Below are 60,948 nucleotides of genomic sequence, written 5' to 3' on the forward strand. Positions count from 1 at the left end.
ATGGTTTATAAAAATAGATTGTATTAAAAGAACTAATCATTGAGGAAAAAAAAGAGTAGTGGCAACAGATCTCTAAATGTCTTGTAGAATTCAGCAGTGAAGCCATCAGGACCTGGGCTTTTCTTTGTTGGTAAAGTTTTAATTACATTTTCAATTTCACTGATAACACTGCTCTGTTAAACACAAACAGAACGTGACCCTGGGTGATGGACAGGCTACTCTACTACTCTATAAAGTCATTAAAATTTCTGACCTGGTACCAATCTTTCTACCTCCATGGCCAGTAACCACTTTGCTTGGACAGAAATCCTCTCTTCATCACCCCAAATGTTGCCAAGACCCCACACCTGGTGAGTAACAGGCACAAAAAGGAGGTGTGCTTGCACACAAAAAGACACACCCACAAACATACAAATGCACACACACAAGTGCACAGAACCAATTGTAGTTGGCCAGGACCTTTATCAGTGGAAATAAATCTGCACCTCTACTTATCTTCAACTAATTTAAATTAAATCATTGTTGTACACTAAGAGAAATCTTTAAGACTATCTTTCTTTTCATCTTTCTTCCCCTCTTACCGCCACTTTTGGTATTGAGGTTTGAACCCAGGGCCTTCACGCTGAGCCCTTTTTCATTTTTTATTTTGAGACAATGTCTTGCTAAGTCACAAAGTTGCCCAGGCTGGGCTTGAACTTGCAGCCCTCCTACTTCAGCCTCCCAGAGTACTGGGATTGCAGGAATTTGCCACCATACATGGTCTTCAACTTTATTTGTGACTCTGAAATTCATTTTTAGTTTATGCCAATTCAGACACTTTGAGTACCAGCTCATGTAAAGGTTATGCAAAAATAATCATTGCTGATGATCCTTCTAGATATTTCCACATAAGCACACACATGCACATACACACACATGCACAAACATGCGATTTCCTAGTATGTACTACTGTTATATAGGAATAATAGTTACACTTGAGAAGATTTTACAATTAATGACTATAGTTAGAATTGTGCCTGGGAAATGGTCAGTACCTGATAAACACTAGTTATTGTTATTTATGGATTTTGTTACTCTTCATAGTCTGCTTTTTCATTAATTCTGCCATAATTAAATAAGTTGCTAATCTTATTCTGACTCTCTCTTTAACCTGTGTTCGTATTTGTTCATTCCTATAATATTGCACAACTATTTGAGGTGATAACCATTCTACGGAAGTCCTTTCTACACTCTGGGGTGCCCATTCACTTCCTAATTCAAAACCCTAGTGACAGTTTTGCCACCAAAGTGCCCACAGTGCTCCTGAAGCCTCAGATTGAACTGCCACCCTCCTACCAGTCAGGGGCTTCCAGTGACAGTGACAATCAGTGGGCACTATGCCCACAGCTTCAGGAAAAGAAGTGGTCAGAAGAAAGTGGCCTCCTGCCATGGCAATGGGAGATCAAAGGAGGGGGAAAGGGCAGAGTGTGGGCCAGTGAGGTGAGGGGAGGGGGAGGGATACGGGCGACGGGGGGAAGTGTATCCTGCCACTGAACAGGCTCACTTTACAAATGGGGCTGCTGCGGACTTGGTACTCCAGGGCCAAGGTGACTACACCCAGTTCATGTGCCACTGTGGACTCAAGCTGATTTTTCTTTTGGTGCTAGGGATTGAACCCAGAACCTCCACACTGAGCTATATCCCCAGCTCTTTATTATTTTTTATTTTGAGAAAAGGTCTTGATAAGTTGATAAATTGGCCAGGCTGGAGCTTGAACTTCCAACCCTTCTGCCTCAGCCTCCCAGAGTGTTGGGGTCACAGATGTGCACCACCACACCCAATCAGGAAGCTGAATTTTTGCTAATTCAACTGCCGGAATGAATCAGGGAGAAGACACTAAAGCCGCAGCCTCCATTTTCTGCTCACAACAAATTTAGTGGGGGACACTGCTCATCCACCTTCGTGAGCCACCTGCACCCCACCCGAGGCCTGTTAGGTGGCCAGGGCCAGTCATGAAGGTGATTTCTGGAGTAAAGGATAAATGATGAATGATTTTGTAATATAACGATGTCAGAAAGAGGTCTGGATTACTTCTTGTCATTGAAAAATAAATTAATACAAATTTTCGTGGAAGGATTTTTTTTCCTTTGCTATAGGGGATCAAACTCAGGACCTTGCACTTGCCAGGCAGGCGCCAGCACCACTGAGCTAAATCCCCAGCCCTTGGAAGGATTTTTTTTGAGGGGAGGTTATTAGAGGGTTGGAGGCAAATGGGAAATGCCTATGTAGTACTTTCTAGTCACTAAGACACAATACACAACACTTACAACTCTAAGGAGGAAAGGTTTACTTTGGCTCACGGTTTGCAGAGGTTTCAGTCCACATCTGCTGGCTCCAAAGCAGGTCTGCACGGGAGAGGAGAAACAGCTCCTGACATGGTAGTGGGAAGCAGAGAGATCAAGGGAGGAGGAAGGGTGATTGACCCTCCAAGGCCATGCCCCAGTGACCCACCCCCTCCACTGAGACTTCACCTTCCAAATCACATTTAGCTATAAACAAGTCCACTGCTGAGAACCACACGCTAATGATCTAATCACCTTCCCAAACCCCCACCTATGAGGCTCTGGAGGAACACCTAGATATAAATCACAGCAACTTGTTAAGATACATGGTTCCTTCTTCAGGGGTGATGGAAATGCTCTACAATAGATTGTGGTGATGTTGCAGAACTCTGAATATACTCATTACCATTGAATTGTGCATTTTAAATGGATGAATTACAGCTCAACAATGTTGTTATGAAAACAGAACAGAAGAATGCCAGGTATTCTCCCTGACCACCCACCTATGACAGGCTTTGTATGGAAGAGAGAAAGTTAGGCCTCTGTTTATCTCACAGTCTTTTGGGCCACACAGTCTTTGTAAAATTCTCATTCCCCTCCCAGTAAGATAACTGTTCCTCCTCATCCAACCGAATAATTCTGGTGAAGGTGTCAAGATGGCACCATCATGTCTGTTCCAAGAAGAGGGTACATGGGTTGGTGGCCCATCAGGGGCCTCCCCAGGATCTTGCAAACTGACACCCAAAGGGAAGATGTTTTCCTTCTTGGACTGCAAACCTGGGGCCCACGGATTTGGAGGTGCAGACAGCGTGTTACCCAGTACAGGGAAACCCTCACCTGCATGCCCAGACCCTCCTCCCCACACTCCACCTTTCTCCCCACTGTGTAATTTTTAATTTAAGCTGATGTGGTATGAGTTCCTGTCACTTACAATCCAAAGGTCCTAAGAGATTCAGTGTTCAATGTTATAGAACTTGGACCGAAGCCCACATCACACTGGATTTCATGGTCTCATTTCTCTTCATTTCTGACCTAAAAGATTTTAATACATCAAATTATCATTTCACTTGTAAACAACTTTCAGCATTTATTATTTTGATACATTTTATAATATTGTAATTCAAAATAAAACTAAGTTTTCAAAAGACACAAACAATAAAAACAGAACTTAAATAGGATAAACAGCAAGATGGAAAGAGCTGGAGAATGAAATGAGCTAAAATATCAGACGGAGAAATTTTTTTTAACTTTTCTTTTTTTCCACGGATCAGACTCAGGACCCTGTGCTTACCAGGCAGGCGTGGTGCTACTGAGCTAAAACCCTGGCCCCAGACTGAGAGATTTTCCCACAAGGTAACAGGAAAGAACAAAGAGAAACGATGTAACAGAAAAGGTAAGGGACATGAGACTAGAAATCAGAGTATTGGGGATCCGAGGAGGAGTGATGACGTTAGGGGAGAAAATATGTAAAAATAAAGCAATGGAGGTAATAAAATATAATTTTAAAAAGGCTCATAGGATCAAAAGGGAGAAGAAGAAGATCCATATCTAGAGTTATTGTAGTGAAATCTAAGACCATGAATACAAAGAAAATATTCTAAAAGCTTCCAGGAGTGAAGAGCCACTCACCTACAAAAGGGCAAGACAAGATTGTCCTTCGATTTCTCTGCAACAGTGAATGCAAGAAACAATGGAACAGTGTTTTAAAATTATTAAAAGTAGGGCTGGGGATTTAGCTCAGTGGTTCTGGCGCCTGCCTTGCAAGCGCAAGGTTCCGAGTTTGATCCCCGGTATCAAAAAAATATATATATATATATTAAAAGCAAATATTTTTGAACCTAGAACACTATCTCTAGACAGCTGTCCTTCAAATTTGAAGACAAAAAATCAGGTGTGGTAGTGCATGCCTACTGTCCCAGCTACTTGGGAGGCTGAAGCAGAAAGATCCCTTGGAGGGCTGGGGATTTAGCTCAGTGGTTCCACTGCCTATCTCGCAAGCCCAAGGTCCCGAGTTCAATCCCTCGTCCAAAAAAAAAAAAAGAAAGATCCCTTGGATTCAGGAGTTTGAGGCCAATGAGACCCCATGTCAAACAACAATAACAAAATTGAAGGTGTAATGAAGTAATACGGGGACATAGCTCTCAAGTGGTTTGCCATACAAAGATCTACTTTTTGTAAAATATTTTGGGAGAAAGATCTAAAGTTAAGAGAAACAAATTGCTATAAGATGGTGAACTAAGAGGAATCAAGTATTTTGTTAACATCTATTATTTGAGAGAACCCAGAATTTGAATTCTACCCAACATAAGCATCAAAGAGGGCAGAAGAAGAAGGTCCCAAGATGACAGGGTGGTACTTTTCTTAAAATATATTATCTATAAATAGATATTGATAAGTTTAAAGGTCAGTAGGAAAGGAAACATTAAAATAGATTCTAAAATATAAGAATCTAAAATTAAAATGTACAACCAGCAAAAGAATATTTGGCCTATGTAAGAGAAAGCAGGAACAAAGAAAAGGAAGGAAGTTCAGCATATCAAAACTGTAAGACACCAGAAAAAAGTTCTTTTATATGGGTAACTATATGTGCAAATAGGTTAAATTCACCTACTACACGGCAGATGCTTTTCACCTGTATTTGAGAACAGACTATTTAAAACACATTGAGAACAAAAAGACAAAGTACCTTAAAAATAAAAGGATTGTAAATTTATGGTCAGCAACTATGAAGATAAAGAAAGCTGGCAGAGCAATCTTAAGATCTGATAAATGGGAACATAAGTTTAAAAATACCAGAAGGGGGCCGGGGATTTAGCTCAGTGGTTTTGCCACCTGCTGTTCAAGCGCAAGGACCGGAGTTCAATCCCCGGTACCGAAAAAAAAAAAAAAAAATACCAGAAGGGCCAGAAGATGACATCGCATCCTGGTGGAGAACTGACAGTCAAACACTTCTGGAACATGAGTTCACCCTCAACATGTGGGAGCCACAGTGACTATACTGCTGGGAAAAGTAGTAAAATCAGTCCTTGTAGCTGGAGGTTCTAGCACATCCTTCTTAAAGATGGACCAAGCAAGAAGACAAAACCAAGCATAAGTATCCTAGATGCAAAAAAAATATGATCAATAAGCTTGAGCTATAAAGAACATTGTACTCAACTGAGAGAAAGCACACATTTTTATATCCACATGTGAAAATTTGCCCACATAGGCCAAGCACTCAAGCAAAAATGGATCAATATCATACAGATTAGGTTCTCCAGCATCATTATGACAAAAGTAGAAATTACCAACATAGTGATAGATTTTGGGGTTTTGTTTTTTTGGTTTTGGGGGGTTTTTTTGGTACTGAGGATTGAACTCAGGACCTTGTGCTTGCTAGGCAGGCTCAGTGCCACTGAGCTAAATCCCCAGCCAGTGATAGTTTTTAAAAAGTCCCTTTGCTTGGAAGCTAAAAGACATACTACCAAATAAACATTAAATTTTTAAAAATCGAAAACTATGTGATTGTGAAATCACCACACAGCAAAAAATATGGGACATAATAAAAGCACTACTTAGGAGGGAAATGTATAGAATTTCTAGTCTTGAATACATTTAGGAGAGAATGAAATTTTAAAAGGAACAACTCAGCAAAACTTAAGCAAAGGTGAAAATAAAGCACAATTCAATGAATCAGAGAACGAAAATATAAAGAAAATTAGCCAAAAAGACAAAAGCTGGTTATGGGAACAAATCAATAAGCAACATCTCTGGCCAGACTGAACAGAAAGGAAGAGGAAGGCAGTAAGATTCAGGAGCGAATCGGGGATTTCAGCGGCACAACATATTTTTAAAAGATGATTTTGAACAACATCTGCTAATAAATATGAGAGGTGAATACGAAAGAACAATGCCAAATCTAACACAGGGAAAAACATGGAGAACAAATATATCAATAGATATTAAGAAAGTGATGTTATCCTTTCCAAAGCAAGATGGCTTTACAAACAAGTGCTACCCAACATTTTTTCATTGTGTCCAGCTTTTATGGGCTACAATTTACATACCAGAAAGTTCACCTATTTAGAGTGTACTACTCAATGCCTTTAGTACTTTTAGTGTTGTGCAACACTGACCATAGTCTAGTTTTAGAACATTTCCACCACCCCGAAAGAAACCGTAAAGAGCCACTTCTCATTTTCCTCTCCAGAAGCACACCCCACCTCCACCTCCAGCCACAGGGATCCTGAATCTACATTTGTCTCTGTAGATTTGCTTATTATGGATATTTCACAAAGATAATGTATCATATGTAGTTTTTTGTAACTAGCTTCTTCCACTTGGCATGTTTTCAAGGTGTGTCCATACTGTAGCATGTGTCCATAATTCATTTCTTTTTATTGCTAAATAGTATAATGTGGATATATCACATTTTACTTTCCCATTCATTAGTTGATAAACATTTGGGTTATTTTCACTTTCTGGCTATTTCAAATTATCATACTATGAACATTTATATACAAAGTTTTGTGTGAGCATATGTTTTCATTTCTCTTGAATAAGTAACTAAAAATACAGCTGCTGGGTTGTCTTAGTTTCTTTTCTTGTTGCTGAGACAAAATATCTGACACCCGAAGTTAAAGGAGAAAAGGTTTATTTAGCTCACAATTTGTAAAGGTTTCAGGCCACAGTTGGCTGGCTCCAACATGCAGTGGTATGGCAGAGGGGCATCACAGAGGAGAAACAGTTCATGGTGGGCAAAAGGCAGGATGGCAGCAAAGCAGTGAAGTAGCAAGGAAGCAAGCAGCAAGTAGTCACAGCAGCCCTCTTTCTGTTCCTCATATTTCTAGGCTGCATACCCTTAGGGTGGGTAGCACTCACACATAGGGACGGCCTTCCTGTTATCCACACTCAGAACTATGTCAAACCAATGGTGGACCAATTTAGTAATCACACACCCTTAACCCTAGCATCACACACTCTAGATCCAGCCACCTCTGAAAAAGTCCCACCTATAACCCCATGAGGCTTTGGGGGAGACATCTAGACACAAGCCATAATATAGGTCATGTGATAACCCTATGCTTATGTTTTCAGAAACTGCCAAGTTGCCAAGGTGGCTGAACCTTTCCTACCAGCCATATATGCATGTTCCTATTTCTCCCTATCTTTGCCAACACTACCCAGCATCTATGCCTTTAATCATAGCCATTTTGATGTGTATAAAGTGATACAACTATATTTGTATATTAATCTCATATTCTGCAACATTGCTGAATTTGTTTGTTCACCCAAATAGCTTCTTGGTGCCCTGTCAAACTTTTAAGAAATAGTTCAATCTTCAGTACAAATTTTTATAAAATATATAAATTAATACAAAATTACCCAGCTAAATTTTATGAAGCTAGTATTAACCTGATTCTAAAATCAGATAAAGACAATATAAGAAAAGAAAAGAAAGTACAGTCTCAAAAATCCTACATATGATATTATACAAAAAATTACAAGGGATGTAGCTCAGCAGTAGAGTGTTTGTCTAGTATGTGCAAGGCCCTGGATTTAATCCCCAGTACGTGAAAGGAAGGAAAGAAGGAAAGAAGGGAAGGAGGAAGGGATGACAGTTCTGTTAGTTACTTTTCTTTCTTTGCTAAGACAAAATACCCAGCACTAAAAGTTAAAGAGGAAAGGTTTATTTAGCTCACAGTTTGTAGAGGTTTCAGTTTTAATCGGCTGGCTCCAAGGCAGGGATGTCAAACAGGCATCATAGAGGAGAAACAACATGGCACACACAAGGTAGCAAAGGTAAAAAGAGACCTTAACAGTGTTTTTCTGATCCTTTTATCTTATTCAGACTACTGGGATTAGGGCGGTCCCAAACCAATCACTCACATGTAGTGGTTTAGTAATTACATGCCCTTAATCCTAGTATCACACTTTCCAGGTTTAGCTACCTTCAAAAAAGACTGCATGAGGCTTTGGGGGGCATCTAGATACAAGCTACAGCAACAATATTACATTTAAACAATAATGAATGTCCAAGGAGTTTTTATCCGAGATAAACTTATTCTGGTGACAGATAAACACCAGACGAGATAGACACTTTCTCCCATTAATTGACTGAAATGGAAAAGTTAAGGCCAGGGGTGTGGTTCAGTGGCAGAGCACTTACCTAACACGTGCGAGACCTGGCTTCCAACCCCAGCACCACACACACGAGGAGAGCTGTGATAATCTCAAAAAGTCAACAATGTAAAAAATGGTATTTAAAGGGGCTCAATACTCATTTATGAGTTAAAGACAAAATATTTCTCTCAGCAACTTGAATCCGAGAAGGAAAGTTTCTGAACTTAGTAAAATTATATCTTTGAGTTTAGGAAAAGTCAAAGATCCTACTGTCATGTCTACATTTTACCACAGTATTTATAGCTCTGGCCAACTGTAAGGGAAGGAGGAAAAAGTGGAAAGAAAGAGATAAGACCCCAATGCATTTGATTTGATCAGCTATCTAACAGTCATAGGAGCCTGGTGTGGTGGCACACACCTGTAATCCCAGTGCTCTAGGAGGCTGAGGAGGAGGGTTTTAAGTGTATGTTTAGTGATATCCTGATTTAAAATAAAAATAAATTTTTTTGAGACCCTAAGTTCCACCCTCGTACCACAAAATAATAATAAAAGTCAAATACATATTAGAAGCTAGAGATTTTAATGTTATTAAATATAAGACAATTCTACAAAAAGCAGCATTTTTTGTATACCTCCAATATCCAAGTAGAAATCAAAATTTAAAGAACAAAATTTATAAGGAGGACCAAAACTTAAAAAAATAAGACAATGCATCATTGTTTCCCAATTTTGGTTTCTAAATACGTTCTCTAAAATGAAGGGAGAAAAGGCTGCTTCCAGGGCTGGGCAGGGAAAGCACTGGATGAGCTGGAGCCCTCTGTAGACAGTGAGGAAGGGCTCAAAAGACAGCAAGAATGTACCGACCTAAACAGGAGCCATCTGCATGACTGGATCTGGAACAAGTTGGGCTGCACAATAAATAATGGCAGTGATGGATTCTTTCCCATACAATTAAATTAATGTCCACTCATTCATGCTATCATAAAATGTAATTGAATAGAAAATCAATGGAGGAGAATGCACAACTCTTCCTTATAGTAGAATCTCAATAAATACAGAAGGAATGATGGACATGTAAAGCCTCCTTTTGCAAACACTACTGTAACAACTGTTGATGTTAAGGAATCATCAATGGGTGCTAAAATTAATGGACAAAATGTGATGAAATGTAGTTTATTTACATAGATTCAAAAGTATCTCTCTACAATATGCTTATTAATTAAAAAGAGGAAAATAGTAAGTTAAGTCTAAAACAGGTGGAGACCATTATAGCCTACAATTCAGGGTTAATGAGAGATATTAAAATGACACATACATCCCTTCATATGATATCTGAATATGTCACAACAGGATGTATGCTTAGACCCTTTTTTTTTTTTTTTTTTTTCTTAAATTCTTTTATGGGTACATTTTAGGTATGCAATACATTTACATTTATCATTGGGTGCTTGTGGGGCCGGGGATTTAGCTCAGTGGTTTCGCCACCTGCTGCGCAAGCGCAAGGACCTGAGTTCAATCCCCGGTACCAAAAAAAAAAAAAGAATGGATCATTGGGTCCTTGTACCTTTACGTGACGTATCTTGGTTCTTATGTTTTTCCCATTCCCTGTACTCCCTTCCCCTCCTCCATCCCTCCCTATGTACAAAGACTTTGTTTCCATTTTTTCCTTTTCTCATAATTTTTCCTTTCCCTTCCCCTCCCACTTCCCCTACCCCTTTGGAACTTTTCTTCCTATTTCAAATTATCAATTATTCTTTTTAATCATTTTAATCCTTATCTATACTTTCAGTTTCTCACCCTAGAGAAACTATTTGGTATTTACACCTGTGTGTCCTATTTATTTCACTTAACAGTATGTCCTAGACTCTTTAGATAAGTCAAATAAAAATGTGAAATGCCCAGTTTGAGATCCCCAGTTTGAAATGTCCCGTTTGATAGGTTTTTAGTACATGTATGCCCCATAAAATATTTGGGTATTATATATTTTATCTATCAACCATGGTTATGTAATCCTCTTGGCAAAAATGTACAACCTAAATGTAATCAGGAGGAAACATTAGCAACCCTCCCAGAAAGGCATTTTACAAAATAATGGTCCTTCCTTCTTCAATTCTGTCTGGAAGTAGTTAAATGTATAGCAAAGAAATGCTGAGGAGAAGACCCAGACTGTTGGTGACTTGAGGGACATGACAATTAAATGTCATGATGGTGCTAGGTTGGGCCTTGGTCTAGAGCAAAGCGATAAATGGTACACTTACGTGAAACCTGAAGAACATCTGCTGGTCGCTGGGTAGTGTGACATCCATATTCATGTGCTATTTTGATCCCTGTATTGTGTGTGAGACAGCAACACTTGGGGAGGTAGGTGGAGAGAATGTGGGGGGCATTCTTGTTCTATTTTTGCAACTTTTTCATAAGATTGAAAATCATTTCAAAATGAATAGTTAGAAAGTAAAATGAATAATGAATGAAGATACAAATAATCCCATTTTATGTGGAATAACTTAATATTTTAAATGTTTTCAATTGTGGAAATTCATATATAAATTCAGTGTAATAGCAATCAAAATTCAAGTTGAATTCTTGTAAGAAACCTGTGAGGGCCGGGGATTTAGCTCAGTGGTGTTGCCACCTGCCTTGAAAACACAAGGTCCTGAGTTCGATCCCTGTACCAAAAAGAAAGAAAGAAAGAAAGAAAGAAAGAAAGAAAGAAAGAAACCTATGGAAGAGTAAGTTAAACTGAAAGAAATACACAGAGATTTTCTTTGGCAGGTATCAAGACAAAATCCCAAGTCAAGCTTGGATTTGTTTGCCTGTTTGTTTGTTTGTTTGTTTTGGTATGGGGATTGATCCCAAAGACTTTGCACTGAGCTACATCCTTAGTCCTTTTCATCTTTTTAATTTAAGACAAGGTCTTGTGAAATTGCCAAGTCAGGGCTCGGAATTTCAATCCTACTGCTTCAGCCTCCCAGGGTACTGGTATTACAGGCACATTATTATTTTTATTGATATTGAAAACAAGTCAAACGGAATGGGAAAACTACTTGCAATGCACATCCAGTGATCCTAAACCTACTGAGTCATTCTGTATGTACACTTGGCAGAGCCACCCCAAAAGCAGCTAAGCAGAGTCATTTGCTTGAGTCACTTCTCACTTTGCTTGAGGAAAGTGGTCATGAGTTCCCAGAGGGAACTTCTAAAAGGACAGTAGCAATATGGGATCTAGCCTGGAAGAAAGGAGAGGCCTTCGCTGCCTGCTGCACAAGCGCAAGGACCTGAGTTCGAGCCCCGGTACCAAAAAAAAGAAAAAAAAGAAAAAAAGAAAGGAGAGGGCATTCTGTAAAGGATGAGACCCTGGGGCACCTGGAAGTTAGTAGCCACAGTGACACACAAACACTGTCAGAATGAGTGGACCCCAGGCTCATCATTCCGATAGAACAAAATAAGCAGAAGAAAACATACAGTAAATGCCATTTATTAAAAACACCACAACACAAGATGATAATTTCTTAAGAAAATAGATAAGCCAAAAAAGTATACATTAAATGTATGAATGTGACTGCCAGTGGTGGGGAGGGCTTAGGAATGGGATGAGGATAAAGGAAAATAATAAATTAATTACAACAAGAAGGCTCTGCCTGCCTGGAGGAGGAAGATATAAGTGTTGTATGAACTTAAGAGGAAGATGTAATTGGCTCCACATGAGAAGGGAGGAGAACAGGAAGGGATCAGGTACTAAGCAAAGGGCACAAGTTGTATGACTTCAGGCTTCACATCTCTCTAAGAAGCTTTAGCATATTAGGAACATAATTTGATTTGCTCAAATGCCCATTAAAATAAAAGTTTAAAAAAAGATGTTCTCTAGTACCTAGAAACCCGCCTGAGGTTCTACTGGTCTTTTGAAAAACCTCAAAGGATTTGTTCTCTTGGTTACCACATACAGTTCACCCAAGAGATTTGGTGGTGGATTTGAAGCTTCATAGCTGGCACTCACTAACACATACCAGATCTTGTGTCCCATACACCTAGCTTTGCATAAATGTACAATTTATGCAACACTCTGCTTGATTACAGCATATTAGTGAAATTTTCCTTCAGCAGCTATTGAAATCTCAAGTATATAATTAATAGAGGCTGCAAATTTTTGAATCAATTTCTATCAGTATCTACAAAGGGATGTGATGAAGCATTGCAGGCAAAGGGTGGGGACTTCGCTCTTTGAGAAACACCATTCTGAAGAGAGGCCAAGCCAGGGAGAGCAAATAGCTTAAGAGATTTCTAGATGCTGCAAGGATGCATTTCCTAGGACAGAGGATGTTAGGGCTTTGAGTGAATTACCCAAGGAGACTGCAGGACCCTTTCTGAGAAGATCTTTAAAGACAGGATGGTAGAGATAAACAAAGAAAATGAACACAATGCAAACCTTGTTTTGCAGTGCTCTTCTTGCTTTCAGAGCAGTGTTAGGCCACACAGGCTCCATGAATGGCTGAAAGCTGTAAACATACATCAGAATTATTTTTAATAATTTAAATTCCTGTTCTGTCCTGTGCTTTGTATGTTAACATCATGTAGAAATTTGCTGAGGTATGTTTTCCTAATGATTGGGGCCAATCTGTACATGTCAAGATTAATTGCATGGTTATATGAAGCATACTTGAGACTCAAGTATAGAGAGACAGAATAAGATAAAATTCAACACCACCCAATCCCCCTGTTTCTGCAGCAGCCTCCTAGTTATTTATTTCCAGTGAACCTTTAGCTTCCTGCCTTTCCTCCCCTGGTCCATTGATAGTAATGATGACAGCACAGAAAATTCCCTAACACAAATCTCACCAAAAAAGAAAAAAAAACCCTAAAAAATGTAAAAGAATCAGATTCATAATCAAAGCCTTAAAAAAGTAAGCACGAAAATGCAATTCAACATCCTGAACAACGAGCCTGCCACTTTACAGATGATGGCCTCTTCCTGAACCTTCCTGCTGCCATCTCACCCTGAAACCCAATTAATCGTGACAATTAAGGGAACAAATGCAGAGGTGTGCGTGTACTTAGTCTCTTTCCTCCCCCACCCCAGCAACAAGAGCAAAGGCATTAGGAGAGATGGGCATAAAATGGGGAAGGGCGCCCTGATCATTCCCACAGATCTCTGTGTTCTTGGATCTTGGCACATTTTAAACAAAAGAAAAACATGCTTCTCCTGCTGGGCAGTATGATAATGGGAACCAAGTGGAGGGAGTAGCTGGTGAGCTTCCTTCCCTTTCCTGAAAGATTTTAGGGGTAGGAAGACCATGACCTCACCTCACTCTGGTTTGCTCTGTGATCGGAACCCCTGAAAGGATTGGCCCATCTTCCCTGCTCTAGAATTATTGTTTCTGACCCCAGGCCTAAGTCAGGTTATCCGTTCAGGCCAGCAATGGTCCTAGTGCCAGGCCTTGTGCCTCCATGGGGTCCACAGAGATATCTATAATGAAATATGACAAGCAGCACTATTTTAATCCCTCCTTTGAGGTGGACACAGAATAAAGAGCAAAGCACACTCTGATTTCCTCACCAGGCTTGGAAGTGGCTACATGATTTCAAATTAACCTTTGTGTTTACCATGTCCTGCAATTTGTTAGCTACAGCCACCTAAGAAAGGCCATGGATCAAATGCTGCACAATAGGACCAGAGTGCATGTGAGCTGTACCCTCTGCCCCAACTGCAGAAATGGTCCCAGGCATGCATAGCTGGGATTCTGCTGGACACAGGGGGGCTGTATGCAGAAGCCAGGTGTGCAGTGTGGCTGTGCTGCAGCAGGTCTGGCAGGCTGCCTGAACTTCTCCTCGCAGTCTGAGGTTCCTGCAGCTTCCCTGGAGAAAAATGGGGCATGCTCTCCCTTATTTCTAAACACGGTCTCTTTTTAACTCCAGAGTTGTCATAGCACTCTTTTATTTTTCTTCTTAAAACTGTTTTCTTGAATCACATTTAACTGTTCAAAACATTACCTTTGAGACCATTTCCCTAGATATTTAAATAGCCTGATTCATAGTGACTTGCCCCTACACACAGGTACACACACGCACATACAGATATGCACACATCAACTCCTAGACACAGAGACATCCATGCACACACATGAACCTCCATCAAAGCAATTGGCCATCTGATTAGCAACGGATGCCCAAGAAAAAGTCTAAGAGAGGAGGGCTACTGGTCCAACACCATGCCTGGGTGGGCGAGGGAGCTGGGACTGGTTTGCACAGTCATGCTTTTCAGTTTGCTGCTCTTCAACACTTATTGAGTGCTCTGTAGATGATCTACGACTGGGCAGTTTCTGGGAAATGTCTTCTTTTCTGTTTTTGAGACAGGGTCTCACTAGGTAGTTCAGGCTGGCCTCAGACTCGCAGCGATCCTCCTGCCTAAGTGGAAAAGTCAATGAATGTCCCTGGACATGGGCAGGAACTCCTTAGGCCCCTGCCTACTCAGGCTCACCATGAGAGGTCCTGTAAAAAGCTGGGGATGTTTGCTGGAGACCATCTCCACGGTCTCCACCATGTTCCTCGGCTCCGGTCCCTCTTGCTGCACCTACACCAGCCCCAAGTTCTTTCCTTCCTTTTCTCCACTAGGCAGACCTTTCACGGGGAGCACCAGGAGGGAAGGGAATTGATGAGCCAATTCACACCTAGCTGCTAATGGGCAGCAACGGCTTCGGAGGTCTGCCCTGCTCACCCAGCAGGGTACTCAATTTCAAAAATGCTTGCCAGCTGCAGGGCCCCTTTCATCCAACTAACTGAATGTTTAATAACATCAGTCCACAAATTGGTAGCAGATGACAGTACTCCATTCCTGTTACTTAGGTCCACCATGCCCAGTCACAAAGCAGGAGTCCTAGTAGAAACCCACACAAATTCTTTCATTCAGTCGACAAGCATTTCATGAACCTCTCTGTACAGTAAGTATAGGGGATAAAAGGAAAGAAAGATGCCCATGCTTGCCCTAAAGATCCTCTCAATCAAAACAATGAAGCCAAGGGATATGCTGAGAAATATATCAAATCCTCTAACAAACAAAGTGCTGCTGCCTGGTGTGTCTCTGTGATTTCCACAGACTCACCCCACGAGAAGCCAAACCCTTCATACTTCTGTTATTTAAGCTGCTGGTTTCATCACCCTGTTTGGTCTGACTTACCTTAGAGGATTCTCCAGCTCTGGGAGATGCTGTATTCACTGATGTGACCAGTTATGTCGTCATCACCTGTCACCATGAGGAACAGACCTTAGGTTTGGCCCGGAGCCTGGCCACAGCTCTGCTCCTGGCTCAGGATGTCTGTGCCTACAACTAGCACATTCACTGGCTCAGGGGACAGCCCAGCTCTTTAGTCTTTGCGTGGAGTTGGGGACAGTCTAGCCCTTGGCCTTTGCCTGCAGTTGAAGGGGTTCTTTCAGTTCTGGATGCCCCCACACATAGGCAAATGACACTGACATGCTCAGGTTTCAAGTCAACAGACCTAACACTTCCTAAGCTGGAGTGTCAAGTGCTTACAACCCTTCCCGCGTGGTCCTCAGGTTACAACCTCACCTGCAGCCTGGCTAATAACAAGACCCAGTTATTCTACAGATAGAAGGTGGTCACCATGCAAAGAGCCAGGGTGACATTTTTGCTCATATATTTTATAGTGGGGTGAGTGGGCCACATTGCTTCTGGAACTGGGAAGGCAGATTCCAGGGAAGGGAACTTAAAGATCATTCAAGAACAGCCAGTCCAAATCAACTGTAAAATATATGTGCCCTAACATGTAAGGAGGTGAGCAAAAGTATTAAGCAAATGTTTAATATTTTAACAGCTAATATTTTCATTTAGGTCTTATTGACACTACAGTAGAACTGGGATTTCTTGCAATCCTTTTATATGCAAATTTAACAGAACACTAGAACTCTTATACAATCAAGCTACTCAATATGCATATTGTATAAGGGCGGCTGTATAGAATAGGGGTAAAGTACTGAAATGGAAATCAGGAAATATGAGTTCTAGACCTAGATGTGTAATTAACCTCTTTGAGATTCAATTTCCATACCTTAAAAATAATGTTAGATTAATGGTCGCTTAGGTACCTTTCAGCTCTAAAATGCAATGACATAGAGCATAATTTGACCATTTAAAATTACTGTAGGCATTGATAATTATTGCAGCTTTGCTTTTATGACATAGTGTTAATCATGGACATATCATTTATCTGGTGCTACAACCTCCAACTAAAATATTGCATGATAAGAGTATTCAGCTAAACCACATGGAATTGCTTATATTTGATCATTTTTAACCTAACAAATGGAATTTTGTGTTGTTCAATTATTTTCTGCTTTAAAAGGATCTACACTAAAGCAATTTCCAGATATATGATGATTTTTTTAAACTACATGAAAATGTACAATGAACACAGAGAATCGAAGAACGTGTCATATAATATATTCACTATAATGTCTCACAATATCTTAAAAGTGAACATAAACTCTTTTTCTTCCCATGTTCTTTTGCTATAGTTATAAAAATCATGCCACCATTTGCTGAGTGCTTTGTCATTTAAAGCAGCTCCTCTTGTTATTCCTCACAGCACCTCTAAGAAATGGAAAACAGCAACATTGCAGTGTTACAAAGAGGAAACTGAGGCCTGAAGGCAGTCGGTCGTCTGCCAGAGACAGGGGTAGAGTTGGGATTCCAAATCAGACACTGGGACTACAGAGGCCTCCCTCTCTCCCTCCTGCCAGATGTCCAAAATGAATGTCAACAATTAAGAAAGAGTCACACGCAGGCTTAATGATCACTGAACAAGCAGAAATTGAGGGTTCTGGCCTACAAATGTGATGAATACACATTCAGAGGAAAGCTGCCACACACTGGCCAGACTGTCTTCTTTGTGGTCTTGTGTTTGCTGATACCAGTGTGGATTCCAAGGGTCATCACCTTTGGGGAGTTTGGGGTGCCCCTGTGAAAGTAACGTTCCACAGGCCCCTAAAACTTCTGCTTGGAGAGACTGGCTCTGTGACGCCAGGGCAGGCCTCATGCACTAACAAATGGCTTCCTAAAAATGTATCAGTAGCATGGATGCTTGTCACTGGGGTGGTACATTTCCATGAGAAGAACATGTGATCATTTAGCGAAAACCTAACTTTCAAGAACACAGAGTTGACCACATCTATTCACCACGTTAGGGAGTGGCAAAGGGAGGCGTGAAGTGTGAAGTGATCTATCCTGGCAATGGATGTGACACATAAATTGATTCATACAATTAGAGCTGTCATGCCGGTTTCAACAACTATCAAAGGAACCCTGAGCAAGAGCACTGTTGTTTACTTACATGGAGCCTAAAGTGGGTACAGGGACAAGGGACTGGGGAGGGAGACCTGGGAGACACAGGTCTCTATAAAGCATACCACCCCGAAGAACTGGAAACAAGGGCGCAAACACAGGTACACAATTCACAACAACAAAAGGGGGAAGACCTTACCCATAGACTGAGAATGAATAAACAAAATACGTTATGTCCATGAAATGACATAACAACACCTGGCACAATGTGGATGGACTTGAAAACATTATCACTTCAGTTTAGATCCAAAATGTCCCCCAAAGGTACCTGGTCCCTAGCTTGGTGCTCTTAGGACATGGTGGTAACTAAGAGGTAGGGCTTATGTGAGGTCTCCCCATTACGGGAGCATGACCTCAGAGGACCGTGGGACCCCAGTGTCTTCTTCTTTCTCTTTGTCTTATTTCCTAGCCAGAGGTGAGCAGCTTAGCTCTGCCTGTACTCCTGCCGTCACGTGCTGTCACAAGGTCAAAGCAACGGGGCAGTCCGTCATGGGCCGAACCTTCCAAACCTGTGGGCCAAAATACAATAGCCCCAAAGCCCCTCAGATTGACACCCAGGTGCTCTACCACTCAGCTACATCCCTAGCCCCTCTTCCTTTATTTAATTTTACACCAGTATCTTGCTAAATCAGCAGATTGCCCAGTCTGGGCTCAAACTTACAATCCTTCCACTTCATGCTCCCATGTACCAACACACCCAGCTTAACCTTTTCTATTTTTGAAGTTCATTATCTCATATATTTGTTATAGTATTGGAAATCTGTCTAAGAGTTCAGTCAAAAAAGAAAAATACTGGATGATTCTATTTTGTATCAGTGTCCGAGAAACAGAGCCAACAGAATCCATGAATATATGTATAAAATGTTTATATATATTTATCCTATCTATATATTATTTCTCTTCCTCCCCCTCTCTATATAGCATCTTATGAGGTGTGATCATACATATAGTGAAGGTTACTGCCACGTGCCATCCCATGGAAAGGCAGATTGATAAAAACATTACATTGTGTGCTCATGTACACTATTCCCTGGATCTGGCACTGTGTGACTTCTGGCTTCTGGCTCTTCTCCCAAGTTAAAAATGATCAGGAAAAGTAAATGTTTTGAATCAGTTAAGGACATCCAGACAGCCATAACAGTGCGACTAGAGACATGAATGAAAGAGGACTTCCAGAACTTCTTCATAAAGTGGCAACAGCAATGGGATAAGTGGGTTCAAAGCAATGGGGGAGTATTTTGAGAGGGATTAATGGTAATGCTTTTTTTTACTACAACAAATTTTAAAAATTTAAATGCACATTGTATTTTTCAATCACACATTGTCATATTAACCATGACATATTTAGATGAAATATTTAGAGTAGGCAGAGTGACAGAAACAGTAAGCAGATTAGAGGTGAACAGGAACTACGAGAGGGAGAATTGGGGTGGATGGCTTTATATTTTACCACAATTTATAAATACATTTAAAAAGTAATTCAAACATGCTTGCACTAACTTTTTCCCAAAACACTTTATAGCAGAAACACGTTCGTTCTGTTGGGCAGGGAAGGAAGATTGGACCAAAACACTTGGTATCAATAACAGTGGTTCTTCCAAGAAGAAATTTTCCTTTTTCTTTTGAAAGGGGAGCCAGCCTTTCTTCCTCTTTCAGAAGTCATTGGAAAAGATGAGGTTTACCTACACTCTAAAAAATCCCAAACTGTAGTCTGACTCAGTGCTGTAATCCCAGCTACTTGAGAGGCTGAGGCAGGAGCATTGCAAACTCAAAAATCCAGCCTAGGTAATTTAGCAAGAACCTGCTTCAAAACAAAAAAATAAAAAGCAGTTAGAAAAGGGAGGGCAGTGTTGGGATACAACTCAGTGGTAGAGTAACCCTGGCTTCAATACCCAGTATTAAAGTTTAAAAATCTTTAGCTATTGCTTTTAGTATGAAGTATGAATTTTTACACTGTAGTGAGAATTTCAGAAAAGTATTTTCTACAAAAAATAAAAGGAAAGAAAAAAGAAGCAAAAAAGAATGTACCACATTAAGTTCTAAGTCAAGGAATGGTAAAGATATTTAATGATCAGTAAGGGCCTCTGACCTCTCCAGACAGATGCCAGGGTCAAGCCCCTCGCTGTCCACTCCTGTCTGAGTCCCAAGGGGCAAGGGGCTGCTGTGTTTGGCCAACAGGAGCCTTGGGTGGCTCAGAGGTGTGGTCCCAAGGGAAGCAGCCAGGGGCTACTGGCAGGAGCTAGGACCCAGGGTGATCCCAAAAATGCACAGCCTGGCTGGGTGGGACATCATCTCTGATTCTTCCAGAGCAGCTATGCACTGGATGGGTGTGTGAAAAGCTCTCATTTTGAATCACTGGCTATGAGACAATATTTGTTTTAAAACAATTTTGGAGCACACATACCTGCAGGCTGCAGGAGATGTCATATTCCTTCTAATACCCTTATCAACTTAGATAAAGAACAGGTTGGACCATCAGACCACAGAAGATGGGAAGCTGGAAAACGGAGCCAGGATCCCTAGCTTGTGGTATGTTAGGATGGGAAGATACATTTTCAATGATCTGTTAACTAGGAGAATGGAAGGAAGTCCATAGACATCACCCCAATTAAGGGCGAATGTGAAGAAAAATACTAATGAAAGAGGAGGAAGCAACTTCTGGGCGTGGATGATCTTCGTGGCATAATCAGATCTCACAGATACCTCAGGTGTGGGTGAGCGCTGAATCAAGACCTCAACCCCAACAGGATGGGCACTAGGCAGAGGCCACAGCTCCCGAAAGGACACGGATGCTGTGTACTGACTCGGCGAGTTTCCAAATCCTCTGGGTCTCAGGAAATTTGACAGCCTCTGCCCTAACCAAAAGATGTTTTCCTCACAAAGATTGTGCAGAGTTTCACAGAACATACACATGAGACTTCAGGAAGTTTTAGTTTTTTATGTTTGTTTGTTTTTTGGGGATTGAACCCAGGGGCACTGTATCACTGAGCGACATGCCCAGCCCTTTTCACTCTTTATTTTGAAACTTCGTCTCAGCACAGTGTGGTATGCACACCTGTAACCCCAGCTCTCCAGGAGGCTGAGGTGGGAGGATTGAACGATCGAATCCAGGTTGAGCAACATAGCAACTAAGTGAAACTCTGTCTCAGAGGAAAGGGAGCTGGAGATGTTGTTCTGTGTGAAGGCCCTGGGTTCAATCCTAAGTACCCCCTACCCCCAAAAATAATGTCTCAGTAAGTTTGCCAGGTTGGATTCAAACTTGTAATCCTCCTGCCTCAGCCTTCCAAGTAGCTGGGATTTCAGGCATGTGTCACTGTGCCTAGCCAGTTTGCTCGTTATTTAAAAATAAAATGTCTACTGTAAAAATTCCATTTTAATTAAAGAAAGTTCAAATGATGATTATTTTGAAGCAAAATGAGCAAGGATTTAAACTGCACTGTCAAGAACCACTGCATTTCCTACCATTTACCCAGTGAAGAATTCTCCAGCTCAGGAATCATATAAAGTAAAAGATGCCACACTTGCCTTTAAAATCTTTTGCTTAAATGTGAGAGACTGAATGAATACACACACACACACCCACCATGCAGTTATAAGGAAACAGATGAGAAAAACACATTTCAGTTGGCCACCGACCCCCATAGGATGGGCAGACCCACGGTGGAAGAGGAGAGTAATGTCTACCCTACTGACTGTGACTCCACTGTGGAAGGAACTCAGGTAAGTGGGCCAGAGGGGAAGAAGACAACTCTGGCCCCAGAACCAAGAAATGGAGTGTGCACAATTGGCCATGACAAGGGAATTAAGTAATCTCTTTTCTAATGGGAAAAGAAAGTGCCATAGAGCCTAAAAGGCAGGCACTTTCCCATGGCTTAGATAAACATGGAACCTTCAGACATCCTTTAGCTACCCTTTGAAAGGTAAGGAATCCCTAGCAAGCAGAAAAAGTCTGAGTGTGGAGTCCAGGCGGCAAGAGAGCCAGCCAGACAGGCCAAGGAGGAGGAGGAGGGTGCTTGGCATGCCCAGGGTTGATGGCAACCAGCATGGAAATGAGGAGGTGGGCAGGGGGATTCCCCAGGCAGAGGTTGGGCTGCGTTTTGCTGGTATGAAGGCCACAAAGACTCGGTAAGAGACAAAGTTGAGACTGATTTCATTTACTTTTGTGCTCTCTTGGTGCTGTTTTGTGAGGAATGTAGAGTTTAATTGTTAGTGATCCTCAAGTTTAAAGACTTCTGGGGAAAGAAAGAATAAGTAACATAAGGCTGGAGATTTGAACTCAGAGCCTTTGCACTAAGCTACATCAGCAGCCCTTATGTTTTTTATTTTAAGACAAAAAAATCTCAAAGTCGCCACCTGCCTCGCAAGCACAAGGTCCCGAGTTCGATCCCCGTTACCCAAAAAAAAAACAACAAAATCAAAGTCACTAAGTTGCTCCAACTTGAGATCTCTGGAAGTGCTGGGATTACAGGTGTGGACTACACCAGCTAGAACATCATCTTAGTATTTCTTAAATAGGTGGACACTTGGAAGAGGAAAGCTGCCCCTTGCAGAGCCTTGCCTAGCATGAGCAAGGCCCTAAAATTAATCCTCAGCACAGCAAAAAAAAAAAGGAAAGATAAAAGTTGTCCCTGGCTACCAACGTACTGGAGAAAGGGGTCTCAGCATTTAGGCTTGTGAACTGTCTCCAATCAGGCTTCACACATCAGTTTGTTCCAGTGAATATCGAGAATGCTTTGGCTTTTGTCTCTGTTTGCACTCTTTGGTGTCGACGTACATGAGGAGGTGGGTAGCAGAAGGACTTTGCCTTTGGATGTGAAAGAGACACATGGTGCCTGGGTCTTGAGCGATGGTTCAGCCTAGAACACTCCGAGAGGTGGGCAGGGAGGAAGGCTGCCTCGGCAGAAGAACCAGGCCCTCCCATGATACCTGGGTCAGCAGAAAGCCGGGCACAGCCAGAGCACTGAGGCATCGTGCCAAAGGGTGGGCTCCATCAGGCCCTCGAATACCAGCTCTGTCCTTTTCCAGCTCTGGGCAGCAAAGGAATGACAGTTTCTTTATCGGTAAAGCAACAGTAATGGCTTTATTTACCACATTTGATTATTAGGGAAATTAAGCATGATCACCTGTCCCAAAGACAGAGGACAGGGCCTGACACCAAGGGAGGGGCCCATGCACAGGGTCTTCATCCCTGTCGCACGAGCTTGCCCATCCTCTTCATTTGAATCACTGCTTTCATCAGCACATGCTCTTGTTTGGAAGGCCCAGAGAGGCCCAGGATGCCTCAGCTCTGAGCACTCAGTGCGGGGAGATTAGGAGGGGAGAGTCATTGTGTCAACTCTACTACATGTGTGTGTGTTGTGGGATTTGGGGATGAGGAGAATTAAGCATCATGATGCTAAGACAGTGCTGCTAACAACAGTGTTGATTATAGTAAATACTGGAGAACTAAGGGAACAAAAGGAAAGCAAAAATAAACCAAGAAATTGGGCTATGTAACAAGAGAAATACCTAATAAGCTAGCTAGTTTACTTACCTTGTTGCCTGATGATCATACAAACAATGACGTGTATCATTAATAATGGGCCAAATTGGCTTGTTGCATTGTGTTTGATTACTGAAGACTAAGCTGAGTTTACACATGATTATATTTTATGATTCCTCAGATATATAGCCAGGTCATCAACTTGGAACTGTGAAATAGAAAGGAACATTGCTCAGAGCCCAGGTAGCACTTGGGTTTTAAAAAATTATAATTAAAAATGCTAGCTAGGGAATGGAGGCACATGCCTATAATCTAGGCACTCTGGGAATCTGAGGCAGGAGGATTGCAAGCTCAGGCCTAACCTGAGCAATTTAGTCATTCATTGAGACCCTATCTCAAAATAAAAAATCAAAAAGAAAAAAGGACTATGGAGGTAGCTCCCTGTGAGGGGCCTGGGTTCAATCTCCAGTATTGAAAAAAAAAAAAGTACAGAAGAAAAGTTCTAAATTGTCTCTCCAGCTGCTACACACACCCTATGCCTCAGAAGTAATTGTGTCAACTCTCTTCAGGAGGGTCACTGTATTAATCAGATTTCCCATTGCTGGGACATAATACCTGACACCCACAGCTTAAAGAAGGAGAGGTTTAGTTTGGCTCATGGTCAGGGGAGTCAGTCCCTGGTCAGCTCCCTCCCAGGCAGAAACATCATGGTGGAAAGGCATGTGAGAAAAAAACTACTCACCTCATGGTAGCCAGAAAGCAGACAGAGAAGGAAGGAGCCTCTTCAGTGCCGCCCCACCCCCACAGACACATACACAGTGCACTCAGCACTATGGATCATACACTGATGAGTATAAGGCCCTCCTGACCCAATCAGCTTTCAAAAGCCCCACTTCTGAATACATAAAACAGGAATTGTAGTCTAAACATAACAGTCACTGAATCCTTTCCTCCAAACCAGTAGAACTCCATTCCCATGATCCAAAGACCAGGAGCATCTGCAAACCCTAGGGACTTCCCAGAAGAGTAAATTCTGATCAGCTCCAGAGCTGCCAAGTCAGAAGCCCTGGGATGGGACCCAGTGACCTGAGTACTGACAGGGGCTCTGAATGTGGATGTGTGCTGTAGTGTGGGCATCCTGCACATCTGGGACCCATACTGTTCATGCATGTAAACAAATTTGCACATACTTTAAAATGCTTAACGGTCACCAAAATGATGGCTCTTCAACCTGTTGTTTTTCCTCTTCCTTTTGGACTAGAGTTTTAATAAAGAGAATGGATGATTGGAATGTGTTCAGTGTTTTACATGATACAAGAAGAAACAGGGCACTGGATGGAGGAAGGAGTTAATTGGAATGTGTTTTGTTTTGTGGTACTGGGGATTGAACCCAGGGCCTTCCCACTGAGCTACATCCTCAGACCATTTTTTAAAATTAAAAATTATTTTTTATTTTGAGATAGGGTCTCACTGAGTGGCTAAGTTTCCCAGACTAAGCTTGAACTTCAATCGTTCTGCTTTAGCCTCTTAGAGTGCTGGGATTACAGACGACACCACTTCCGGGTATTAGAAACTTCTTTAATATACAAAAGATTTTTGAAATATCTTTACATATAAAAGAGCATTTGTGTACACAAAATAATGGCTTCTGGGTCTCTCCACAGTTTAAGAAAAGGGACACAGCCAGCCCAGTTGACTCAGCCTGTCCTTCCCAAACCTTTCTATGCCTGAGCTTAGGGACAGAGAGGTGAATGGCTCTGTGGCTGAAAAGGCCCCACCCCCTAGACTCTTGTAACAAGAACAAATTCAGTGATGGCAGAACCAGATTCATCTAGATGAGACAGCCAGGAAGCCAGCTGTAAGCGTCAACAGTGTCACACAAGGGAGGTCCAAAGAGTCACAGGACCAGACCTGCTTGAAGCAGAAGCCCCTGGGCCCCAAGTGACAGTCCTTCCCCACTGGTTGTTCCTCACTGCACAGAGATGGGGTCCAGGGAGACCCACCTCACACCGTGCAGTGGGGTCTGTCCCTGGCCCTACAGAGATGGATGAGGCCTCTGTGATTGGCAGACAAAGCCTGGGTATCAACGTGTCCCACTGAGATGCACTCCTGCTCCCAGTCAATTCTTTGCAGACTTGATGGCCACATATCAAATCAAATAAAAATAGTACCTCCATGGATTAACTATTCCTAAACCTGACTTTGTCACCAGTTCTGTGCTGCTCTGAGATACATTCTGCCTGGCGCTCTACATTGTGTCTAGAACTTGCTCCAGCCTCAGAGAAACGAGATGTACTGTGCCAGCAGAGATTATTTAAACTCACGAAGACAACCATCGGGAGAAAGTCCAGTTGCTTATCTCCATGCTTATCACTGGGACCAAATAACACTCATTGTCAGGGGCTGCACAGGAACTAGTCTATCTACACAAGCAGAAACCAAACACCATCTTTTTAGAGGGTTTTCAAGTAAAACGCTTTTCTCTGCCTGCTCAGAATCTGTCCTCGGTCTCCCAACATGTGAGGTACAAAGGTAACAAAGGGGTTAAGAGTCAAACTGTCTACTCCTCTACATATCCTGAAAATGTCATATCTATTTATTTTAGGAGCTATTTTCTTCACTCAATATTATTTCTTTTAACTCCTAACTTATCTGCTGTATAATTTTCTAGAAGATGGGTAAAACAAAAAGAGGGTGATTGTGCCTAAACTTCACTCCACCAAATGTAACATGTGTCATTCATGCGCTCTAAATCTGCACTCAGGCAAATGAATATGTCTGTTAAGATGATCCTCCAGGACACTGATCATTAATATATTTATCCTGGTGTCTCAGGGGTGTTTTGTCTAAGGCTGTGTCTACCCTGCAGCTGTTTCTTCACAGTGCACCCAAGTACACACAGAAGCAGTGCTGAAGCGAATGTGAACATTCTAGCTCATCACAGGTAGGGCGGGGACTGGAGAAGGGAGACTAAACTTGGTAGTTTAGGTTTTGGCTGGCTTGCTGAAATTTCACAACAGCCCACCTAGCACATCTGAAAATTACCCTAAACTACATTATATTTTTAGTGTATGTGCTGCCGAAGCGAGCACTCAAAATTACATTATAGTGCACAGGACTACATACGTACACTGTGTGGATATAAGAAACAGTGACTTGGTGATTTCTTTTTTCCTGCTGTACTGAAAATTGAACCCAGAGTCTCTGCACTGAGCGACCCAGACCCTTTTCATTTTTTATTTTTGAGATAGGATCTCACTAGGATGCTAAGTTGCCCAGGCTGGGCTTGAACTTGGGATCCTCCTACCTCAGCTTTTCAGAGTGCTGGGAATACAGGTGTGCACCATCATGCCCAGCTAACTTTGGCATTTATTAATAGTGGCTCCCTATCGACCAAAGGGGGCAGGCTAGCCGTGGGAGAAAACAAAAGGGAAGGAAGAGAGAATTTCACCGGTGGACCTCTCTTCTGCTGCCCACAGAATCCCATCATCCAGCACAGCTTGCTCAGTGTCTCCTCTTCCTCCTGCCCTGGACACTGCAACCAAGCCTGGCCCTTATGGCACAGGCTTCTTGGTGTTATTTTCATGACACTTAGGCCATGGGTAGTCGTGTTCATGAAAACAAAACTGCCTGACCGACTGACCAGTCACTTCCCTGAAGAGTCTTCCTGACTCTCCCAGATAATCCCCCGGCTCTGTTTACTTGTGCTTCTTTCTTGAACTTACAAGATCACTTTCCACAAACCCGTGTATGTGTCTGTCTCCCTCCCTGTGGTAGTGCTTGGAGTGAGGGACACTGTTCTCATTTACCCTACAGTCCCTGGCTTGGAAGCATTCACAGTGCTGAATAAATACTGGGTACAATCTTGGTGAATTGTTGAATTTTTACCGGTTTTGTGCATTTTTGCTGAACACTCTATAGAGTAACCACTGCAGACAGGCCCATCTATAATGCAAAGGGCTATGGATGTAGCTCAGTGGTAGAGCGAATGCTAGTCATTCAAGGCCCAGGATTTAATTCCCACCACCAAAAGCAAAATACAAAACAAATATAATGCCTGTTAGAATGTCACTCTGATTAAGTCACAGCAAAGACCCTTAATAGGTGAACAAGTCATCAAAACTATTATCCATGGCCAATGTAATATCATGGATATTGCTCTAAAAACTCTCATTTGTGAGGGGTTATGTGAAATTTTAACGTTTTTTTTTTTCTGAATCTACAAAAATTAAATATGTTCACTTAGATGTTCATGTTCTCCTGGAAGGTTTTATGAATCTTTAATAAAGCTAATTCATACAAATTGTTTCACAAATTAGCTAAGACTAGAGGATGGTTCCTTGTCTCAGGGTAAAACTGTGAAAGGCTCAGCAACAATTGCTTGCCTTTAAAAGGTATTCCTGGGGCTGGGAAGACCAGGTGGTGCAAGTTATGCGGTATCACCCAAACATGTCCTGCTACCTGAACAAACAGGTTCACAGTCAATTGGGTAGAGAGAAGGGCTCTGAGAAAGGCCATGTACCTGTACCTGTGGATACGCTCACTCATATGAAGCTCGCTCATCTCGTGCTGGGGGGATGGTGGTCTGTACTGTCTACCTCACCACAACACAAGTGCAGATTCTGAAGATGAATGTTCCCCTGGGATCTGCTTACCTTCCATGCTAACTTTCCAGGGAGCAAAAGGCCTCTGGGTGACCTGTCCAACTCCACACTTCCATGATCAGAGAAGCAGAGAGTTCTTGAAAAAATACCAACATCTCCACACCCCTGCTTTCAGTAATGACATTTTTATTAATGCCTAGTTTACAGTTAAATAGACTGAAATGAAGGATAAAATACTTTCTCCATGTCATGAATCAAGTAATCATGCTTTTCTGATTCGTTTCCGTGCTTTCTCATACATCTTTGAACCAAATTTATTTTATGGAGTCTTTATAGAACACTTATTTTGTGTCAGGCCCTGTCCCAAATGCTTTAAAAATATAAACTCCCTTAAACCTTAAAAATTTACACTCAGAGAAGTAAGTCTTGCTTGAAATGATCACAGAGCAGGTCCTTTGCCTGCTACCCATAGCCTTTTGAAAGATCAAGATTTTAGGACATCTCAAAGGTGACCAGCATATCACTTCCGGAGGAACTCACGGCCTAGTGGAGGACTCTCAGCCCCCCAATATACACCATCCCCAGGACCAGGACAGCTCAAGATGAGCCTGGGGAACAGGGGAAGGTGGATCCCAGGACCATTCCCATCAGCGGTATCCTAGGAAGGACTCTTGGGAGGGGTGCCTACATCTTAGACAGCAGCCAGGCATTTGTCATGGCCACAGTAGTGTGTCATCCGGCTTTGTCCCTAGCTGTAGAAAGTACTGACCATTGGCAGTACTCAGCTGAGGACTTCTCTGGGAACTGGAGTGCCTCACCTGACCTTATGTATGCTCCCTGGACACGGCCCACATCTAGTGACTAGCAGCGGAGGGGGTGTGATGCCTGGCCTGGCCTCTTGGACTCCACTGGGTCCCTCTGGGGCTCCTCTGGCTTCAGCGTTCCCTGCGGGAGGATGAGGCCCCTCTTGATACTGTCCCATAGCTCCCCCTCCTGCTCCCCCCTTTCCTCAGTTCTTTATGTGCGGCTCCTGAAGGCACCAGCCAGAAAGCAGCCTCCATGCGAGTCACATTGGTGTGGGTATTCATCCCCACCCAAGCATTCCTGCCTCCAGGCTACTTCTGAGCCCCTGGCTTAGGCTTCCTCATCATAGCACAGGAGCATTTTGATCCTTAATTCTAGAGTTGTTGTAGGATGAAATGAGAAAAATGCATGTAGGGCCTGAGCTCAGTGTTTGGTGCACAAACATCTTCCATGAAAAGTAGCCACGTGTGCAGTGATACTCATTGTAAGAAGTGTGCCAAATGGAGGAGGACATAAGAAAAGACTCCAAGTCATTTGTGGGTCCACTGCCTTGAAAATAAACACTACCAAGATTTCAAGGGTATGTACAAACACACACACGAACACTTTAGAAAAACATGCTTGGGAATTTCAGAATATGTGCTATGTGGACACACACACACACACACACACATTCTCCCTCTCTCCTCTTCCATTTCCTCTGAATATTGAACATTCTCTGTGGGGTACACATTCCACTCCTAGTCCTGCCCACCATCTGTCTCCGAGGAGCTTATGGAGTTGAGAGATGGCCATGGAGGTGGTGGCAGTGTCATAGTGGCCAGGGTGGTTACCGGCATGGGGGTGGTGCTCTGGCACAGGACAGTGGCTTGAGTAGGAGGCTTCACCAGGTATAAGGGGGTTTTGTCTGTTGAGAGAATCTGAGCGTTGTTGACCGAGAGTATAGTAGAGAGCGGAGTGGTAAGTGACCAGAGGACAGGTTTGGTAGCACCGTGGTAGATGGTGAGGGGATCAGGAGGAGGCTGGCCTCACCAAGGAGGGAGCACTTTTCTCTAGAAAACCAGAACAAGGGAGGTGATTTAGCGTTGAAAGGAGAGTAACAGTTTCCTTCCCCTCTAACATCTGTCCTATTAACAGTGGCTAGATTTTTCACCTGCAGAGACTTCATGAGAGGAAGATAGAGACCAACCTATGAAGTCTGACAATACTTCTGCTGAGATGAAAAGGGCTCCAGCCAGGGACCAAACAACACTGAGCCAGCTCAGGCCACTTGGGGATGACTTAAATCTGCAGCACGTTGTAAGCACTGCTATGTGACTTGACAGCAGCTCTCAGAAGGCTGCTGTTATGGCTGATGTCTGGAAGTCCCCTCAAAGCCTCATGTGGTCACAGGTGGTGCTTTTCAGAGGTGGCTGGATTTAAGTGTGTGATGTGGGCATCAAGGGTGTGTGATTACTAAATTAGTCCACTGATTGGTTTGGGATAATTCCGGGTATGGATAATGGGAAGGCCCTTCCTGGGTGTGAGTGCTACCCAACCCAAGGGCACATAGTGTGGACAGAATGTAAGGGACAGAAAGAGGGCTGCTGTCTTGCTTGCTGCCTCACTACTTCCCTGATCAGTGCTTTGCTTCCTTGTCCTCCGTGAGGCCCCTCTGCCATGTGCCACTCTGAGTTGGAGCCAGCCAACTATGGACTGAAACTTCTACAAACTGTGAGCTACAATAAAACTTTTCTCCTTTAACTTTGGGTGTTGAGTATTTTATCTCAGTAATGAGAAAATTAACTAAGACAGCTGGACTTGGCCTGAGAACAAGCAGGTCATACTGACTCAGAGTCACCTAAATAGGAGGCCCAAGGAGTGAGGCAGGTGAACAGGAGCAGGAGGCAAGGAACTGGACATCCCACTGACTTCATATTTACCTCGGATGGTCCAGAAGAGTTTTCCTGCTCCAGTCCTAGCACCTGGAACTGGAACTATCTGTAAGTTAGACAGGAAGTGTCCTGAGCCCCAGAGGTGCCTCTGCCCAGGTGAGGAAGACACCCATCTCTGTGTGGGCCCCACCCACCTACGACAGCAGGTGGGGTAGGTCTATTAATACTTTGCCGCATGGACCACGGAGCAGATGGTGGGCAGCAGCAGTGGCGTCCCCAGGACTGGGGCAGTTAGCACCGTGCTCCTGGGATCCCTACACTGCTACAGACCTCCAGAACAGTCTCCAGTGGAACCTGAAAGCATTTGTATCTATGAGCACTTTTCTTGTTCCATTTGAAAGGCATACACTTTCCAAAGGGGACAGCTCTTGTTTTCCTGGGTCATCTTGCATAATTTGACTTTGTGATAGGGTCCCCTAAGGACTATCCTTGCCGAGACAACCCTGTCCTTAATGCTGTGAAGAACAGACATTGCCACATAAATTTACTTTTTATTATAAAAATACCTCAAAATGTGACAAAATGGTGCAAAGGGCAAATTACTTAATATTCTATAATAAGCATTTAAAGGCAACATAGAAAAATTATATATTAATGTATTGGTGTGGTTGGATCTTGGACAAATTTTATTTGTTGAATTCACAATGAAGCTTATGGAGCACATAAATGGGGATAGATATGCATTGTTTCAAAATATTATATACATGTACTTACATATATTATACACACATATAAAAAACCATGTATATACTCTGCCAAAAAATGTATACACACTTCAGAAAAAGAAAAGTAGTACAATTTTTTTCAACAGATTGTGTTATCCTCGGATGGGGGACCTTAGAGGATGTCATATATCGCAAAAAACCCACTATGCTGCCAGCCCTCAGAGAAGAAATTGAAAATTCGTGTACAACAATCTCAATGACCAAGGTTACCCAAGCAGCACTTCATCGTACTAACAAATGTCTGGAAGCTAATGATCACCACTTTGAGCACCTCTTGTAACTGTAGAGGTCAATCTCATGATATCTCAAAAAATTTAGTATTAAAATATTTATACAAGTTTTTCTTTTCCTGAAGTGTGTATAGATTTTCTTGACAGACTCTGAATATATTTAACACATAAAAATGGACCAAATTGCAAAATCAGAAATTATGCAGCTCATCTTGTTCTATTATGAAGAACACTGATCAACAGAAGTTATTGAAAAATTCCAACTAGGCACAACCCGAGCAAGAGAAGGCCTTGCCTTTGAAGTTCTGGAATGCTCTGCCTAGTCTCAGGGAGAATGCAGGGTAGAGGGCATATGAGTGAGTGGGAGAGGCATGAGGAGGTCCTGGAGCTCTCGTCCAGGTGCAGTTCTCCAGGACGCATGAACAGCCTGGTATGGGACACTAACATCAGGGTGACAGAATTCCCTGTCAGTGGTGCTTTCTGATTGAAATTGGCAGCTGCCCCTGCTTTCAGCACAGGCAGGAGGAAGGCCCAGAGTACTCACCAGATTCCTGCTGGGCTCCTGCAGCCCTGCTCCCATCAGAAGCCGGCATACTTCCATCGGAGGTTTTCCTCCACAGGCTGTGGCCCTTAGCTGTTCCTCCTCTCCGAAGTCCCAGTTTTTGATTTGTCCTCAGCCCCTTCCTCCACGAGGCTATCCCTGTCGGAAATTTCCCTTGAGGACACTATCCTCATGGGCTCTGCCCCCCCCTCACCCCCCCCAGGAGTTCCTCCCTCCCACACATGTGCCCACTGTCCCCTCCACTCCCGATTTCCTTATGCATCTAAGCATGACTTAGGTTTCATAGGAACATCATTCACGGTAGCCACAGGTGGAAACAGTTCAGGTGTCCATCAATCAGAGAAAACATCAACAAATGTGGCCTGTCCTCACAACAGAATGTTATTCAGCCATCAAGAAGAATGCAGTACTGACACATGCCACAACATGGATGAACTCTGAACATATAATGCTACATGAGAGAAGCCACGCACAAAGACTCACATGTTGTACGACTGCACGTATATGAAATATCCAAAATAAGCAAATCAGTTGAGACAGAAAGCAGACTCGTGTTGCCAGGGGCTGGAGGAAGGGGAGCAGGACAGTTAACTGCTCAGGGACACTTTCCGAGCTGTGAAAATGATTTGGAGCTAAACAAAGGTGGTAGATGCACTACACTGTAAATGTACTAAATACCACTGAATTGTATGCTTTAAAATGGTTAACTCAGGACTGGGGATGTGGCTCTTTGGTAGAGTGCTTGGCTAGCATGATTGTGGCCCCAGGTTTGATCCCTAGCATTGAAAAAAGAACTAATTTTGTGTTGCGAAAGTTTTGCCTCAATTAAAAAGAAACTTAGGTTTAAGTGTGGGAGAGATTTAGGGCCTGGAGGGTGAGGATTTAGGATTCAAAAGGGACTGATTAAGGAACTTAGAATCCTAAATATATTTCCAGTGTTATCAGGTTACTGGTGACCTCTGCGGGCCGCCCTACAAGCCAAACACAATGAACAACTTTGTTCTAGAAGAAAAAGCATTCTCAGCTGCAAACAACTGATTTATAAACAAAGTCTTGGAATCTAATCTTTCCCTTTTTAATTGTTGGGGACTATTTGTAAGTTAGTCTCTAGGATATAGTTAATCGTTGGCTCTGGTTCTGAATTAATCAATAAAAAGACAGCATAGTGGTAATCTTTGGGGAAGGGAAATTCAATTTAAGCCATTTTTTTCCCTATTTGTTAGCTCCTCTGATAATTGGTTTGATGGAGGAGAAGTTTGAAGTTATGTAGAGCTTTTTGGATTATCTGTGAATTTTAATTATTCATGCTTCACCTAGCCCCAATTAGCACTAATAATTGAGTTAGCTGAATAGAAGTCATTTCCCATCATATCAGTTTTACTATAGGCTTATAAATTGTTTCACTAATGGAGCCCCCCCAAACACAAAGCCCCTTCTTATAACAGATGCTCATCCTCCATACCACAATTTGTAAAATTAATGCTATATAACGGCATAGTGTTAACCGGATGGTTAATAGAATGACACAAATGTCTTTAATAACAAAACATATGTAGCCAAGAAATGAAACTAGAAATTTCTAATATGCATCTGGTAATTGTAGCACTTATAGCCAGAAGTATTACAGTCTTCCTAAAGCATAGTTAAAAATCTTAATCAATGTTTTCAAGTGATTTGTATTTTCAATTTCAATTGAAGTTGTCACTGTCTTAATTTATCCCAATTTAAATTAAGACAGCCTTTTAAAGTGCCAGTTAATTTTAGCAATCTACCCACTTTCAGAGGTGCTATTTATATTTACTAACCTTTTAAAGTTTCAATTTCTCTTCTTGGACACATTTGTATTTATATTAAACACAATAAATATCTCCCATTCCAAGAGCCCCCTTTGACCTTCTTTGATCTCTGAGTCCCAACATCCCTTAACTTGACATATAAATTAGCCCAGCCCCTCCCAGGAGGCCAGAGAAGAGGGTAGTGTTTCATGGCTCCCTCGCCCCCTCTCCAATCCCCAGCATCGTGTTTTCCCATTGCCATGGAGATGGAGCTATGCACAGAGTGCAACAAACCCAGCAAATGGGAAAAGTCCCGGCTGAGATAGAATTACTAACTAAACAAATGCTATTGGTAACAGAGTGAGGGGAGGGATGCCTGAGTTCTCCTTTCCTGCCCACAATCAGGTTACAGGTAAAAGTGCAAACAGCTAGATGAAAGCTGACACGGTGGTTCTTTTAAAGACACAGCGGACATATTACTCACAGAAAACACTGCGTCTGGCAAGTCCAAATGGCATGTGAGCTGTCCTTAGTGGAAACGTGGGAGGTTCCATTCTCCAGACCAGGGTCTTATTGTTATATAGAGAAAACTGCAGCACAGTCAAGAGACTAACACCAGGCAGGATGGGCGGGAAGCCTGAGCATCTCTCCCTTCCACTCCATGTGTGGGGTGAATCATAATCAGTCTCTTACCCACACTGTAAGATGCCATGTGCTGGGGTCATTTCTCCAGGAATTAATGAATTAATTAAGTTCATGTTATTTTTTCTGAAATAAGAAAACTGCCCACGCAACCTCCTGAGTATCAGATAAACAGGATTCCAAGTTTGCTTTTCTCAGTGTCACTTGTGTCTTTTCTTTGTCTTTCTAATGGTACATTTGGTTTTGGTTAAAGAACTTCTGATCAGTCTCCAAGAGACATAAAAAATATTGGAAGACATAAATATTTGATAGCAGAAGTAAATGGAAATTTTCATTTAAAGAACAGTATTTGGGGCCAGGGATTTAGCTCAGTGGTTCCGCTGCCTGCCTCTCAAGTGCAAAGTTTTGAGTTTGATCCCTGGTACCAAGAAAAAATAATAAAATAAAAATAAAAAAATAAAGAACAGTATTTTTTAGATAGGCAACCTACCAAGGTTTCCTAAATGCAAAAATTGCATAATGAAGTATTAAGGTATTAATTTATTTTGCTATTGTGGCAAATGTATGGTGGTGATTGTCTGAGGTATGAACCATGACACTGATTGGGAAATTGAATTTATCCTACTTACTCAATTTTTGTGGCATACCTCAGTCTCTTTTCTTGCAAAACATAATTGAGTTCTGCCACATGTGTGCATATTATCATCAACATTTCAATTGTGTTACTTTAATGTTTGAAAACTCCAAAGCTGTTTGGAACAACCTAACATCAATAGAACACCTATATAATAGCTTAAGGTGCCTTAAATCAGGCCTTTCGATGACTTTTAAAAATTGTATCAATTTGTCAGTCTTGACAGTTGTTAAATAGTTTTGCTATTTATTCAATAGAATTACAGATACCAGAGATGTTTCTTAAAAGCAGGACTTCTTTTTATCATTGAAGATTGTTTTCTACCATCATTTCCCACCTAAGTTTAAAAGATGTTTTTAACTTCCCTTAGAAGTTGTTTCCAGGTAACAAAAATCACAATTAAGAAAACGCTAAAGTCAACTTGAGATTCTTTTTCTAAATTTAATATATTTAGCTTACTCTTTCAAGAAAATCTGGCCTTAGAAGACTTTGCGGATTTGTCTTGATGCAGATTTTCAATTCACATGTCACGCCTATATGAAAGATGTGGTCTTTTTACAATAGAGACCACTCAAGTCATTTTAGGACTTCTGTGGGTGCAGAATTGGCCCTCCTGGAGACTCATTTATAAGAACAGGGACCCCTCTCTGGGAAGGGTTGCTGACAGACCATAATATCAGTGCAAGTGACCACCAGTCAAGCTTTGAGGGAGAAGTCAGATGCAAAAAGGATTGTTAAAATTAATGATATTTGACAAATATTCATCTATACAATATTACACAACTGAAACATCTGTTTTCTAGGAACCTAGGTCCCATCTCTATTTTAGTTTTCTTTTTTTTTCCATTAAGTTTATTGGTACATTTCAGGTATACAATACAGTTACATTCATCATTGGGATCTTGTACCTTTACATGATGTATCTTGGTTCTTATTTTTTTCCCATTCCCCTGCCCTTCCTTCACCCCCTCCACCCTTATTTATTTTAGTTTTCTAATATGAGATATGAACTACAGAAAATAAGAATATCAATGAAGGAGATAGATGTGCCATAATTTTGCCAGTTGTTGTCATTGTGGCTGTTACAGAATAATTATTTGCAGTATTACAAAAAATGTCATTTTTATAAATGGTCTCCATCAAATTAACAGGATGTCTGGTAGTGATTCTGTCCATCGTGTGGTCTCTATCACTTTTCACAGGCTCCTAGGTCTAGAGTTCCAGCAATGACTTTGCTTGCTTTCCAAACAAAAGGAAAAAGGAAGAACCAGAGTCTGGATTCCCCCCACCCCGAGAAGGCAAGAGGCCTCTTGGCCCAAAGAGGTGCTGAGCCTGGAAAGGCAGCAAGTTCAGCTGGAGGCCAAGAGCCACAGCTCTGCAGAGGGGCGGCCCCCGGCATGCCATAGAATCTTTTCTGGTTCCATGTCCCCAAATCGGTTTTGCTCAATCCCTCCACTTCCTCCCACTCTTGAGCCCTCCATCACTGTTTTAGTATATGTGCTGCTGAAGCGAGCACACCTCCATCACTATTAGGAGACACACATCAAATGTTGGGTGGGTGTTCATTAAAAGTGACTTTAGAGGCTGGAGATGTAGCTCAGTCTAAGTGTACTTGCCTAGCATAAGCTAGGCCCTGGATTCCATCCCCAGCAGAGAGAGAGAGAGAGAGAGAGAGAGAGAGAGAGAGACTGAGACTTTAGTGTTTACTGGCTAGAATCAAGGATGTTATTGGAAGGTCCTTATGCGGCCATAGTGTTAATAACCTACCCCTCTTCATAAGGGGCATACCCATTAAAATTTACTTCTATAAAACCTTGGCCTCCTCCATGTCTGTCTGCACTGAAAAGAGGATCTCTAAGTTTAATTTATATATGGCTTATGTTTCTCAAAAGCTATCAACAATATATGGCATGACTTGATAGAGGTGAGTGGCATCCTTTTAAATTGGCGTTGTTATTGAAATAACAAAAGCAATCCACTGGGAGCCATTTAGAGGAAGTTTGTTATGACCAAAGTTCCCAAGTTCTTTAATTGTACTTTTCCTGTTAGCCTGTGCACTATGATATGAAGAATGATGCAAATACTTTGCGGGCTGCAAGAGAGGGGAGTGTTCGAAAGACTATACAGCATGCCTTTCATAGCACCTCCCTCACTGCTGGCAGGAGCTGTGTTCACACCACTGGACTTGGGAGGTGGTTCAGCCAGGCCTCCTTGCAGGCTGTTGTTCCAGGATGCGTGTGCCTAGGAAACCCATGTTACTCAGCCCGAAGAATAACTTTAAACAATATAAAAATGAAAAAGAAAACCTTACAAATCAATCCTGTTCCACAAAATAAATAAAATGACCAAAGAAATATAAAACCCAGCAAGACAGCAGAAAGGAAGCTATTTGAGTATGGTAAATAATTTTTTTTAAAGAAAGGGACTTTATTTAGCATGAGAAATGTCAGTTCTGAAACACAGCAATGCACAGAGTTCTGCAAAATAAATGTCCCATCTCTTTGCAGACACAACAGACACAAAGCTCTTTGTAATGTTATGCTTTTAAATGTTTTTCTCCAGTTACAAAAATATATGATAGTTTTTAGCCATTTATAACATGATGTTTATAAGTAGCTTCTAGATAGGTTGCCATGGATGAAAAATGATATAATTTTCAAGATCTACTGACTAAGAAAACAAGTGAGTAAGCACTTAAGGAAAGCAGGCAACTGCACTGTGGTTTTCAGGGCAAAGCCCGTTTCCCAGGTTTGCTCTGAACAAGACTATCTGTTCTTGCTAGAGCGTGAAACCCTAGATTGCCCCTTTCGTGGTCAGTACATAACACTGAGGAGGGGGAAATGCACGCAGCTTGCTCGGCCACCCAGCAGCTTTTTTATTTTTTAAACTGGGATCCAGGCCTTGTAGTTTTTAAAGTTAATCATTAACTTCTTTGAAATCTTGATGGCATTTCAGTGGAAATACAAATATGCCACTTTCCCAAGTATTCTTCCTTGTAATTCTTTATTTTATCCTATAAATCTAGCTAGAAATCTCATCTTACTATGAACCCGGTTGGTTGAGGCAGAGACTCAACCTGCACTTCGACTGAGAATTTGGGTTAAATAAGATGGGTAAAAGGAAAGCTGAATACTCATACTGAATACTTAATTTGCACATTAAAAGCTGATCATTAATCCTATATTTTAACTCTACAAATGTCAGGAGCCATTCTTTCCTGTGGAGACTGGCGGTTCTCAGGATAAACCAGGCTGTGTTCAGTTACAAAGGCCCTGAATGAACACAAGGATAGTCGCTGTACCCAACCCACAGACCATTAAATAATGCTTTCCAAATCAATTTGCTATCATATTACCACAAAAAGGAGGAATCCTAAAGCAAATTGAACCAAAGCAGAATTGTAACTGGAAGAGGATGTTATTAAAATCCAATTATAAATATACCTAAAAAATACACATATGTCTGCATATGTGTTATGATACTGCCACATACATCTGTAGCTTCATGTTATTTGAATAAAATGAAGGAAAGATAAGTCTTCACATGGCCAAAGGACATTGAGGCTTTTTTTTTAGTGTTTGAAAAAACCCAGATACAGATCAAGCTAAGATGTCTCAAACATGGTAGGCCAAATGATATTTTCACATGATACTAACATAAATCAATATGACCAGCAACCATTTACCTAATTCTGGGGAATTAGCAAATCAAATATACAAAAATGCTGTTTTTAGCCCAAATTGCAGTTTCTGACAAGATTGCCTTGCCTGGTGAGTATTATGCGCATGTTCATTAAGCCTTTAAAGCTGGAGTTCACTAATGCCACTTGAAAAGGGTGAGCAACTGCAATCCAAATAAGGCACAATGCTGCCCCAAGCTTATTACGTTCAAGTTTTATACAAATAGTTTCAAATGGTTTGCTCGAAAATGTGCACATTGCTACCAAAATAAGTTTCCTGACACTGTAAGGAAAAAAGGAAAGGAAAAATAAAGCTGAAACAGTGATGAGAAACTAGGCTGCTGGGGATTTTGTTTTGAAGTACGACATCTGGATCTTTCTCTAATTTTAGCAGGATTTTAAGGTGTAGTATGTCTTAAACAAAGTTCATTAACAAACTCATCAATGTGCTCTTTAACTGTCTTCCTGAAATCACAATAGCAAAATGTAGTACATTTCTCCCCGTGTTTGCTTTTATATTCTCTTAAATTCCATCAGGGTTTTGAAATCCTAAAAGAAAGCTCAAAGAAAATACTCTGCCATTTGTTTAAGCAATAGCGCCATTCATTGTGTTAAAGTGAGGACACACAATTATTACCTGCAGCTGGTTGGAGGCATAAAGCACAAGCTGGTTGGAGAGATCCTTTTAGCCGAAGAATGTGGAAGCCATTGCCTTCGTCCAGGAGAGGAGGGAGGGAGCCTGGAGCTACGGGGGCGGCTGGGAATCATTCTTCTGCACCTCAGAAGCCAGCTCAGGAACTTCAGAGAGGAAACTCTAAACGCCCCCTTCACACCCTCCCAGCTTCCTATTCCAGAATGTTTCGTCTGAGACTATTAAAAGGCCTGCTTTACTCTATATTACAAACCAAGAGTATCATTTACAATTTTGTCAGTAAAATTAAAAGTATTTACTACACCACTCCCAAAACACCAGCTTCCTACAACTCTACTAGTTGATCCCTGAGCACAAGAGTTGAGAAGCTAAGTTCTGTGGTGCTACTAACATGTTTCCAATCAACATTCTTTTAGTCCCAATTTAGGAAAATGTACCAATTTTTTCAAATGTTAAATTCAAAGTTAAAAAAAAAAAAGACTCCAATGGTAATAATTCTGACTCTAACCCTGGGAAAAGGGCACTATTCTCAACCATTTTCCATGTGGAGGGGTCGGGCCCTGGAGGAAGGGGTCCCACACCGGCTGCTGCCAGCATGGGGGCTCCAGCACCAGCAGGGGTGGGCCTTTAAACAGATCTCTCACCTTCTGCGAACATAGATTCTCATCAGCAGAAAAGCCTAACAGAGCCCAGCAGAAACAAATGCACAAGGGTATTTCCTGCTGCTCAGTTATTTCTCCTATCTCTTACCTTTGAAGACAAGGTTTTAGTTTTCTGAAAGATACCCAAATAGAGCAGGAGGCTAAATAATTTAAGTTGCTGTTTCAGGCCCAAGCAGCAATTGTGTGTGCAGGATTGTCAAAGATTCTTTTTTTTTTTTTTTTTTTAATATTGAGAATGTTGCTCCCAGAGAAAACAGTAATGTTTAGCAGTCCCCAAAACTAAATATATATTGACTCCACAAACACCGGGTGCATCTGCAAATCTGAAACTCTACAGTGTGTTGTTGCAAGGTTTTGGTGTAACTTGCTTCCTGTCTGTATACTTACCCAACAGGATATTTAAATGACAATGAAGAAACTAGGCAAAAAGTGGTGTTCCTGACACTGACAGGCATTTCTTCCTTTCCTAACCCCATCCCAGAAATAATTAGCAAGCACAGAGACACCCTGGTGACTGCCTCTAACACAGCAACAAGCAAAGAGACTAGTGTTCGTCCCAGGTTGCTCCATGCTTGCGAGGGACAGTTCATCTTCAAGGGTGAAAGCCCACTGCTTGGAGTGTCCTGAGGTCCAGTATGACCTCTGAATCAGTTTCCAGTCACAACAAGCAAACACCTGGAGGCACATGCAAGTGTACCTCTGATGTCCCCTGAAAATCCACCATCATACTTTAGATATTCAACTAGATTTTTATTCACTTCTTCTAATGCACAATTTATAGTTTCAAGCTTATAGAGTATAAAATGCCATTTCAAATGTACTACACACAAAACATACTTTAAAGAAAACCTTGTTTGTGTTTAATCAAAGTGGTCTCGACCTCAAGCAGTGATAGTTTTCTGGTGTGGAAATCCAAAATAAAAGCATCTTTATTACTTTATGCAGTCCTTCATAGTAAATCACTGATTGCACAGGATATATTATTTTATGACAGCTTTCATCTGGTTCTTAGTCCAAACCTTTGGTAAATAACCAAGTTTCACATATGAAACTGTAGGATTCAGTATTTTTCTGTTTCTCTCTTATTGGGAAAGATGTACTACAGCCTTCCTGTCTCCCTCGGTGTCTATGTAAATTAGGTCAGCACATGCACATACATTATGAGAATCAAAGCTAGGTGCCAAGGACCATATTCAATTTGACAGCCGAGAATACCTTTAAACAAAGAACTCAATTCTGGATGGAAGAATCCCAACTTTAAAAACATCAAGGGGTTTCAGATATCTCTACACATCACTAGAGAATTACAAATGTCTTAAATCTGTATTTATAGATTTAACAGATCTGTATTTCTATCACATTTTCACATTTTAACCTATGTAACACAACAGTTTTTTTAAAAAATAAAAGTGTTTTTCCAAGTATAAAATCAAATGCTTCTTATAGAAGATTTGAAAGACACACAATGATAAAAAGTGAAACATTAATTGTTCATCATACAAGAAGATCACAATTTATGAATTGCTATATATTTTTAAAATGATAGACACAGTATGTTTTGTTTTCATGATTACTCTCTTATTTGCCTATGAACATATGCAGATCCATTTTAAGTCTGAATCAAAGAATTCTTGTATGTGAGAATTTCTTTAATTCTAGTGTCCTATTTTTTTAGATGAATTACCTAAAGCAAGTGACTTGCCAAAAAGCACACAGCTAGTGGGGCGGGGGATTTAGCTCAGTGGTTTCGCCGCCTGCTGTGCAAGCACAAGGACCCGAGTTCAATCCCTGGTACAAAAAAAAAAAGAAAAAAAAAAAGCACACAGCTAGTAAATGACAAAGTCAGAACGAGAAACTATTCTTTTGTCTCTTTCCTCCTGAGTAGTACCTAAGAAGATTCATTATATTTCAGGCCATTGAATTGCCTATTTGTGTATATCTGAGAAAGGCAACTGTTAATAGACCAGTCATTATTTTTAAAATAACAACTTTATTAAGATATAACTCATATACCATACAACTCACTCATTTAAACTGTATAGTCCAGTGGCTTTTAGCATGTACACAGTTTTGTGTAACCACAACCTGTATCTAGTGCCAAAACATTTTCATCACCCCAAAAGAAATCCTGTTTCTGTTAGTGGTCATTTCCACCCCCCTATATTATTCCACCCCTTCATCTCCTGCCAAATTCAATGACCCCAGGCAACCACTAATCTACTTTCAATCTCTATAGATTGGCCTATTCTGGACATTTCAAATTAAAGGAATCATACAATATCTGTTCTTTTGTGTCTGACTTCTTTTACTTCACATATTGTTTTCAGAGCTTCACCTATATTGTAGCATGTGTTAATTCTTCATTCCTATTTATTACTGAATAGTGTTCCATTGCATACATGTAAACTTGCATGCAAGTTTCTTTATCAGTAGATGGACATTTTATAGTTTTCACTTCTGAGTTCATATGAAGAAGTTTTGCATGCACACATGCTTTCATTTTGGCTGGGAACATGCCTAGGAGTGGAACTGCTAGCTCATGTGGTGCCTCTGTAGTTTTTTTTTTTTCTTGGTACCGGGGATCAAACTCAGGACCTTGCAAGGCAGGTGGTGGAACCACTGAGCTAAATCCCCAGCCCTGGTACCTCTGTGTTTAAGGTTTTGAGGATCTGCCTGACTCCTTCCCAAAGCAGCTATACCATGTTCCGGCCCCACTAGTGGTGTAGGAGTTTCAACACATCCTTGCCAACATTTGTTATTTTTTTTGACTCTGCCATACTAGTGGGTATAAAGTGGTATCTCATTGTGGGTTTGTGTTTCCCTAATGGCTGAGGTGCTTACTGGCCATTTGCTTATCTTGTTTTTGTTTTTTTTTGGTACCAGAGATCGAACTCGGGACCTTGCACTTGCGAGGCAGGCGGTGGCACCACTGAGCTAAATCCCTGGTCCACTTTTGCTTCTTTTTTAATTTGGTTACTTGTGTTAAATCACTGAGTTGTGGGAGCTCTTTACATATACTGGCTACATTTGCATGGACTCCCTCCAAAATCAAGTGCTACCGACAAGACAGTTTTCAGAGATAGGGCCTTTAAGAGGTGACTAGGCTTTGGGGCCTCTTTTCTAGTTACCTCTGCTTCATCTATCTCTTTTCTTTTTTAAAATACAGTATATTTTTATTTCCAATTTTCTTTAGAAAATTTATTTCCGATTTTCTTAGAAGAAGAATTCCAGGCCTTGAGGCTGGTCAATCAAAATTGGTGACAGGAAACCATAGATCTCCCACTGTATATATCAAGGGATTTTCATTTTGGGGGCAGGAGATATCAGCTGGGATCTAACACGGAGAAATGTACCCAGGATAGTTCTGGGGCCAGAAAGGATACAGGGGTGATGGCTAAACAAGTCCCTGCCACCGCCACGCAGGCCAGCTGGGCTCCAGCATGCTTGTGCACAAGCCTTTCAATCAAGACCTGGCGCCTGCTCACACCAGGGGGCCTGGCTTACCCTCACAGCTCCTGCTCCCTGCAGCTGCTCTGCTTCCAGTACCTGGAGGAGAGACACATTGGTAGGTTGTAGGCTGTCTCAGTCTGCTTGTGCTAACAAAACACCACAGACTGAGTAATTTCTAGACAACAGACATCTATTTCTCTCAGTTCTGGGGGCAGGGGTGTGCAAGGTGAAGATACTGGCATTTAGTGTCTAGCATGGGATTTCTAGCTGAGTCCTCACATGGCAGAAGGGGAAGAATGCTGTGTCCTCACGTGGCAGAAGAGAACAGAGCAATCCGCTTCCTAATTCCACCCTTGAGACTCCATCTTTATCACTTAATCATCTCCTACAGCCCTCCCTGCCTCTTGATACCATCATATTGTCAATTATTTCAACATGCAAATTTTAGAAGACACAGACCACAGCATGGTCAAGTGGCTCCCCCAAGGAGGAGCAGAGAGTGTGGCATCCCAGAGGTCTTAGAAACACTTTTGGTGTCATCTTCATTCTCCAAAAATACCTTGTCATCTTCGCCTCTTCCCAAACCTTTGCTGCAGTTTTGAACACGCTCACACCTCCCCTCATCTCTGGACAACCAGCGCCAACAGGAAGACCTCTACCTTTGCCCCTGAACCTTCCTAAGTGTGAGCCTAAGAGAGGCCTATCTGGCTGCCAGCCTCTTTCTACATCATGGCAATCTGGCGGCCTCAGTTCTTCCTCTGATGCTGTCCTGTGACATCTTCTTGGTGAATATGATGGCAGCTCTATGGTCCACAGACCAGGCCCTCTCTGCAGCATTTGCCACGTATGGCCACATCTTCCTTCTCCCAACAGACTTCTCTCCTGGCCTCCAAAGAGCTCTTGTCTGCATTCCTTTGAGCCTCCTTAGACTCTCTAGAGGAATCTCTTTCCCTGCCTACCAGTGCAACACCTCAGGATTTCTATCTTGAGATTCAACAATTCTTTACCCCTTGATTCATTTCTCTGCCACCAAACCCCTCTCTTTCTTGAAGCCAGAGCCATCTTTCAAAACATATCTGATCTTGTCATTCTCCTGTTTAAAACTTTCCCAGCCCATCTTGTTTCGGTAGCCATTATGGCCTTTCATGATCTGACTTCAGCTCTGTCCCCACTGGATGCCGCTTTCTCCATCTGCAGTCTCCACCACTCACTGCAGTCAGGTTGGTAAGGGAGACTGCAAAGCAATCAGCCATTTCAAGACACATTTAGGTTGCTTTCAACAAAAAGAAACTGAAATCCCAGAATCAAGAGGTGAGAATGATAAGGGAAATTTGCTGAAGTCCAAGGAAGGCATCTGCTCTAAGCTCAGCAGGAGTGGCTTTCTGAGCACTTTCCTTCTCCCATGTTCTTCTTCTGCCTCAGGTCCTCTCAGCTGGCTTCTTACTCCTGCAGGTAAAATATATCTCCTGTCATTGTCATTATTAAACTACCACCACCCCCTCTCACCTAGAGGTGATTGCCTTCTAGGACAAGCCAGAGAATAGTCTTCACCTCAGATTCTTTCTATCCACAAAATGACCCCTTGCTAGAAGCCTTCTCTCCCATCCCATGCAATGCCCTCCTGTCCTATTACCAGAATTTGGACTTATCTAAGGCAAACACAGGAAAGAAAAGGAAGACCACCATCTTGACTTTCCTTTTGGGATCTGGGTTTCCATAAACAGGCTGGACACTACACAGGATGAACTTAGGGAGTTTTGTATATTTGATGGCACAATGAAAAGGGCAGGGTCAGAGTGATATGGGAACCTGTGCATGGGTTTCTAGTACAAATGAGAAACAATGAAGTCTCCACGCATGGTGTGATGTCTCTGTGAGTGCCTTGTAGCCAAGATAGTAATCTCACTGATGGAGACTAAGACCGGCATGATGCCTCAAGGAAAATATGAATTCAATAAACTTCCAAGCTTGCTCTCTGCTCATCAAGTGTGTTTAATATTATCATTTTGGCAATGTCGAGTGCTATGACTAAATCTAAACTAACATTTTAGAGGCTATATGACCTGCAGTTTTATTGACATTATGAACAGTGTTCTCTTAGCCTCCTAAAGACATCAATCATTATTTGAAAGATGTTGAAGTTATAATCATGCATACCATTGACATTGGTAAATAGAGTTGAGTCTGTCTAGAAATTGTCACAAATTAGCAATTTGTCAGTGCTAGAGTTTGTGAGAAAATTTTGGCTTGAGACTCATCATTAAAATTTCTCAAAGTTGGGGCGGGGATTTAGCTCAGTGGTTCCAGCGCCTGCCTTGTAAGCGCAAGGTCCCAAGTTCGATCCCCGGTACCAAAAAAAAAAAAAAAAAATTTCTCAAAGTCCATTTGATCAGGGAATTTAGAAAGTATGCAGAATAGAATATTTGTTCAAGACATTGTTTTGCGATAGCTTCATAACCTAGCAGTGTGAAATTCACATAACTTTTTCTTTCTCCCAGTATGTAGATGGGACAAATGGACTTTAAGAACTATACTGAGACCTATAATTCTTCAAAGCTTATACAAAATCAAAACAATTCTCCCTTAAATTGACAACTATGCCATGGGTGTCAACTTTTAAATGGACCAGAGGTGGTGTGGGGACACACGAACTTCTGTACAACCTCCACCACTCCTGCCACTAATGAGACATTTCAAAATTCATGTACTCATCTCATTGTCTTTTTTGCTTGTAAATCACCTATAATTTAGTGTCCTTGCCTTTCATGTCTATGGAATTATCTACACATCATCTTTGAGTTAGAAAAATTAGTATATCTGTATACAATGGAAATAAATGTGGGGATTACAACTCGAACTCTACCCTAATGTAGATATCCATTACATTTTTTTTTTTTTTTTTTGGTACTGGGGTACTGGGGATCGAACTTGGGTCCTCGTGCTTGCGCAGCAGGCGGTGAAACCACTGAGCTAAATCCCCGGTCCCTATCCATTACATTTTGAAGGGTAATTTTTATTTTTTGCAGTGGCTGGGACCACTGAGCTATTCAGCCCCTAAAATAATTTTTGATGGAATATTTTAAAGCTTCTCCGTCAGAATGTGACTTTTACCTGATTTCTATATTTTTCCTCAGTGCCTTACATAAACAAACTTTTTATACTCTGTTAGTCACCTTTCAGTCACTAATAAGTGTTTGAAATAATAAGCTTCAAAAGAGAAAAGGTTTACTTTGGCTCAGTTTTGGATGTTTCTCTTTGAGGTCAGTTGACCCTGTTGCTTTTGGGCATGTGGCAAGACAGCATATCATGGTGTGAGTGTGTGGTAGAACAAGCTGCTTACCTGAGGCAACCAGGAAGTGAGAAAGAAAGAGGAAGAGACCAGGATCCCACAATCCCCTTCAAAGGCACACCCCAAGGACTTAACTTCCTCTCACCAGGCTCCAACTCCTAAAGGGTCCAGTACCTCCCAGTAGCACCTTAGAGATTAAGCCTTTAACCCATGGCATTTGGCAAGCATTCCAGTTCCAAACTATAGCACTATCCCCCCACACACATGCATGGTGTTTGCTTCACTCTTTGCTTACTTTATCTAGAGTAGAGTGGCCCTGAAATCAATAGGCTATTTCTACCATTAATTTCATTGTAATTTTTTGGACAGGAAGGAAGGATACAGTAACATTGCACAATAAAGTATAATGGAGGGAGAAATTATTATTAAATGAAAATTATATTATTATAGGTACTTATTAGAGCAGAGTTTAGTTTTTAAAATTCTTTGTGTTTTAGGTAATTGAAAAAAGTTTCATCAAAAATTTTAAAATAGGTATAGAGGGACCATATTATTGTATTTTAAAAACAAGGTGAAATTTTCTGGCATTGAAAAAGGTGAGTAGTTTAAAAGTGACCTATATAATACTTCACAAACATGGCTTTTGTATGAGATGTTTTTGTATGGTTTGAAAGATATGTTTTCCACAATCGGAAATTTTAGTACAATCATATTATAAAATAAAGCTTCCTAGGACTGAGGGCTTAGCTCAATGATCCAACACTTGCCTAACAAGGCCCTGGGTTCAATCCATGGCACTGCAAATAAAATGAACTAAAATAAAAATAAAAACAATAAATTAAATAAGACCGCCTAAAAACACAATATTTAAAATTAAAGTTTATTATCAGTTTGCCTAAAAGTTACCTCTTTGCTCCATTTAGGTGAAGTCCCAGTGTAAACAACTGGATAAGCTTGGTTGCAATTAAAAAGAAAAAATGTGGGGAGGGGTTGGAAAGCACAATAGTGTTTTCCCACCCTGTAAGTGTGGGGCAATTTATCTTCCAGAAAAAAGGGACAAACAGAAAATCACTTGAGTTTCAGGATCCCTTTTCACTTTTACCAACACCCGAATTTTCAGAGGTATTATAACTCAGAGCTGCAAACTAGAGGGCAAAGACAAGCAGGCCCTGCCCTCCTCCTGGTGCTCACTTTGACAGGGCCTTCCCAGCACCACAGGGAGACCGGGTGAGTGGCAGCCTCCCCTCTTTGGGGTCTCTTGCCTTTGTCAATTTGTCAGTCCATCCATGAACTTTGTTTGAACAGAGTTTGGTACTTAATGGGTGATTGTATTGTATTGTAACTCACAGTGTAACACATCTTTTCTGTATTTATTTTAAATAAAGGCTTTCTAGTCGCCAAAGGGCTTAAGCTGTAGGAAATAAAGAAGTAAAAGTACTTGTGCAGATCCTGCACAGGCAACAGGTTACTAAAATGCCTTGAAGTCTACACCCCAGAAGTTTCTGTAAACCCAGGAGCCTGTCAGAGGCCTCCCTTGTCACAGAGGAATGGCCTGGTTACCTTGGAATCTAGCAGGGAAAAGCAAAGTATTGACGAGTTCTGGACTCAAGACACTCCAGGTTGGTGTCTGCCTGTGGAAACCAGAACTCAGTCCACGGGATCCTGACATTCCAACTGCAACATGGGTTCAGGACTCCTGGAGGCAGGGACATGCTTCATTATAATGGAGACATCTCCCTTGTGTCTTGGTGGAAACAGTTGTGTTTGAGGGCATGAACCTGAGATGCTGCTAGACCAATGACATTCTATGAAGACAGAATTGAAAACTCCATGGGGGAAAAAGAATGATTCTAGAAGTGATGGTCATTTCAAGAGTATTAACACAACTTGGGATAACACTCTTATGCCTTCAGGTATTTTCAAACAACATCTTCAGTTAGGATGTAATTTTATAACACTGATTACCTCAGTGACTATATGGGGTGGGAGGGGATCTGTGTTCTAAGAATTTACATTTGAAAATATGAAAACAATTTAAGTTTTCACTTTTTTTTTCTTGTTCATAATAACTCTGAGGATCTATCTGTGCTGTAAGAATTTACATTTGTCCATAATGATAAGCCATGAAAATAGCTTAAGTGACTTTTCATATTTTTGTTTTTCTTGTTTGTAATAATTCTAAGTGTGATTCCCACTTTTGAGATAAAGTAATTAGTATAAGTTCTTGCTGAATTGTAGGTTGTTTTTTCTCTAAAGTATAATGAGGAATAGTCAGATTTTTTCCCCCATTTTGATATTGTTAGGAATATAGTTCATTACATTCTCATTGCGTACATAGCACAAATCTTATAAAGAACAATATTTTCCATTAGCCACGGCAATTAGACAAGAGAAAGAAATAAAAGGAATAAAGATAGGTAATGAAGAAGTCAAACTGTCATTATTTGCAGATGACATGATACTCTATATAGGAGACCCCAAGAACTCCACCAAAAGTCTTCTAGACTTAATAACCAAATTCAGTCAAGTAGCTGGTTACAAGGTCAACACACAAAAATCAATAGCTTTCCTCTACACCAATGACAGACTCACTGAGAGAGAAATAGGGCAAATAATTCCTTTCACAATAGCATCCAAAAAACTGAAATACCTAGGGATCAACCTAACAAAAGAAATCAAAGACCTCTTCTCTGAAAACTATGGCACTCTGAAAAGAGAGATTGAAGATGATATCAGAAAATGGACAGACATCCCCTGCTCCTGGGTAGGAAGGATTAATAGAGCGAAAATGGCCATACTTCCAAAACTGCTATATAGATTTAATGCAATTCCAATTGAGATCCCAGCAGCATACTTCATGGACCTTGAGAAAACAATCCAAAAATTCATTTGGAACAAGAAGAGACCCAGAATAGCAAAAGCAATTCTAAGTAACAGAGAAATGGCAGGGGGTATCACAATCCCCAACCTGCAACTATACTACAAAGCTACCATGATAAAAACAGCATGGTACTGGCAAAGAAACAGACTTGAGGACCAGTGGAACAGATTAGAAGATGCAGAAACAACGCCAGACACACTCAGCCATCTCACCTTTGACAAAAGAGCCAAACACCCTCACTGGAGGAAAGATAGCCTCTTTAATAAATGGTGCTGGAAAAATTGGGCTTCAACTTGCCAAAGATTAAAGCTAGACCTATATCTCTCACCATGCACTAAACTAAAATCAAAATCGATTAAAGATCTAAATATTAAAATAGAAACTCTGAACCAGTTGGAACAGAGGTTAGGTAGAACCCTTGAAGACATCGGTGTAGGAAAAGATTTTATGAACAAAACCTCAGTTGCCTGTGAACTAGCACAAACAATCAACAAATGGGATCTCTTGTTATTAAAAGGCTTCTGCACAGCAAGAGAAACCACCATCAGTGTGAAGAGACAACCCACAATGTGGGAAAAAATCTTCACCTGCTCTTCCTCAGACAAAGGTCTACTATCTCGAATCTATAAAGAACTTCAAAAGATCAGACCTCCCAAATTTAAAGACCCAATCCAAAAATGGGCATCTGAAATGAACAGACATTTCTCAGACAAAGAAGTAGAAATAGCAAATAAATACATGAAAAAATGTTCAACATCACTGGTCATTCGAGAGATGCAAATGAAAACAATGCTGAGATTCCACTTCACTCCAGAAAGAATGGCTGCTATCATGAAATCAACCAATAACCAATGCTGGCAGGGTTGTGGGGAAAGAGGAACCTTGCTCCACTGCTGGTGGGAGTGTAGACTGGTCCAAGCACTGTGGAAATCAGTATGGAGATACCTCAAAAAACTAGGACTGGAAATCCCATTTGACCCCGCTATTCCCCTGCTGGGGATCTTCCCCAAAGAATTAAAAGAATCATATCACAGTGATATATGTGCACCCATGTTCATAGCAGCACAGTTTGTAATAGCTAAAACTTGGAAACAGCCCAAATGCCCATCAACTGGAGACTGGATGAAGAAAATGTGTTTTTTTTATAAAATGGAGTACTACTCAGGCATCAAAAGTGCAAAATTAGAGACATTTATAGCTAAGTGGATGCACATTGAGGCGATACTCTTAAGTGAAATAAATAGGACACACATGTGTAAATACTGAATAGTTTCTCTGGTGTGAGAAACTGAAAGTGTAAATAAGGACTAAATGTATAATAGGTAATGTGAAATAGGAAGAAAAGGGGCAAAGGGGAAGGAAGTGGAGGGCTAGGGGAAAGGATAGAAGGGAATGGGATTAATATGAGAATATGGAAAAATAGGAACAAAATCTTTGTAAATAGGGAGGACTGGAGGGGTTGAAGGGAGGGCTGGGCAAGGGTGAAAAATAAGAACCAAGAGAGACTATGTAAAGGTGCAAATTTCCAATGATGAATGTCATTATATTGTATACCTGAAATGTACCAATGATTAGAATGAATAATCGATAATGCCAAATAGGAAGAAAAGGTCCAAAGGGGTAGGGGTAGTGGAAGGGGCAGGGGAAAGGAAAGAAGGGAAAGGAAAAAATGATGAGAAATGGAAAAAATGGAAATAAAGTCTTTGTAAATAGGGAAGGGTGGAGGGCATGAAGGGAGGGCTAGGAATGGGGAAAAAATAAGAACCAAGATGCATTATATAAAGATACCATTCCCAATGAGAAATGTAATTGTGTTGTATACCTACAATGTACCAATAAAAGAATTTAATACAAAAAAAAAAAAAAGAACAGTGTTTTCCTCTTTGCCTTGGATTCTAGAAAGCCCAGAGAAAAATTCTACTACATGTAATAATCCATAGGATGACTAAACACATATCCATGGATGCTTGTGCTAAGTTGGATGAGCTAAAATTGATCCTAATTCATTAATTTCCTTCCCTCATTTTTCTTGACCTAATTCCTCTCATGCTTTGCTACCCATTTGTATTTTATCTATTTTAAAAAGCTAGTTCAAATCATCTGAGAAACTAAATGAAAAAAGATTTCCATAGAGATTCTACCAGTCACTAAGTATTCCTGCACAAATATGTAACTTGCATCAGGTGTATAAAAGGCCAGCAATACTTGGTGGTAAGTAATATAAGCCAATATGGTGACACAATGAGAACCAAATGACATTAGGTAACTTAAACATTTGGGCACATTACCAATTAACAGAGCAAGAACTGCACAGGGTAATCCTGACGAGTTTTAAAAATGATTGTGAGAAAAATACATGTCTGGTTTTGTTCACCTATCAAATTATCTTTACAACAGCAGGCTGTAGTGCTCTGGCTGGTATGAAGGGTTAATGCTGTGGTCCAGCCACTGTTCTAATTTTTGTGAGCCTCTCCTTTAGCATCTGTCAAAGGGGATAATGGATTTCTCATGGATTACTGTGACATGGTAAATTACCTGAAATGCAAACTCTTATGAGGACTTTTTACACAATAAGTATGTTATAAATTCGGTTTTTAATATTTGCACTTGATCTTGTGCCTGGCTTAAAATAGTAAACATGGAAAAAGAGACAAGTGCATAGTTGTGAAAAAATTAAGATTTAAAAACTGTTAAGCTTTTGTTATGATATTCTTTAAATGATGACTGCTCATGTGAAATATTTTGTTTTTAATGTCTAAAATAATGCTTTAATAATCTCCTATTAATTCCCCACGGGTCCCACTTGCTCCATAATGCTGCCATGAAAACCAAAGCAACAAAATTATGAGAATATGTGAAATTAGTGATTTAATGAGAGAGCAAATCATTTATCTCTTTACAAAAATTCCATTTTGTTCCCAAAAGTTTAATTTAATGCCTTTGATTTAATGTCTGTTTGGGGTACACAGAAGCATCTCCATCCATTCTAAAATGGAATGCCTCTGCATAGCCCCAGAGGCCTCTGCCTATATCAATCTCCAGAAAGACAAATTCTCTAACCATAGGTTCTTCCTTGGGGTCATGAAGCCTGGCTACATTAATTAACCAACTGGAAGGAGTTGGGGCTCCATGTCAGATTTTTCCTTAAGCTTATAAGGTGGGCAAAGACAATAAAAACAGCTAGACAAGGAAATAAATCATTTTAAGTAACAAGAAAAATTCTTGAGGGCTGTTTTGGGCAAAATTACAGTCACTCCATTAATAAGATTTTTTAGTGCCCAAATTCTTGCCTCCGTTTATTGTGTGTGTATGTGCGTGTGTGTGTGTGTGTGTGTGTGTGTGTGAGTTTTCCAGTGCTGCTGACTGAACTCAGGGCCTTTCTATGCCAGGCAAGTGCTCTACCACCAAGCGACATCTCTATCCCACCTCTGTTTTTTTCAAAGGAGGGAAAATGATATCCAGCTGCATGCCACAACACGAATGCATCTTAAGGACATTATGCTCAGTGAAATTATGCTGTGTCAGATGCAAATGAGGTCCTTGAATAGTCATAAATAATCCATAAATACCAAAAGAGTGGTGAATGCCTGGGCTAGGGGATGAGAGGGAGAATAGGGAGGTGTTTAATGGGTGCAGATTTCTGTTTGGAATGATGCAAAAGTCCTGGCCAGGGATAGTGAAGATAGTTACACAATTTTGTGGCTGTAACTACTGCTGCTAAACTTCACAGTTAAAAATGGGTGAAGTGGTTAATTCTGTTCTATATATTAAAAGTCTCCCCCACTGTAGCTAGCTTTTCCATCAACAAAATATCTTGACTCCTTAATTATAACAACTCATCCATATCCTGATCATTTTTTCTTATTGTTCTAACTCCACTGAACCTCCTGAATGCCATCTCTGCTTTTCTTTAAACTGCTGCCTATGTGTCAAGTGAGATCTCAGGAAGAAAGGTCTGTATTTCTTCCTTACTTGGTTTCATTACAAGTGTCCCTAGCCTACCCATAGTGAAAGAGATATTGCTGGTTCCCTTATTTTATTTTCAGTTCTGTTAGAAAAGTTTGCCTAAATGTACACATGTAATCAGTTATGCATGGTGAGACATAATGAGATTTGGGTGCTGAGAAAGTCAATGGTTTTGCTGTTGCAAGAATGTATCATGTTAATAGGTCACAACCTGTCTGTTGAGTAATTAACATACTGTAGGATTATGAGAAAAAGTAATAAGGAAAACTGGTCCCTCTTTTCCTGAACATGGGAAATCTTTCAAAAGAGGAATCCTTATTGAATTTGTCTTTCCTTAAATTAATTCTGCTCTGTGGCCTAGTTCCTTTTATTCTTCAAACTATTATGAACCACATCTGCGGAATTCTGTATCGGCTATTCTGAAACCAGCTGTTGCTGAGAGTCTTTTACTTAACTTGAAATTAAGAACAGATTTGAGGGTCGTTTACCTGCTGTGAAGTCCTGATGTAGTTACCAAAAACTGCAAATGGTGAGAAAATGTGATTGTCATTGCTTGAACTGCTGGTATATTTTCTACAGTACTTTGGCCACAGATGGGACTCTACGGTAACTCTAGGATCTACCATTGTTATTTGTTAATGCAATCTTTGTTGCTGCTCAAAATATATGCACAATAAAAACGAGCAAAAGAACATCTGTGTTACAATAAGAATGGTGTATGGGTCAGTGTGGAAGTCCCCCCGTCATCGGAAAAAATAAGAACAGATTGTTAAAAATGTTGATTTCATGAGAAAATTCTCAAGATTTTTGCCATGGGGAAAAATGAGTAAGGCGTTCTCTATCATACCAAATGGGTACATTTTGCCCAGAATCTTCAGGTATCTTCAGACTTGGATATGGCAGAAAGATGAACAAATTTTAACAAGGGTTTGAAAGAACATGAAGTCTCAGCTATTACTGAGCAATGTAAATCACAGCCAGTTTGACCTTAAATTATCCTGTGCATAAATAATTACACAAGAGAAGACTTCTTGGTAAGAAGCTTTCCTTGTACAAACATGGGAGAATATGGATGTAGGTCTCATTAGAGATGACTCTGTGTGTGTGTATGTAAGAAATGTATATTATCTATTTTATTACCAGGGTATTCTTCATCTCCAATAGAATGAAAATTTAAGAAACAGAACTGAGACAGTTTTTTGAGACCAGGATTAAAAATATTCCAAATTCAAGCAGGCTGAAACCACTTCATAGAGGACTCTCTATAAAATATAATCACAACTTTGCTGCTATTCTCTAATGGGATTACCATGTGTTAAATTCTGAATCAACTCACCCAAGCACATGTGCTATTCTTCTCTTCCTCCATATTCTCGTTTTTTCTTCCTCCATATTGTCAATACAAACCATTCTCAGAGTTTGAAACCCCAGGAGAAGAAAAGATCTCAAGAAAGAACGGCAGGTTAGTGTTTGGGGTACTATTTTTGAAATACCAGTTATTAAATAGCCCATTTCAACATGTAACATTACCCACTACAATATAAAACACACACATACTTTATCAGAGTTATCATAATCCTCTCTGAAATTTTAAAATATGAGTTCAGAGAGCAAAAGATTGCCCCTTGACTTAGTATATAATGTCAGTCTCCTTCCTTAGATATAATTTGTAAAATCCTAATAAATTCACACAGAGATAGAATTAACATAAAATATTTACTAATAAGTAATGCACTGAACTATCTAATCATCACACTTAAATTTGTGAGTATGGATATTTAATACATATATTTTAGTTTGTCTTGGATTTCACGCTATGGGATAGTGTTTCAATTTGCACTTTCAGACAGACAAAATCTTCTGGGTTTTTTTTGTTTGTTTGTTTGCTTTTTACTCTTAGCTATTTACTGGAATCCCTAAGAACCTTTCTTACCAAACACCCCCAATCACAGAACACTATCATCAAATTGCTGGAAGGAGCAGATTTCCAAATGCTGAAGAAAATAATTCATTAGACAATAGCAAGGGAAAATAAATGTTCCCTTTCCCATCTATTTCATCAGAATAATTGTCTGTATGAAGTTGTAAATATCCAAAGATCAACCATTAGTACTGCTGATTTTGCTCTGTTTACGAACTGTAATTTACCCAAATATTTCAAAATACAGACACACTTCCAGGGAATCCCAAGGGCTTATATAATGTGTAGAAACAGTGTACTAAATCTTTAATGGCTATCTTAGTTGTTTGAAGGTATAAAACAATTGAAATTTTGGCAAAGCTGAATATGGTTATAGGAGTAGTATGTAAAAGAAAAAGAAGTAGCATTTAAACTCTTATTAAATACTTAATTTTCATACTTTTTTTGTGTGTAGAACAAGCTAATAATGGTGTGTTGACAAACAAAGACCAGTGACTTTGTCTACAATCAATATAAATACATCTCAACTTGGCGATAAAATGATGCGGGCCCTCCAGCTACTATTTCTTGGGTTTGTCACACTGGCACCAGAATTTGACTTTTGTACATCTATCAAATTTCATTCTCAGATTTTGTGTGCATTGTAGAGAAATGTGAAAGAAAGGAAATCGTTTAAAAGCACAATATTATTGTAGACAGATGAAGCTCTGAGTGAAATCACATGTGGGTGATTTAAGAGAGGACCCTAAGCAAGCTTGAAAAAGGAGGTAAATCATGAAAAATTTTACAATTTTATTTGGAGGAGTCTGGAAGTTTTCCTCACTGTTCGCTGATGTAACTTGTCAATTTTCAACACATGGAAATTATTAGTGCAACACTAGCCTGAAATTAGAACCAAGAATGCAGATGAATAATATTTACTCCACCATCTCAGATGTTTCAAAACAGTATCAAATAATTGATTAAAAGTTGTACTATACAATTTACAACTTTTAATCTACGTTGGCGATTACATACACATATATGCGATGTCTCAGAATGCTATTTATGTAAGTAGCTGAATTGGGTGATACTTTTTTGGTGTATTCTCATTGTGTATTGTAAGGAATTGTGGGCATTTCAATACTTTTCTGTGAATCACACTTAGGCATTCAGGCTGAAATCAGCAACAATTGTCCATGACCTTTAACATGCTTGCTTTCCAAATTAGTGCAGATCATTAATCACACAGAGCTTACATTTTATGATTCGCGGATCCTTCCTCGCAGCCTTCCTCCCTTTCTGTCCCCCTCCTCCGCTGAAACACACGCATGCACACGAAAACATCACGCACACGCATAATGGCCCCGCGCCTGATTTCCAGCTCTGCCAGGGCACAAGCACCGCCCTTTGCAGCTTGTCGGTGCAGAAGGAGTTTCAGTTATAAATGCCACTAGATAGGGAGGGCCACGGGCTGCACGAGGAGAGTGCTGGGCACAGAGCAATGCCCCTGCAAAAGGTAACCGCCCGCCCGGACTGCGGCGCCCGCCGATTGTTCAGCAGAGCCACGTTGGGCGCCTTGGCCAGAATCCATCTCCACTGCGGAGTTATCACGCGGAAAAGCAGAACAATATGGCTAAGAGCCTGGTGGGAGCAGATAGTATTGCCCCTCCGCAGGCCACAGCGCCCCTGGCCTACGTCACCCCGGATCGCGGGGCGCGCTCCATGGCCCTTCCCCCTCCCCTTCTGATCTAACTCCCTTCCCCCTCCCTGCCAAGTACCAGGAAAGCTTCTGGAGTCAAATTAAAATTTCTATTCCCATACTCAATTTATTGCAACTAACTGCGACCTGCGGAGAGTAGCTGAGGTGACGAAATGAAGTTTTAAGAACAAGCAAAATGAGTTAAACTTTCAAGGATACAAGTAAACACTACCGTTGACAATCGAGTTCAAACTCCACTTTGTAGAGTAGTTCAGTCTTTTCTCTGTTCTGTGTTCAGGACTAGGGTATTGGGACTCTCCATCCTAACTCCCCAAAACATTCCTAGGAAGTTCAGTGAACACGCACGCCTCAGGGACTACCAGGAGGGTCTCCGCGTTTAGATCCGCTCTCGAGGCTCCGTGCCCAGGTGCCTGAGCCGGCTGGACCTACATCCTGAGCACGTCTGCACGTATGGATGGATGCGTGCGTGTTTGTGTGTGTGCGCGCGTAAACAGCCTCCAGGAACTGGAGCTGTAGCAGCCTGAGACCTTGGGAAGAAGGGGCGACCACTAGCCGCCCGAGTCGTGATTCAGTGCTATTAGGGGAAGGATTATCCGAGTCTGAGTCATCACGAGCCTCCAGACTTTCTCTGCAGTGTGGCAGAACTTTGCGCTGATGAGACAATAGTGAAGCGTGTGCGTTTCCTACAGGGCAGACCATTCCGGGGCTGGGGGAAGCCTGGGGCCTGCGCTGGCTCGCCAGAGCCCGGCCCCCACCTCGCGCCGTGCTGTCCGGGGATCCGGGCTGAGTCCCGGGCCCCCAACGGGCGGGCGCGTCTAGGGCGCGCGCGGGCTGCGTGGGGAGTGGGCCGGGCGCGTGGCGGGCCCCGCGCGCCCTCGCGCGTCCCCCGCGCCCGGGCGCAGCTGGCGCGGTCGGTCTAGTGCAGCGCTCGGCTCCGCGCCGCGGGCGCTCGGCTTCACCTTCACATGCGCGGGGCGTGCGCGTCCTCCTCCCCCGGTCCGCCGCCTCCCCGCCAAGGTAGGGGCCGCGGGGCTGGGATGCTGCGGAGCCCACGGGCGGGTGGGGGCGAGAGGGTCGTGGGCCTCCACATGCCCGGGATCCTGATGTGAGCCATGGGGCGGGGGCGCACCGGAGAGGGGCTCCCTGGGTGCGGGGAGGGCGACTTGGCTTTCCCTGTTGGTAGTTGCCCTGCACTGCAATTCCAGGAGAGGGGAAGATGCAACTTCGGGCGGCGGGGCGAGCGCCCAGGAGGTGGCTTTTTACCGCAGTGGAGGGGCGGGGTGGGGGCCGGGGTGGGAGCGCGGAAGAGGCTCTGGCTTTGTACACTTCGTCAAAGGCGACGCGGGAGGAGGGGAGCTCGGATGCGCTTTCCATCCATTAGGAGACAAAGAGCAAATTGCCTTACTTTAAAGTAAAACGCTCCGGCTAATGAAGGTGGGTGATGGGCTGCGGGTCCCGAGGAGCCGCTTCAATTATTAAGGGTTTGGCGGATGGAATCGATGCCTGTGGGCACCGAGCGCTGCTGCTTAGGGGACGAGTTTTCGTGTGTATGGGGGGCTGGTGGTCTTTGCTGCCCCCTCCCAGGGTGACTGCCCATCGGCCGGGAGCTTTAGAGTGACCCTAACATTGAAGAAGTGAGAGTTTTGGGAAGGGAAGTTCAGGCGGGGTGGGGGCGGGGGCTGGGGCGAGGTTCTCTAAGTGACTCCGAGTGGGGTGGGGGTCTGGGCGGCAGGGATTCCAGCGAGATGCGTCCAGTCTTGCTGGGGTCAGAGCAGGGTTGGGGTGGGGGAGGTATTGATGGCGATACGCGTATATGTTTATACATTACACACACACGGGTGTATAAAAGAGAAGAATGCAGTGGGGTGTGTGCTGGCGGGGGTGGGGGTTGGAAAGGCGCCTCCTGCCATTTCTAGGGAGAACTAACAAACTGAACAGTTGCGATCAATATTTAGATTAAGCCACCTTGTCAAGTTTTAAAGAAACTTTGTATGAATAAGTTTAAAAGCCAGCCAAGTAGGGTATTTAAACCAGAGGTTTATGGAAGAAGGTTGGAGGGTGGTGATGAACAGGCATTTTGAGCCAGGAACCCAGTGGATCCCTGCAACTAGAGACCCAAAAGAATCGGCTTTTTACCCGAAAAGTGTGGGTCTTTAAGTCAGCCTCAATTATTACCAAAGTTAATAAGGGTTCCGCAGCCGACCAGGCTCAGCCCGGGAGATCTGGGGCTGTTTGTATCTTACTCATTCCGCCGGCTTACTGATAAAGAGTCACTTGGTCTCCGGGTGTGCAGACATCAACTTGCTCAGCCCTCTTTTTAAATATATTCATTCTGTGCCTTATTTAATCCAGATGCACAAAAAGCCATTTGCTGCCTCATTGTTGGTTTACATTTTTTGAAAAGGCGACTGGTGTAACCTGTGGAATTTGAAATGCAAATAAAAGCCTGTGGGAGTTGAGGCAGAACAAATCAGCATTTATAAAGTGAAAAAGATTTAATGTCTTTGAAATCATTGCAGGGGAAGAAAACTGGAGGGGGAGTGTGATTTTTTTTCATGGAATTGTGACGTCAGGTCTTTTTGGAAAAGATGTTATTTTTAAGGTCTGAAACCCTGGTATGTAAAGTGCTTACAGGAAAAACAGATTACAAGATTAACATCTGTTAACATGGTCCTTTATCTCCAGCCAAAAATAGGTCAGTTCTTTCTTAAGGAAGCATGATTGTTAGCGCATGCTTAAATAATAAAATGAAAATGAGTTCAAAAATTAGGGAAGAGGGTTTGTTATGATCTGACCTGTGATAAACATTTTCTGATTTCAAAATCAGTGTAAGGTCAAAGTCTCTTTCGAGTGTTGAGAACAACTCTACCCTGAGTCCACCCCTCCCGGTTGACCCCCCTCCTCCCTACTCGGGAGCTCCCTCACCAGACTGCTAATTTCCCTTTTCGTCCATTGTGGAAGTACAAGATATATTTCAATAGGTATCGCCTGACGCCCCCCAACCCCGCCCCGTTAAGAAAGCAAACTCTTTCCGCGTAGATGGCTAACTTTCAGAGCTCTGCCGTTGTTTTATAATTATACGAAACGGCACAGAGGATAGAGAAAAAAGAAACTGCTTTTCAAAGTCTCCCTGCCCCTTGGGTGTGAGTGACGGCTCTGCTGGCCAATCTGCAGCGGCTTTCTCCATCCCGGAGGTAATTTTGGGTGTGTGTGTGTGAACGCGCGCGCGTGCGTGTGCATGCGCCCGTGTGTCTACACACAAGTCTGACCAGCCAGCCCGGCGTATCCGCAGGGTCCTGCATTTGCACAGATGTGTGATGTAAACGTGGACACGTTTTATCCAGTCTGTCCTGCTAGATGCTCACGCAGCAATTTAGGTGGAGACCCTGCCCCCTCCGAGTGTCCTCTAGTGAAAAATGGGCATCAGAGGCTTTTTCAGATTCAAGTCGAAACCTGCAGAAAGGGAAGAAAAGAGGAGCGACGTGATTATGCTTCTGAGCAATTGAAGAATCGAAATGTGCAGCTTCCTGCGCCTCAGTCCTACCCGGCAGGCGCGCCCCGGCGCCGGGAGTAAAACGTATA

The 60,948-nt window shown here is 41.7% G+C and overlaps 2 long non-coding RNA genes across 2 annotated transcripts; both read right to left on the bottom strand.

Annotated features, from left to right (window-relative positions):
* Positions 1–22,281: 22,281 nt before the first annotated feature.
* LOC147830009 (uncharacterized) lies at positions 22,282–39,888 on the bottom strand. Its single transcript, XR_015443075.1, has 3 exons — positions 39,481–39,888; positions 32,096–32,251; positions 22,282–23,462 (listed from the first exon to the last, which is right to left on the bottom strand). It is a non-coding gene; the product is annotated as an uncharacterized LOC147830009 (long non-coding RNA).
* Positions 39,889–41,716: 1,828 nt separating this feature from the next.
* LOC147830010 (uncharacterized) lies at positions 41,717–58,191 on the bottom strand. The gene is made up of 3 exons (XR_015443080.1): positions 56,903–58,191; positions 55,080–55,187; positions 41,717–45,053 (listed from the first exon to the last, which is right to left on the bottom strand). It is a non-coding gene; the product is annotated as an uncharacterized LOC147830010 (long non-coding RNA).
* Positions 58,192–60,948: the final 2,757 nt, after the last annotated feature.

The sequence above is a fragment of the Heterocephalus glaber genome, unplaced genomic scaffold (genome assembly GCF_053883595.1).
Source record: "Heterocephalus glaber isolate CG9 unplaced genomic scaffold, H.glaber_assembly_v1.0 deba00000331, whole genome shotgun sequence".
Taxonomy (NCBI): Eukaryota; Metazoa; Chordata; class Mammalia; order Rodentia; family Bathyergidae; genus Heterocephalus; species Heterocephalus glaber.